Source organism: Physcomitrium patens, chromosome 4, assembly GCF_059467195.1.
Source record: "Physcomitrium patens ecotype Gransden chromosome 4, ASM5946719v1, whole genome shotgun sequence".
NCBI classification, from domain to species: Eukaryota; Viridiplantae; Streptophyta; class Bryopsida; order Funariales; family Funariaceae; genus Physcomitrium; species Physcomitrium patens.
In genome coordinates this window covers 13660536-13731477 of record NC_143413.1, presented here as the reverse complement: position 1 = coordinate 13731477, position 70942 = coordinate 13660536, and the positions used below count along the sequence as shown (strand labels likewise).

Below are 70942 nucleotides of genomic sequence, written 5' to 3'. Positions count from 1 at the left end.
TAATAATTGTAGTATAGCAAACATCTTACAAATACAAAGAATTCTAAATCCCTACAACAATTAATATTTACAATTTCAAAAGAAGACTTATTAGCATCTATAAAACTACACTTGAAGGAAGGCACACTCAGAATCAAGAGGATGGGATCTGCAAATCTAAGGAGAGGCACATCACAACAGGGCTTAAATGGATCCAAGTAATAATAATATAAAAAAGACACAAAAAATAAAATAAAAAATAAATAAATGATGTATACCTTTACTATGATAGGATTGATCAACTTGTGGAAGAGTTTGGATACTTCTATTATCTTGAGGAAGTTTCACTCATATAATATTCCATAAAATTGGATTGTTTTCTGCTAAAGAAACATCACGTAGTTTTCAATGTACTAATCTAGAAATAAAGAGGTATTCTTTTGAGTGATTTAAAATTAAAATAGGTTAATATATGGAATGCCAAGAGAGTACAAAAAAAAAAGCATGACTTATATAGATGACATGTAATAGAGCCATTTTGGTGAACGCATGGAGAAGTATAATATGTCAAGACATTGATCAATGTTGTTTGGTGTGTCTTTTGAATATACATAAAACTCTATTACACAAGTTTTGGAAAAGCAGCTCAATAAAAAATACATAGTGATGGAAACTACAACTTATTTTGTTTTTCATCTCAAATATAACAACCAATTTATAGTAGAGGTCAGTACATAATACTAATACAACAAAGATGATTTACAATGATAACAACCCCAAATAGCAAGGAGATACAAAAGTGGATATTGAAGAAGTATCAAGACTCACTCAATTCTCTCTATCATAGAAATATTGTATATTTGCATGTTATATTCCACAAAGATTCAAAAAAGTAAGCAGAGTATGGCTTTTATCACAAGAAATTACCATATAGATACTCTAGATTGAAAGAAATGATGTAACGTTTAATGGAATACATTAGCAACTTGAAAAAGTTTATCATAAGATTTGGTTGTAATTAATCAACTACGGTAGAAAAACCTGGATTAAAACACAAGCAAATTCAAGATGTAGGCCCTTATAAGCTACAGAACTCATTAAATAGTTCTATCACAAATGGTGCACAAATAGTATATTTGTGACAAGGCAAAATAATAAGCCAAAATGGAAGTTGTTGTACTTAAACAATAGATTAAGTCTTAGTAATTAGTATGTCACTCTACCCATGACTGGATGTGGTTGGGGTTATGTACCTTGTCTTACCTACAATAGAGAAGTAAACTCTATTGTGTCAAAAAATATATATATGTGTATATATATATATATATATATATGGCAATCCAAAAGTGAAGGAATACTTTTTCAGTGCAACTGACCTTGGAATATTAGTAGATAGAACGGCTCTACTTTTGAACTTTTAACTTATTCCCCGGAATGTTTTAGTGGTGATAGAAAAGGGGCACCCACAAGGTCAATAATCAATGTCAATTGGCATCTGAGAGGATTTGGTTGCAGGGTCCATGCGAAGTGGGGATGGATGCAAACAAAAGAAACTAATACAGTATAACTTTCCCGTCGGTGCGACTCAAGTGAATGATGCATGTATTCATTAATCCATTCATTCATCCAAGGGTGACAGACACAAAGCAGCCCCGGCCCCATTCCTCCTCAAGAGCGAAGCTTACTCAGCGAAATGAAACCGTCTGGCGTGGCATTCCTGGCCGGCTACTTGATTGGTCGGTCTTCCCGGAAAAAGAAAGAGGCAGACAATGTGCTGGAGAATGTCGTCCGACGTGGCCACGATGACCCGAGAGCACAAGAAGGAAAGTGTACGTATGCAGAAAGATAAGGAAACAATAAAGAAAAGAAGGGATGAGAGGAGGAAAGGAATTCGCCTGCACTAGATGGTACCGGCGCATGCACGGTCCGTGTTGCCACCACTAGCCAAGTAACAACTACCCCATCCCCCATCCCATACAAACCCTATCCCACCCTATCGCCCGTCCCATACTACCCCATCCCACCCCATCCCATGGATGAAAAATGCTTCGTTGGCCATTCTCAAAGCTTTTTTCATCCATGCCCTTGCATAGCCAACTCAAACGCCATATTCTTTTCATTATATATATATATATATATAGATATATTCTGTTTTCAATGGTTAGGAGCCCTTATATTCTTTAATAGATGAAGTCAAAATAAATAAATTTAACAAGGTAATAAGTTAAAGAAATAAAGTTAGCATATTTATTACTATTGAGTATGTAAATTATTTTTATAGTCCCATTCTAAGTATTGGTCCTCAGCCTTGTTTTGTAACCAAGTGGTTGAATATGTGTGTGTGTATGTATGTATATATATATATATATATATATATTTATGTATACACATTTGATTATATATTTATATTTAACCATTCTCCACAATTGTTTGAGATAAATTCCAACGGCCATTTACTAATTGAATTTTTGAATGAATTTCTTGAACATTTGAGTATAAATGCTGTATGATTGCTTCTTGCTAGTAAAGTAGTATTCTCTTTACTTCTTTGTCCTCATGATGTCATGAAAATGCCATAAGCAGTTTGTTTCTATGGTAACATCAATCAATCAATAAATAAATATACTTATATTAAAACCAGCTATTTAATGTTCTATCTTTTCTACAAAGAATCATCTCTTTTTCTAAGTCCAAATCGTGCAAGATATGCTTATAATTCTAAACAATCATTGCATGAATGGCATTCAACTAAAACTTTATGCATTTGAAAACCAAAGAAGATATAAAGTTATTTTTTAGCAATAAAAATAGTGAAAAAATATTAGACGCATTCATATGTAAGATTTTAAATTTGTTAAAAGTCTAGCAACTACTTTAGAATATTTAATATTAAAATATAAGCTAAATAGAAATAAAAGCCTTAAAAATCATGTTTATAGAATCTAACTAATTTATATGTTTTTTAAATATAATAATTAATGCTTGATTTAATAGTATTTTTTATTATTTAAGAAAAATAATGATTTATGTTATACATCTTAAAATAACATTTGAATTATTTCTTGATTTATTAAGATATTACGTATATATATATATATATATATATATATACATATATTTGAAAATTAAAAAAAATCTTTCATCATATTGCAAATAAAGCAAAAAACCAATGCCAATATCAATATAGCAAAGAATATAAATTATTATTTATATATTAAAGAATTATATATATATATATATATATATATATAAAGCTACATCCTCCTTGCCATCTCGTGATTGATTTTGTCCATCTTCCTTTTCTAGTCTCCTATCCTAGTTCTTCTTTTTTATTCTGTCCCCTATCTAAAACCCCTTCCTCCATTCGTAGTCTCTACTTCTCAATCCCCAATCTCCATTTTCTTCCATTGTTCCTTGTGTTCCGTCTCAAACTCCCTCCCATCTCTATTTCTATTCTTCATTCCCTATATCCTTGTGTTCTTTGTAGGCAATTACCATAAACTAGCACATTCTATCTTTGATTTTTTTAAGTCCCATGTATCATAATATATTGACAAGTTTTATTTTTTACATTTTCACCTAGGATGTTATGACTCCTTGGCCTATACTGGAAATATATTCCACACGCCTTTTAAATTTATGAAGAATTTTATATGAGCTTGCGATAAAGATTGAGCATAATAGCAATCACAGTGGTGGTCGACAAGATAGAGCTTGAATAGCCTTGACAAACACTTCTCTCTATGCCATATTCCAAAAATGAGAGAATAACTTGACAATACTAAAGCCATTGCTCCCTACCAAAAATGGTTACAAGCTCTAGAAACTTGTTGCAATGTTATATATATTGGCACAAGACCAACAATCTTTTCAAGTCGCTTGCTACCAAAAATTGGCAAAAGAACTCACTATCCTTGATAGCCAGCTCACTATATAATACTCGGAAATTCTTTGTGGAACCTCCTTAGAGGGTCTTGTCCCTAGGAAACTAACCCCCACTCTTCACTAATCTAAGTTATACACATCAAAAGTATTTAAGTAATTCTATTAATTCTAATAATATTTAGATATATCCTTACAAACGTTGATATTGGGCTTAAAGAAGAAAGCAAGCAATTGACACATGAAATGAAGATGGGAGAGGGTTTAGAATGAGGAAAGGAAAATGGACTCGGAATTGGGAACGAAGGATAGAGACATGAAATGGATGAAATTAATCATGAGATGGCAAAGGATGGAAGAGATGTGGCTTTAACAACTCTTTTTATATATAAATATTTTCAATACATCTATCATGATATGATAATTGTACATTGATAGAATTATTAACTTTATTTTAAACATATAAATAAATAAATAATATTAATTAAAAATTCACTTCTCTTATTAGTTTTTACAAAAGCTAGTCAACAATTAGAACAACAAAATACAGACAATATATATAATTTCTTTCTAAACTTATTTTTTTTATGAAATAAATTAACAGACGTTGAAATTACATAAAAAATTTTACTTAAAAGAAAGTGTTGACTTGATTGGATTTAAATGATAGAAAAACATTTACACTATTTTGTTACTTATGAAACATGTATAAAGAACTGATATTCCATTTTTGTTAAAACAGTTTGAATTTTGAGTAAACTAAAGTTCAGTTTGCAAATGTAATGATGTCATTCAAATCAAATATAACATAAACTTAAATCTTGAAGTTTTAGTATTTTTAGAATTTCGTTTCTACTTTATTTTGTTTTAATTTTTTGATGGAGAGGATCTTGTTTGACTAGCACACATTGGCGCAGGTGGAAAGGGATATTTTCATTGCATTCAAAGGCAGATCGTACTGCCCATGACATTCCCTGAGCTTTGATTAGATTCAGTAGAAGAGTGAAAATAATTATATGAAAAAAATGTAAATAGCAATATACATCATAATAATTAAAATACTAATAATTTTGTGGTTGTCATTATTCTCAATTTCACAAACTTTAGTATTAACTTTCAAACGGCTACAATAAAATAAAATAAAATAAATCTTTTCTTCTATGGATTGCTGGGTCATGTTGTATCTAAGATTGTATGTTGGTTCCTTGTAAAATGAACTGAGAATGTGTATATGTGTATAATATTGTGAAGCCTGAAATATGGGCAATGTGAGCAAATGACAAGGTTGTGGGTCAAGATGAAATTAAATGAATATATGTATATACATATATATACATAATAAAACATGGCATATGAACTCTTTTTAAATAAATGTTTGATTTAGGTGAACTTATTGCGGCTTAAAAAAACATTAATGGTAAAAGTAGAGCATACTAACAGGACAACGAAATGTTGAAAATATCTATTTCTTGAAATTTATTTTTTTTAATATGCATGTTTAAAATATCATTTAAGTTATTCACTTTAATTGAAAATTGAAAATTGAAAATTATTCACAAAAATTGTAAACTTTTCAATGATTTAGTGGCCCTTGTTTCTTTTACCAATACACAAGCTGCCATTCATCACTCTAATCTCTTCAAATGCAAAACAACACTCTTGAATCATGACATCAGACCACTCCATTAATATCAACCCTAAATTTTAGCAAATGGAAAAGGAAGTTGAAGATATTGCAAAGCATTGCAACCAATGATTATTTCCATCTAAAACCATCTTAACTAACTCTCATTTTCTTGTGTCCATTTTCTTCTTTTTCTTCTTTACATTTATTTCATTTCTTTTTAAAGAAATAGTTGAGGTCACCATTGAGTTCAAAAGGTCATGGCAATTATGGACACAGTGTATGAAGATACCAATCTTTTCATGATATTTTGCATGGGCCACTGCAAAAGCAATAGAGATCCCACGTCAAATATGTGGCCCCACTTTGTAATAAGGATCTGAAGCAAGCAGTGGTTCATTGCTCTCTCAATGCCAGCATTACTCTAACAACAGTCACTGTTGTGTATATATATATATATATATATACACACACACACACACATACACATTCCTACACACTATCAACAAAGAATGATCTCTTTCCAATTTTCCTATGTGCATAGCAGCAGTTTATTTCAAATGTTTTATTTCAAGACAATACAGAGTTTGGCTTAGTTTGGTTGCATGAACCAAGGGCAATGATCATGACTGCTCATAACTTTTGGAAGTCATAACCACTAAGTCTTTCAAAGTGCACTGAAAGTTGGCTGGCTTGCTCTCTCTTACACAGTGCATTGTTAGTCCATTATTGAGCAAAGCAAATTAATTCTAGCCTAGTGTCTGGAATGAACACAGGCCTGGAACATTTGTCAAGTTCACAGGGATCATCCAAGGTTGTTTCTGGGCCAACCAACCCCAGATTTGGATTTGCCAGCCCCAAATTACTGTAGAAGAATCTCTACCTGAACACCCTGTATGTACAGTCACAGAAATAAGTGTACAGTTTAGTTTACATGTGCTTTCCAGATACAAAGCCCAGGAATGTTCCCTTGAGCTCCTAAAACAAAGTTCCTTAAACTAATGCTCATTAGTTTCTCTTCAACCATGTGGACACTTCTTTGTGGTTTTAAAAATTGGGGGAGGATGTACCCCAATTGTGAAATAGGAGTGTGGGTCCACTTCCCACAATAGAGTTAACAGAGAAGGAGAGCCAGGTGCAGGATGGAGGAAGACTCCTTGCAATTCACAAATTTTTCAATGAGGAGCATTATTCCAAGGCTGGGAAAACAGTAGGGGATGAGCAACACACCTTGCAGCAGGTGTTGCACTGCATACCACAAGCTGGGTACACAGGTCACTTTTTTGCCACCTTGTGATTCACATGGTGAGAACATAAGGCATGAAGGACATGACTGAACCATGTACTTGCACACTAGTAAGAATATGCCTTGTCTTGTGCAGAGTCACCACCTTGAGTAACTATACATAAGAAACTGCAGTGGAAAAAAGCTGTTGTAGGAACTGGGCACATACATCTCCTCTGTAAATATGAAGCACATGTTCAAACCTATGGAGCTCTGTATGGTCTTACCTGAATAACTGCCAGCATTTGCACCTCCAGTGTATGTGTTCCCCACATACCATGTCCTTCAGGAGCATGATTCATCCAGAATGTGCATGAGAAGCATGGGGTTTTAAAAAAATACAGAAAGCTTGGTTCAAATAACCCACAAATTGTTGAAAAGGGGTTTGTAGAGTCTTCATGTGTATTCCAAAGAAATTGCCTTTTATTACAACAAAATCCCACTGTTGAACTAGGAGGGATTTGCTCACCCAAGGGGATTGAAGTTATTATTGAATTAGTATGCAAGTTGTTCAAGATACCCAACCCACATTCAACTTTGTGCAGCAATCTCACTTCTTCGTGCCACCTTTTGTCCTCATGTTATGAAACATTTCACTTCCCACTTGCAACATATTGTGCATTGAGAAGAGTTGGACATTGTGCTTTGTCCATTCCATCTCTTCTTGTCGACAACAACAATTACCTTGCCACATTCAAAGTTAAAATAAGATAAAAGTGACTTTTTCTAGTTACCACAGTAAGGATAAAACCATTGTATAAATTATCATCTCATTGAACAAATTTGTAAGTCACTTGCGTGAGTTTTTTAACATGGTATTAGAAGAAGATTAGGATAATATTAAATTGGGTGAGCCCTACTTTCTATATAAGCAAAAAGAGAGTCAAAGATAGTGATAGAGACTAGACATATTTTAAATGAGTAAGACTATTTGAGTCAAGAGATGGTAGAAGCCATAGAGAAGTTCTCAAACTATGACATAAGAGAATCAAATAAGTTGCTAGGAATCCAAAATTACTTTGTTTACAAATTGAGGACATCTTTAATTTTTTAGCAAACTTATCTTACAAATTCATCGGACATGCTCAGAAGAATGTTCAATGTAAGAAATTAATAGTAGATTATGGTTTTAACAAATAAATTATATGGATTAACAATGAAAGAAGTAAGCAATATTAACACTTATTTGATGGAAGTAATGGATATGAAGAATCAATTGAAAGTATTTTAAAAAGTCATTGCAGATTGGATGCTCACAAATATTATCTCCAATAGATTGCCATGAAGCTACAAAATTGTGATCCAAAGCATCACCTACATGACAAAATCAACATTTGAAGATGTGATGGATAAGCTTTTCACTGAGATCCATTACATGGCAATCAGAGAACAAAAATTAGGACAAAAACTAGCATTATCAATATATTTCTAATGCATACATCTTAGAGGATGTACTAAAAACTAATTCATGTAAAGAGGAGGTAGAAGTCGAAGAAAGTTAACTTAAAGAATGCTACAATATCTTGAAGGATGAAAATCTCACATGTTCAATCAACCTCACAACAAACCAAGAGGACCATCAATCTTTCTTAAAATAGAATTTCAACCATTTGCATCTAGATTTGGACAACACAATAACATATGTTCATGTCATTGCTACATATATGGAAGACCAAACTACATTGTCTAAAATTGTGCACACAAATAATATCACAACTCTAATGTCAACTACATAGATAAAAATACATATAGTAGAAACATTAATAATACAAGAGAGCCAAAGTAAAAACCTGTATGTCAACTTAGAAGCCAGTAATTGTTTTACTAGAGGAATACAGAACTTTGAGCTAATAGCTGTACAAACTACAAATAGAACAATAAAGACTGTAAACAATAAATCCTACAGGATTGAAGTCACTTGGTTTGTCAATGTATCTTCAAGATTTGATGCAATAAAACTTTTCAATATTTTATATGTTTGTGCCTTGAATTATAACTTAATTTTAATAAGCTTATTAAAAAATAATAATAAGTTAGTTGTATTTATAAAAAATCAATGTTTAATATTGAATAAGAAACACAATAGGAAGTTAATAGCCACAATAACAAGAAACAAACAAAAAAAACTTTGTCAATTCTATAACAAAAAAATAGATTCAAAACTTATTAAAGAAAATATAATAATTATTGAAGATAGAGCACAACTATGGCATAGAAGGTTTAGGCACTTACACTATATTAGGCTACAACATTTGTGAAGAGTCCATTATGTACAAGGATTGCCATCCTTCAATACTCCTTGGGAAACATATGAAGATTGTATAGTGGAATGACAACATCGAGAAGGCTTTTTAAAAGCTTCAACTCCTCATGCTAAAAATGTACTACAACTTATGTATTTTGATCTAGTTGGTACTATAAAAACTCCATCTTTGAGATACTATAGATACTTTTTAGTATTAACAAATGATCATTCTTGCAAGAGCTGGATCTATTTCTTGAGTAATAAAAATATAAACTTTAGAAAGTTTCAAGAATTTAAAATACAGATTAAAAAAAAATAAGAAAAAAGATTACAAGCTTAAGAATAGATAGAGGGAAAAAATACTTAATTCAAGAATTTAACAACTTCTTAATCCTCCATGGAATAAGTTGATACCTTACAATGCCACAAATCTTACAATAAAATAGAGTTAAAATAAAGTATAATTGAATTATAGTAAAAATGACATGCTTGATGTCAATTGCATACTAATTAGTTACTTACTTATAGTCTAAAGCCATACACTGTACTAAATCTTAATTAACCTTAGTTCTACTAGAACTACTCAAGAGATTACTCCAAAACAAGTACATAGTACAACAAAACCATCTATGGATTACTTGAAGATATTTGAATATATAGCCTACATATATATATCAAAAGAAAACAAATCAAAGTAAAAAAGTAAAAAAAATTATATATTTGTTCCTAAGATATGATGATCAAACAAAAGCGTATATGATATATGATCTTATCCATCACAAGATTTAAATTAATAAGAGTATAGTATTTGAAGAGGCCCTAATAGACTTTAATCATGTTAAAACTAATACAATTCTAAAAGAAAAAATAGACTTGTTTCTAAATAGTGACCTTCTATTTAAAGACATTAGTATTACAACAAATCAACAAGGAGAATAAAATTCCATGATTGAATATAACTTACCAACAAAAGAAGAGAGTGTAAACAACACTTCAATATTAATAAGTAGCTTAATTGAGCCAACATCAAAAGATGTACTTATATACGTTCTTTACTTAACAACCACAAAATACAAAGATTAGAAAAGATATCTAATTTGAAATAAAAAATTAAAATCTAAATTTAAAGATAGCTACATGCTTGTAATAAAAAATAATATCAAACCTAAAAACTACAAAAAAGCTATGCAATATATTGGATGGCAAGAAGTAATCAAATAGAAAGTTGATTCAAAATGGAAAAATAACACTTGGATTTGAATTGACTTATCTAACAAAAAGGCCTCAATATTTGCAAAGTGTATCTTTAAAATCAAATTGGATCTTAGTGGCAAAGCTAAAAATTGAATACTAGAATTGTAGCTCATAGACATAAATAAGAAGAAATGATAGATTTTTTTGAAAGCTTTGTACATGTAGTTATATGATCAAGAATTAGAGAAACGATTACATTGGCAGCCAAAAGAAATAAGAAACTACAACATTTAGATATAAAGAGAGCATTTTTCAACAATGTACTGGATAAAGAGTTTTAGAACTAATATGAAACTATAAAAGTATATTACAATTCTTTTGGTAAACCATGAAGTATATCAAAGCTTAGTTAAGAAGATATTCTATGTAACCATAAGTTGTTGGAATATTTAATTTATAATAAGTAGAATATTGAGATAAATGAATAATCTTTAATTTATTCACTTAAATACATTAAAGAAGATATTGTGCTATGTCAAAGATATAATAGATTATAGAATATTCTATTCTTCTAATAATAAAGTAAGACTAGTCACCTTTACTAATGCAAACTAAATAGGTGACATCAACTCTTATAACTCTATATCATCTATATTCTATAAACTTTGCTTAATTTTGATTGCATGGTCAAACAAACTTTAAACATCAATCCCACTTTCTTTGACAGAAGTCAAATATTGTATTCTATTAAATTCCACTTGCAACATTACTTATTTTTGTAGATTATCTAGAGAACTTTGCTTGGATGATAAAAATACCATGCTATTAATGTGACAATTTAAGCATCATCATATTAGTTTGTAATCTAGTCATGTATTAAAGAACTAAGCATATAGAGTTAGACCACTACTATATGAAAGACAAGTATCAAAATAGAACGATTGATATAAGATACACTTCTACACATTTGCAATAAGTTGACATCTTTACAAAAGACATTAGGTCTAATAGAATTTATTAAAAATAGAGAGCTTAATAGATTAAAAGTAATATTAGCATAGGATTACATTAAATAGAGAATGGTATTTAGAGTTAGTTAGTATAACTCAACTTCCAATCAATAGATATTGCTCTACCTCTTTGAGACTTATAAACTTCTTGAATTCCACTCTTTTATAACAATGGACATTTCTACTACACTTTAACCAAGACAAGTAAATCCATGTTCTATACCTTCAATGCACAATATAAAAATGAGTAGAATCAACATTAGTAAAGATTGTTGTTTCTATCAATTGCACGGCAAATGAGGTTATATCCTTAATTGAAGAATTACCAATACTATTCTCTACTTCAATTTGTGATACAAACAACCTCAACAAATACAAAACAAAGTTGAACATAGAACTACACACACAACAAAGGATTATGGTAACAAGCACAAAATAAGGAGCAAAATTAAAACTAAACACAATCAAGCATCAATATTTAATACAACAATGAAACGAGTTGAAAAATTAGAAAAAAGAAGACACAAACAACCTACCATAGACAAGTTGTCAATTATATATTGCAAATGCTCCACCTTCTTACCCAAATTAAAACATAAAAGTTCCATCACAAAACTAATGATGAGTGTGAGTTGAAGGGAGGTGTTGGAAATATCCAATCCGCATTTGTCTTTGCATAGCAACCTCACTTCTTTGTGCCACCTTTTGTCCTTGTGTCATGAAACATTTTGCTTCCTACTTGCACCATACTATGTGTTGAAAAGAGTTGGACATTGTATTCTATCCATCCCACCTCTCCTCGTCAATAGTGACCGTTACCTCACCACGTTCAAAGTTAGGATTAAGTAAAAGTGACTTTTACTAGTTACTGCAACTAGGGTAAAACCAGTGTCTAAAGTATCACCTCATTGAGCAAGTAACTTGGGTGAGTTTTGCAACACAAACTAGATGCACAAAGTTGAAGAGTAACACAGCCCAAAGAGGAAACACCTAACACACAATTCCCAATGACTGCAGGAATTTTACCAACGATGCTCATAAAAGACATGGCTCTTTACAGACGTTCTTCATATAATACTAATGAGATGTGAAAGTTCATCACCAAAGGTTACATTTCACTTTTCCAAACAGTGACTACCCAGTTTGCTCGCAACGTAAGTGACGGCTCGAAGCACGCCCACTTGTCCTTGGTGAAAACCCATCACGCGAGTAAATGCATGCCCGTCCAAGTAACCAACAGCAATTAACTCATTGACTGATAAATCACGTAGACTGTTTAATTCAAATTGAATAAGGTTAAAGCACTTGAATACATTCGTTTAAGGATCCCCTGTTGCAGCTGATAACAGCGGAGGCGCTTTGTAATGCTCGTAACGTTCTCATCCACTACTTCCCTCGTTCCACAAGAAAGTCTCCTAACTAGAATGTGTAGAGCATACCCTACGCGAAAAAGGTAGTAGAGGGAAGCAGCACTTACCTGTGAGTTAGCATCAGCTAATATGCTAACTTGGATAGATCACAATAATCTTGATGCTACTGATCTAAAGGAAGCAAAGCAACGGGAGGAACAGAGCTTTCTAGCCTAGTACTGATTGCCTTGCTAAACCTACTCCGGAATCATTTGCTCACTATTAACATCTTCTCCAGTTGATGTTAGGGGCTGCTTGGGTCCAGATACAGGAGCTTGTTTCTTTTTGATACCACTTACAATATCATCAATTCTCAAAAGCATGCAGGCAGCTTCTATTGCTGTTTTGAAAGTCTGCACCTTCACTCCAAACGACTCCCACACCTGCTCAATCATAATAAAAAATTAATTCAATTAGAGTCTCAGAAAATGCTCAAACTGAAGGACATGCGAACTTCACAACCAGTTTTAATTACAAAACAGTAACCTGAATCAGTAGTGGTGAACAACATCCCGTTTTAATTAAGACAGGTCAAGCCCAGGGTAACGTGACTTACTCCACGCTCTTTCATGTCGGTGATTTCTCCAGTGTTACCATCGATGCCGATCATAGGATTTTCGCCATTAGCATGCTGAAAAAAACATGAATATGTAAATTCAATACAGCCCGACCTTTTGACAACACTTGGTGACACGAAACACTCCCAGACTCCACGCAAATTAGTACAAACATCTTTACGAAGTAAAAAAATAAAATGTCTCGACTTTTTTAACCCACAAAAGTCATAGCACAACATGTGAGCATGGTCGAACGAGCAAAGATGGAGATTGTAAACTTAGGAATCGTCAGCATGATCTAATTTCAAACACAAGTTGAATGTGGAGATTGGAAACCTTAGCTTGAAGGGCGGTCATAGTCCGGATTACGTTAACACCACAATTCTGAGCCAAAGTTCGAGGAATAACTTCAAGAGCTTGTACAACTGCTCTGTACGGCCACTGCAATCAACCACAGAAATGTTGAGAACTAGAACAACTTTACACCCTAGATACACTAGACCATCATGTGCTGCAGAGCATAATTGCTGCAACCGCTCAGATACAAATTCCTGTAACGTACGCAACGAGATGGAACTTTTTCTTAGATGATCAAGTGTGCATCCAGAACTAAATTTACTAACCTGTTCAACACCTTCTATAGACATGCTCATTTTCTTCAATGTAGCTGCAACAGCCATTTCTGAGGCACCTCCACCTGGGACTAATCTCGCATCCTTGAGGACATTGCGAGCGACCCCCATTGCATCCTGCCGAATCGACCAGTAAACAAGTTAACATAAAAAATAAAAAATAAAAATAAAAACCCTTCGATGACACGGATGTACAGCCAACAACTTCTAAAAATCCATATAAGTCATGAATGAACGAGCGTAACGTTAAACAGCAACAGTAGATAAAAATCTCACCGCTAAGTTACGCTCCACCTCATTTAAGAGGTCCTTGCTAGGTCCTCTTAACAATACTGTAAAAGCCTTTGGTTCCTTGCATTCAACAAGGAAGCTAAAGTACTAATCTCCTATCTTTTTGACCTCAAACAGGCCACAACGAGTACCGACATCACTCTCTTGGAGCTCTTCCGGCCGATTTACAATGGTGGCACCACAAGCATGGGCAATACGGTTGTTGTCAGTCTTTCTTAACCTACGAATCGCACTAATACCAGCCTTGCTAAGATAATGCGAAGCCAGATCACTAAGTCCTTTCTCAGTAATCACCGAATCAGGCTTAAACTTTATTATTTGAACACACAGCTGCTCAATGTACCCTTCCTCCATTCGCAGTAAAGTAGCCCTGCAAAGCAAGAAAAGCACAATTGAGACATCTAAATAAAGGGAATGCATTACCGCAATCAGAGTGTACTAGCATAGCATTACGTCAATTTAGGAGGTTTGTGATACGAATTGTCAAACATGATTTGAGTTGGAAGCTACTCGCCAATGAATAGTCGAACGGGAATTATTATCTTCAACTTTTAAACGAAAAGAGGCGAAAAAACTAACACTGAAGGGTATAACATACAAACAGCACGAATTTGCACGAGAAAAAACCTACTGAAGAGTTTTAACTGTGGCCTTACCAGTCCTCTTCTTTCATGATCTCCGCATTTGTCTGGTTTTCTCCCTTCTTATATTCCAGTGGAGAATCCAGAAGTATGATACGAGGATTCAAAATCCTTCGTCGCATTTTTCCTGGGGAAACCACATCTTTGTTGAACATGACGCCCTTAAGCACTTGTGAGTCCTCCAACTGCCCGCCTGGGATCTTTTCAACCTTGATGTATTTCTTGATGTCAACCTCTCGAAGACCATTTCCCAAGTCAACGTATACAGTGCTCACTGAATCAATCGCTAAGTCCTGCATTAAAAGAACTATTCGCATAAACTTATATTTTCATGTTGACAAACACAAAAAGGGCGCTTCCCCGCCGTTGATCCAGTGCATTGGATCTATAAGAAAACCAAGGAAAACAACACACTTTCTAGGCACATATCACCAACAAACATTACACAAATTGCCCAACTTAACAGATTGAAGTAACAAAGGTTCTCCATCCTTCACACATATAAGGACTTACGGCAATGAGAGTTCCAAAACGAGTAGTAAACTTTGTTCCAATACAACTCTTCACGATATTCAGCATCATCGACCCTGCATGTATATTTTGAAAACGCATATCCAGAGTAGATCAAACAAAGACCTTCAGAAAGATGATTTCATAATTTTCTAACAAGACGGGTTGCAGTCCCTAACGATTCCTCTACACATCCCTCAGAATAAGAAACTTCTGATACTTGCTGAAATACAAGACATTGTGAATAAAAGCAATAAAACAATACATTCTAGTCGTGAAGTTATCTAAAATGAATCCTGATGGGGTTGTTCGAGATCCCTCAAAACATGAAAAAATAGCTCCTTTAGAAGAAAAGAAGAAACTTTAACATTTTGAATGCTAGACAACCACCAAGATCTCTCGGCAGTACACACACGGGTCCAAGCAAGGAAGGCACTTACGGTCTGTGACATCAATTTCAAAAGAGACCTCCTTCAGAGCAGCAACAGCATCCTCCAAAGCCTTTGAATAAGCTGAACTCAGGCACAAATAGTGGTAGATATCGATAATCCACGGTTAGGTCCACTTCCTGAAGCCGTATTCAGCTGACAAATATGTATCCTGTCGATTAGAAACGTTATCTAGAAATCCAGTTCTTAAGAAACTGATAAACAGGTAAAATTTCTGAACTTATCCCGTACGGCAGTTATTAACCAAGTTCAATGGGTTTAGAAAGAAAGATTGAAAGAGGATCTATGTGAATGAACCTCGACATATAACAGTAGGATGGAACTGCCTATCAAGAAACTGTTCGGCGACGTAAAGCATCTCGCCAGCTGCGACAAAAAAAGTCGCGTTAAACGGTCAAGACATGTAAGAGAACAAGAAAACCAATGCGAAGCACTTCAATGTCTGCCTTAAAACGAACCATAGTTCAGAATAAAAATGACTGACCAAAACTGTAGAGGTCAACTAATTGTTAGACTTTATAATAACCAAAGCATGGCCTACATGTAACAGGTAATCATCATTGACGAGTAACTGCTACGCAAGAATTCATTTTGTGGAGATTTTTAAACTGATTGCTAATTGATAACCCTTTTAAAATGAATACTATACTCAAGCGTGTTCAACATTTGTACAGTCCAGAGGAGTTGAGAAGGTCACCAAGAATGATCACTGACGTAGTTCCATCACCAACCTCTTCATCTTGTGTACGACTGAGCTCAAGCATAGACTGCACATCACAAATGGAAGTTCAAGTTCATAAAGCAATAAACTAAAAAAGTAACAAAGCATCACATAACTTACTACGATGCTGATGCAAAGGTTGTTCATCAAGGTCCTTGGAGCTAACCTTCGCAGCAGGATGAGAGACATCAAGCTCTCGTAAAATTGCGTTTCCATCATTGGTGAGTACGATGCCTACGAAGAGCACAAAGAAAGCATGAAATGTGTTGAAAAAACAGGTCCACACGTGTCCACGTGCAACTCTAGTGAGTACATACACAATAATTGTGGTTGGGGAAATGCTTTCCCAACTTGAACGAGAAGTGTACCTCCACTCGCATCGAGGAGCATCTTAAGCATGGACCTCGGTCCAAGAGTTGTTCGAATAACATCCGCAACAGCCTGCAAAATTAAATTGCCCACCAGTACAAATTCAATGAAGCCCTACAGATATTTAAATATTTGTAATGAAAATTCCAGGCGCTCGTGATCGCACCAAATCAATCGTAGTCGATGCCGCCAATGAAGAACAAATTCAATACCTTCTCCAAGCATTATGCGGCGCATGTTACAATACATGATGACTCACTACTAATAAAGATACATCATATGTGAGAATCATCTCAGCAACGACACAGTAACGTCAGAAATTCAGCAATCCAGCAAAACCATATCCAAAACCACATTTCCAACACAACGCGTAAAAAAAGTTTTGAAATAAATAAATAAATAAATAAATAAAACAACAACAACAAACCTTGGAAGCCTGGATATTGGCGCGATGTACTCGACATCCCGTCTCCCTCTTGATAGACTCATCTGGGAACACGCCATCGGGAAAATTTTAGACATCGCAGTCGCAAGAACTACGAAAATCCATGCAGGCGCAGATTTCTGGATCCACAATGCTCTCCATCTTCATGAGAAAGCACGTCTACATACTAAATGCTTGGTCCGATCACCTGACAACTATAAAATTCCAAAGACCGAAATCTCACAAGACAAACTGCGCATTGACAAGATAATGAGCATGAAAGAGACGCACTGAGAACTAGCACCGGGGCCTGCATGATCGCTGTAGTGGTTGAGTGGAGGAGCGAGATGGATCGATCAAGAGCACACGTTGAAAACAGGGGAGCGTGCGGGAAATATGGCTGCACAGCGATAGAGCCTGATCGATCAAGAGCACACGTTGAAAACAGGGGAGCGTGCGGGAAATATGGCTGCACAGCGATAGAGCCTGAGACTACTTAGATCATTAAATGTAGCGGGCGCTTTCCATAATATTTACTGTATACTACAGTAATTATTATAGCTACAGTATTTAGAGTCTAGTGGAGAAGTACTGTTTATCCTCTCCTCTTTTCTCTTCTTGTATATGAAATACAAATATATGAATAGATTTGTGTGTGTGTATGACTTACTACTACTCTTGTGTGTGTATGACTTATTATTACTCTTGTGTCTTTCTAAACATTCTCAATGCGTTATCAGCACGACTCTCTTCTATACACAATTTTTTGCTCTAGTCTTTGACTCTTCAAACCTGTTGCTACCGTTTCTCAGTGTCTGCCTCATGATCTTGTTCTTCTTATTGGCCCCTCACACATTAGCTTGCTTAGAGCACTTGTTCCACTCTTTGCCCTGCTTGCTTAGAATATTTGATCCAGCCTAACTCTACCCCAGCTTGCTCCTTGCTCCGTGCTCCGTCCCGCCCCTGCTGCCGTCGAACAGCCATCGAGCTGCTGCCAAACCCGCCATTGCCGCCGCTGCCACCCTATTGCCGTTGACGCTGCCGCCCGCTACCGTCGCCCGTCGTTGCTATCCATCGTTGTCGCCCACCATTGCCCATCACTACCCGCCGCTGCCACCCTATCGTCCTACTACTGCCACCTTACAACTACTTGTTGCACCATCTTATTGCTATTTATTTATAATGAGTACTTCAACATCTTCAACTGCTTCTACTATGGTTCCAACTATTACCAGTACATCCCAACATTTTTAAGCTCTTTTATTTCCACCATTGATTGTGGATGGAAACAATTATCTATTATGGAAAAAAATAGCAAAAACAAATTTATTTGTAGAACAACTCTCGGATGCCATTATGTTTGAAGAATCTCCTACAACAAGTATTTCTATATTTCATGCTATTCGTTGGAAAGCACTTCTTCTCCTTCGTCATCATCGTGTACCTGCATTACAACATCAATATTTGGAAATGGATCCTGCAGAACTTTGGAAGAATCTTAAATCTAGGTTTGATCATCAAAAAACCATTTTTCTTCCAAGTGCACGTCATAATTGGATACATTTATGTATCTTGGATTTTTCAAATTTAAATGCTTTCAATAGGAAAATGTATAGTATTGTCTCACACTTATGATTATGTGGACAAAGCATTTCTGAAGAAGAAATGATTGAGAAAACTCTCTATATATTTCCTCCTGTATCTGTTGTGCTTGCACAACAATACAAAAACATGAAATTTGAGAGTCATTCTGATCTCATGTCCTATCTACTTCTTACGGAGAAGCAAAATGAGCTACTCTTGCGCAATACAAAAGCTCGTCCTATTGGAACTATAGTTCCAGAATCTCATGCACTTAATATTTCAAAGTCTAAGAAGAAATTATATAAACATGGGAAACGTGCTCATAAGTATCAAGGTAGTCATAGTCAAGACCATTTCTATCCATATGGAAACGATAAATATTCTACTATTAATTATAGTAGAAAATAAAAATCAGAGATGCGTTCTTGCCATAAGTGCGGAATGATTGGACATTTAGTACATGCGTGCCGTACTTCAGAATATTTTATTAAAATATTCTAAGAAAATAAGAAATTGTGAGCTGAGGCTCGTGAAGTTTATACCATGGATGCGTTCATGGATTCAATTGGTGTTGATGACTTAGAAGCTTATATGAATGATAGAACCTCTAATGATGAATCAAATGATGCACTCATTGATTTTGCAACAACACATACTATCTTACAAGATAGATGATTTTTTATTAAAAAATCTTCAATTTGGCAAACTAAAAATATGATGACGATGGCTGGAACAAATGCGTTTTATTTCTAAGAGGGCACAGTGATGGTAAAATTACCTATGGATTCCATCATAAAATATAAACATGTGATGTTTGCACCCTGAGCACATCGGAGTCTGATCAGCTACCGAGATGTGCGTACTAATGGTTATCACCTCTCGACCGCCACTTTAAATAGAAAAGAGGTTTTGGTTCTTATAAAGAATCATAAAGTTGTTGAAAAAGCTTTTGCTACAGAAAATGGTTTATACTAAATTATGATTCGGCCTCCTATTATATTTAATTTTGCATCATCTATCTCAGAGAGTCGTGTTTCTCTCTGGCATGGACGATTGGGACATCCAGGATCCACATTATTTAGAAAGATCATTCCATGTATAACTGGGCATAATTTAAAGCTTGCAGATGTAGACTCTATGGAACAATGTTGTGCATGCGTGCAAGGTAAAATGATTACTCGACCTTCAATTTGAAAACTTCTACAAGAATTACCACCAATGCTTGAAAGATTGCATAGTGATATTTGTGGTCCTATTAATCCAATATCAAGACCATTTCGTTATTTTTTGGTCCTTGTTGATGCATCAAGTAAACAATCACATGTTTTATTATTATCAACTCAAAACATGGTGTTTGCCAATCTTATATCTATGCTTATTTGCTTTCGGGCACATTTTCCTGATTATCCTATAAAAACATTGCGTATGGATAATGTAAAAGAATTTGCATCAAAGTCTTTTGAAGACTATTGTACTGCAATAGGAATCGAGTTGACATATTAAGTTCTATATGAACATGCTCAAAATGGACTTGCAGAGTCATTTATAAAATGTATACAACTCATTATCCGACCACTCCTCCTTCATGCAAATCTATCTGCATCTATATGGAATCATGCAGTTTTACATACTAAAGCATTAATACGCCTCCGCCCTTCTTCTCTTAAATTTTTTTCACCACATGAGCTCATTTCGGGTCGTGTTCCAAATATATCTCACTTACAAGTATTTGGTTGCCATGCTTGGATTCCAGTACCAAAACCTCAATGGTGTACCATTGGAGCTCATCGACAAGAAGGCATATATGTTGGTTTTGATTCACCAAGCATTATTCGTATTATTGATCCATCAACTTTCACATTATTACGTGCATGTTTGCAAAATTGTCGTTTTGAAGAAACTGTATTCCCATCTCTTCAAGGAGGAGTATCCAATCAACAAAGAAATAAAGTATTTATATTTGAAGCACCAGAAACATTTACAATGAATCTCGATCCTAGGACATCTTTGGCAAAAACTGAAGTTGCTAAGTTTTTACATTTAAAACGGATCACGGATGAAACACCTAATGGCTTCAATGATGCACCTAGAATTACAAGAGTTCCTATTAATGAGGCTCAGAATGCACCTGCTTAGATTGCAATGCCATTGACTACAATTCCTCAAGTTATAACAACAACAGCTAAAAGAACTGATGGACTAGATAAGCAACCACGTAAGAAGAAAGCTATAAAATTAACTAATCTTGGTATCATTTCTCAAGAAATTGCCACTCATCTTGCAGGACTACCAATTCATGATGATATATCCATGCATAATGAATTTCAATTCTTATGAAAAATAATCTTGGAATTGGAAGGAATAAGAACAAGTTGAGTAAAGAATTATCTATTCTATATTGTGCTACAGATGATATTTGGGACAGACCATCTATTACGGTAGATGAATCATTTGCATATATGATTATAGAAGCCCTTTCTTATGAAGAAGACGATCCTGAACCTCAAACCATCGAAGAGGCGATTCGTTGCTCAGATTGGTTAAAATGGAAAACTGCTATTGAGGAGGAGTATGCCTCTTTGCATAAGAGAAAAGTCTTTGGTCCAATTGTAGACACTCTTATATCTTGCCCTGTGGGATATAAAATGATATTGATATGCAAGCAAGATGCTCAAGGCCAAATAACCCGCTATAAAGCTCGTCTTGTTGCTCAAGGATTTACTCAAAGATTTGACATTGATTATGAATCCACATATTCTCCAGTCATGAATTCAATTACATTTCGATATATTATTGGAATGATAGTTCATGCCACCCTTAAGATGCATCTGATGGATGTAGTAACTACATATTTATATGGTTCTCTTGATGCAAATTTTTATATGAAAGTTCCAGCTAGCTTAGAAACAGGAACTCCAAATCCACCCGCTCCATGAAAATATTGTGGTATTAAATTATGTAAGGCCTTGTATGGTTTAAAACAATCCGGACGAATGTGGTATCAACATCTTCGGGATTATTAAATTACAAATAATTTTATAAGTGATCCACTAATCCCTTGTTTGTTTATCAAACGAGATAAAACTCGTTTTGTGATCATCGCTATATATGTTGATGATCTTAACCTAGTGGGCACTACATCTGCATGTGTTACAGCTACTAACCTACTTATACGTGAATTTGAGATGAAAATGCTAGGAAAAACAACTTTCTATATTGGTCTTCAGATTATGCATCTAACAGATGGTAGCATTTTTCTCTACCAACTAACGTATATTAGACGAATCTTGCAAATATTTAATATGATTGATGCTTATCCATTGTCCACACCAATGGTTGGATGTGGTTGTGATGTTCATGATCCATACCGTCCATGCGAGGAAGAGGAGGAAATATTGGGAGACCAATATCCATACCTCGCAACGGTTGGAGCACTTTTATATTTAGCTACATCTACAAGACCAGATATTACATTTGCAGTTAGTGTTCTTGCAAGACATAGTGCACGTCCAACACTATGACATTGAAATGGCATCAAACATTTATTACATTATTTAAAAGGTAGTGAAGACTTCGGATTATACTACACAAAATCTGCAGATCCAAAATTGGTTGGATATTGTGATGCAAGATATAAATTTGATATTGCAACAGCTAAATCTCAAACAGGATATGTATTTTTAAGACATGGAGCTGCAATATCATGGAAATCAGTGAAACAAACAATAATTGCAACTTCATCCAACCATGCAGAAATTATTCCCTTACATGAAGCATCTCGAGAATATATTTGGTTGCGATCAATTGATAAATTCATTCAAACAACCTATGGATTTTCATATGATAATTCTCCAACTATCTTGCATGAAGATAATAGTGCTTGTATTGTACAGATGCAAGTTGGTTTCATTAAAGGCGATAGGACAAAGCATATTGATCCAAAGTATTTTATTTATACTCATGACTTGATTACTGATCAAGCACTTATAATTAAGAAAATTGAATCTACAAATAACCTTGCTGATCTCTTCACCAAAGCTCTCCCATTAAGCAACCATCGTCGACTTTCTTATGGCATTGGTATGCGGCGACTTGCTTTTCTTGAATAAGAAAGTTAATGAGCTCTTTAAATAATTAAAAAAAATGATATTGTACTCTTTTTCCTTCATCTATGGTTTTGTCCTTAAATAAAATAAGGTTTTCTTAGATAAGGTTTTAATGAGGCAATAATTGTTGATTTCGCAAGATCACAGAAAAGTATAGATCATAATTCTATAAAAATTTTATATTATGTAAATATTTTGATGAGCGAGGAGGAGTGTTGAGATCATTAAATGTAGCCGACGCTCTCCATAATATTTACTGTAGACTACAGTAATTACCATAGCTACAATATTTAGAATCTAGTAGAGAAGTACTATTTATCCTCTCCTCTTTTCTCTTCTTGTATATGAGACACAAATATATGAATAGATTTGTGTGTGTGTATGACTTACTATTACTCTTGTGCCATTCTAAACATTCTCAACAATAACCTAATAACAATCTGCTGTCTTCAACACCTAACTCCGACACGATTAAAAGGGGCTGGCGAAGATGGGCCCTTGCCTCCTCCGCTTCTAAGACTGCCCATTTTCATGACGCCATCTACTTTTCATCTGTTCCCATCTACGTTCATCCATATGGAGTTGTTTGAACCCAAGTTCCTTGCTTTGTAGCCATTCCAAAACCTCTCGCTTTTTATGTACTAAATAAATCCGGTTGTAATGTAGTTCAAAAAAAAGATAAATATACTTCTTGTATAAAACAGCTTAGGAAGTAAACTAGAGGCGACAAAAACCATCTTTAATTAGTTACATTTCTCATTGTTTTTATAAAAAGAGAAGCAAATGTGAAGGGATCAATTAGAGATCAAATTTTGCATATTGTTATTGTAGGGTACTAGGTTTAGAAGCTCCCAAACATAATTTTGAGTAAATCTTTTTCATGGCCAATAGCACGAGTTTCTCTCTCCATATATATATACATATATATATTGAATTTTTTAATGTGTCAGGCATTAAAATTACTTTTTTTTATGTATTTTTACTATTGAAAGTAAAAAAACAGATGATATTTTTTAAATGTGTGTTGATATGAAAAAAAGAAGTATATATTGACATACATTTGAAGTAGGATGGAATTCCATCAAAACCAAATTCATTTGATTCATTCCAAATAGAGTCAAACTAGATTAGAAAAGTCCAGAATATTTTTCCCGACTATATTTAACTTACAAGTAGCAACGAACAGTAAAAATTTACTTTAGAAATTACCTTATACAATCATTCCACATTATACTGCAGCAAACTATTATTATTTTATTATTTGTGGTGGTTGTACTCTTCAAGTCTACACACGATAACTTGGAAGATCACAACGAAAATAGAAAAAACAGAAAAAATAGTTGAGATGCAGCAACGATTGTTGATAACACCATGCTCTACCAAAATATACAGTAGCTGACATTCTAATCTTCAACTACAACCTCAAGCATCCCGAAATTGTGACTTCTAAAGGGTCTAATCTGTGTCATATAGAAGGTTATCTTTTGCTAAAAAAGGGTAGAAACAATGAAAAGCTCATACGATTCCAATTCCAAGCTCATAGGCGGGTAGTTTAAATGAGTGTGGTGCTCCAAGCTACAAATCATCCAACTGGTGCCCTTGATAGATAGTTTGCACAAGATGAGACAATCTGACTCTCAACAAGACGAAGGTTGCCACAAGTTGAAACGTATCACCAAAGACCCATAATCAACGAACTCAATTGGTCGTCAGATACCCACAAGTGAACAAGCTCTGCGATTTTGCAATCTGTCCATTTACAATGCTTCAACTTCCAGTTACTACTACGAATTGAATGTAATGTCGGGAAGACATTCCGAGTCCTGAGTGTACCTATCAAGACCGTTTAAGAATTAGTAAAACCCCTTTAGGGGTTCGTCTACCAGAAGGGACTGCTCTATATGAAGTAAAGAAAAAAAGAAAAAAAAAATCTCTTAAAACTGGATTGGTAAGAGTAGCTAAAGAACCAATCAAATGGGGTGCAACCTCCAGCATGAGAAGTGTGACATTCGAACGCCTTCACTATGCTGGAAACTCCAGTAATTCCGCGTTTCAGCTACAGCAGCACAGGAAAACATTGCCAATCCTTGACCGCTAAATTGCACGGCGCTTCATATCAGATGGTTGTCTGCTGCGAGAAAGCTTTTTGTAGCTCTTCAAGACAGGGAGAGAGAAAGAGAGCAAGAACTTCCCAAATGTGGGTACGCTAAAGAAACCTCAAGTAGCAATGTCCCAACCACTTATTGTGGGCTAAAACACATTTTGCACTCGCCTCCCTAGTAGCAGTTTGTGGTTGCGTGCCTCAACATAGAAACGAATTTGTTGTCAAGGGGTTTGATAAAAGCCCAAACAGCGAACCTTTAAACTCAGCAAGGGGTACTTCTATGACCTATCAATTAAATGAGAGCCTGCATGCCAGCTTGCTGCATCTCTCTTAGTTTCCACCGCGTATGAAATTCTCCACGATTCGTCTCCTCCGGACTCTCTTGTTGCATGGCCCAAGCATAAAACACAGTGTGAATGTCATCCTACAAAATGACAAGGCAGAATCAACCCAGGGTTCGTGTTGTATTACCTTGAGCACAAATATTCTACCCATACCAGACACACAATACAATAACCTCCAAATTTACGACCAAATAAAGCCTAAGCTGTAATGTTGACCACCGAAATTCGATACAAATCTTCTGCCTCATCACATTACGTGTTATATGAGAAAAGTTTAAAATAAAAGTTACAGAAGGAGCATGACATAGAGGAAGTTTTGGCGTACCCTAGCTCCCTCAATTATATTTCCATCCTTGTTCCGAGCGCAATGAATTTGCTGAGTTTGAAACTGCCACGAAGTAAAGTAATCAACGGCAATATAACATAGATGTGTTTCCTGAAGTCTCTTCGGGCAACAGTACGAAAAGACGTGGCATTCGAAGAATTGATGATTCCTCCGAATAAATTAAAAACACACAGCCAATAACCAAAAACCTTCCAAGTCATGTTTCACAAGTCAGATAAACTATGGGTAGCACCGTGGCAAACTGAACTAAAGAGAATACATACGTGATGTGAGTACTTACATTGATTATAATAATAGGTGCGTTTCCCAACAACTTGGTCTCCTTTATCTCAACATCAGAAATATGTAAAATCTGTGCACATGCGAAGAAACACAGACCTGTTGTTAAATTCATCTAGAAAGTTTGTTCTGTATCACGCAAGCAACATAATATGAAGGTTCTGTTGTACGCAATTATGATAGCAGCCATCAAAACGTGCCAGTGCACAAATCGGTGAAAGAAGCATACCTCATTATCCAAGAAGATTCCTTGACTCTCTAATGCCCTTCTCTCTGCTTGACATCGCTCTACCACCTCCCTACTACACTTCTTTCTCAAAGTGGCAAAATCACCCTGATACAAAAGAAACACTTGATTTGATAAATACACTGCGTAAGACAGTACGGTATAAAAGCATTGCTTTAAGCTATTTCCTACGAAAGAAGATCTTTACCTTAAGATAAGCTCGAAGTGTAGGTCGTATCTCTTCTTGAACTTCAGCAAGAAAATCTGAAAACGTAAATGATCTGCATCAAGCTCCAGTATTTCAGATTAGTAATCCAAGGAGCTAGCATGCATGTAGTGACAACCAAAGTGAGGCACAGAGAAGCAGGAGGCAATCTTCTTCCTCCCTCGAACAGTGTTGACTATGCAGGAGCTCATAAGAGTACAGAGTGGAGGCTCTAAGTGCATTTAGGGACTCCACAACAGAACAGAACAAAAGATTGCTAAGAACTCGGTACGTCATCAAGCTACAAGATACCTCTTCGCTACCTCGATAATACTTCCCATTACCGCTGAAAATGACAAAGGTACTGCCATTAATGCATGTTGCAAATCAAATCAATCGATGCAATTATAACAACAAGCAAGCCATGAGAATACTTACGGGTCATGACGACGGATCTCGCGCATAGCTACAGCAGTCGCTGTTTCACCAAAAATGGATTCATTTAAACTGCAGAAAACGTAAAACGCATCACCACATCATTCTCCCTTCTACACTAGGACACTATCTGACCTAATTCGATTGAGCATTGGTGTCAAATCAAAATTTATTGATTACTCAAGATCCAAGATACATCTTTAGAAGCGAGACAGGTTTTCGTAAGCTAGAAAGCGCAAAGGAACTCTAATTGTGTCTTTCAAAGCTTTAATAAATGCATTCATGCAGTAAGAACAGACCTTTCGCTGTTTAGTCTAGAGATATTGCAGTGACTAAGACACCACACCATAATAATAGATCCGTAATTACATCAAAAATTCTGGTAAGTGAATAAGAGCACTTACTCTTGAATTCTGTGAACTACAGGACTGTCGCTGGTCTCCCATCTTTCCCGAATGTCCTCGGCCAACTGAGAAAAATATGCGAAATAAGAATTCAGCTAAAATTATGAACATCGGTTGCTCTTCACGTACATAGCACACCAGTTCATAGATAGACTAAGAGTAAAAGTCTTGACAAGGATGAGCGTGCCACAGGTGAACCAGATCTTTAACCATTTACTATTTACACACCAAATTATACACACTATGACGCAATTACCCTGCTTGATTACAGTACGTCTAGATTTCGAATTCAAGTCAGATTATATTCGATAAAAGAATCTTAAACACCCTGAGCAAGGAGCTTACTTCTTGACCCTTGGTGACCACCGGATGGTCGGTGACAGTCTTGATTCGCTTGAAGGCTGGGTGTGATCTTGCCTATAAAAGGTCATCTGATTAGTCCATCTGCAACACTCAATTTCACAAACACCCTGAACAGTAGAAATGATCACATCACTGGAGAATCATCGAGGTCTCTCACCTTCTCTTTCAGAGTCTCCCATCTCTTCTCCCACCCAGTAGTCTTTTTAACAACCGGAACTATAGCGTTAACAGTGGTATTCTCAGGAGGAGCTTCACGCACACGAGCATCCTCTGAGGCAGAAGTATTAGGTTTCCTCCGTGGGGTGGTACTGGTCATCTCCTCTTTCAGAAAATTGTACCCTGTCCTCACAGAATCCACTAACTTGGCTTCTTTCATCTTGTGAACGACATTTCCTGCAGATGACGCAGCATTCCGAACTGAATCACTAACTTTCTTCAATAAAACCCTCGAAGTTGGAATACTGGAGGAAGAGGAAGACGAGGTTTCATTGGAACTCTGCGATGGCTGCTTCTCAGACTCTCCCGCTCTACTTGAAAAATGTAAAACGTCCAACATAGGCGACGATGACGCAGAGGGCACCAGCTCATAAAATTGAGGCAGCACTCTAATCCTGTCAATGACATGTTGCCCGGTCAGGCTTCTCCCAACACCAGGCGACACCAAGGAGGAGGAAGTCGAAGGGAGCCCATTCCCATGCAATAACAACAGTTTCCTCGTCAAGATGGTAGCCGCGGCTCCTCTACCATTCAAAGCCTTCCCCGTCCTTTGGGACAACTGCCGCAGCGCCATGGCAGCTGTTGCACCCAATCCCAACCCACAATTCCTCACAACGCACAAAGGTCGCTAACCATACAAAGCTGTAGAGGAATTGATTTTGGCAAGGATTGTGAAGACCTCAATGTGAGGAAAAAAGAATAAAGAAAAACACCAAACCCTAACCCTAATCACCAAAACCTTGTCCCTCCCATTATGTGATCGGGCTCCAGTGCAACTACAGTCCCTGCTGGACCCTGATTGCGCCTTAGGCCTCTGCGGTGAAGCGCGCGAACGGCTCCCTCCTCGAAACTTCCGAACTTAATCTCAATCCATCTTTCGCACCAGATTTGCCACGTGTCAATTTCGTCTCCTCTGATGAGGGTTTGTGATTGGATCATGGCCATGTATTTCATATTAGATAAGAATGAAATCGAATCACTCCATTATATGACTTTTGTTTTTTTGGACAACCCACTTTTAGATTAAAAATTACTTGGTTGGTATACATGGCTTCGAGAACCACTACACATTGTGTTCAATTGTTGAGCGGACAAAGGATTCTAGCAACATGATTGGTGAGAAAGGAAAAAAAAAAAAAAAAAAAAAAAAAAAACATTGACTCCTTGGCTTTCACACTAGAAGCAAATGGTCAATAGATGTTATAATTGAAAGTGCCTACATGGCAACGCTTTATGGCAGTTTTCAAGTTAAGGAGTTGTCTGCTTGACAAGAAATTGGGTTTGACAAGAAATTGACAATAAACTCAACTTACATTAATATTCAGTTGGTTAAAAACAAAACTGCATATTAGAAATTAAGATAGTGTGCATGTATACTCTAAATATAGCATCAACAATATTTTCTAAACCAACATTGTTTTGTGTTTATTCAAATCATGAAATTGTAGAAGTTATAAAATTCTAAAGTCTTTTGACATAATGGTTAAAAAGTATTCAAAACTTCAACTTGAGTTTGTTGCAGAAGTGTATTGTGCAATATATTAGTTCTATAACATGTAAAATCCAATTATTATTTTACAAATTAGAGCCTTAATTTGGAGCAAGATTGTTTACTTAGATGAATGAGGATCTTTATTTGTACATTAGATTGATACATTGACTTGAATGGAGTAATAATTGCATGCAAATGTTGTAGAATTTGATTTTCATTATCATATCAAAAGTCTTAATAATGATTATGATTTATTTAATATGTGGTTTTGTAGAAGTATTATTGGATGACATAAAAAATACTATTTGTGGATGATTTGTTGATATAGTGAATAGAAATACAATGAATATGCACAATATAAAGTTCTACAGTGCTACTTGATAACACTAATCTCTCTCTCTCTCTCTTGCTATATATATATATATATATAAAAACACATATACATGCACATGTTTTCTAATATTTGTTTTGAGAAAAAATATCATTATGTCACTTATAGGTTTAATTCTTACTTGCAACACCATTTAATCTTGTCAAATCATTTGTTACTAAATTAATTAGGATAATCTTTCTACTTTTAGTCTAAAATTAAACAATATCATAGTACCTAGTAAAATAAATGATTTATGTATATAAGTAAATACTTATGAATAGAAAATTATAAAAAATCAATATAACTATTCAAAAAAATTTATGTATTAATTTTGATGTTATAATTTTTATATTTATATTCTTAATTCATTAATTTATATACATTCTAAATTTAATTATAATTAAAATGCACCTATACATCTCTTTTGTAAATACATTTATATTCCACTTTAGATTCTTTGTTAAAATTCACTTGTAAAACTACTTTTTTCAAATAAAGTTTAGTACGTTGTTCCATACATCAACATGTTTCTTATAGCCATACTATTGATTGGTTCAAGATATTTAGTTGCATTTGAAGGTATTCAAAGATATTTTGAGTTGTATAATTTAATATGGTATCTGTATCATTAATAACTTATTGATGCTATAACAAGAGTATTTCTAATTTTAGTTTCCGACATTAATTTTTTTTACAATATATAAAACAAACTCAAGACATACAAGCAAGGATAGCAATTTTGTTATTAACTCATTTTCAGCTCCTAACATCTTTTACTTTATCAAATGAATAACTTGTCAATTTTCTTAGAGGTTGTGGAATAGATGGGTTATTTGTTACCATCTGTGCCTGCATACAGCTAACTAAAAACAAAATGGGAACTAAGAAATTTATGGTTTCATTTTTAGAATTTCCTTCTTTTTAAAAGACTTTGATTCACACTAGATTCTGCTATTCATGACCCATTTTTGTAAATGCTTGTCAACATTGTAAATTACTTCACAGTTTTCATAATTTATAGGATAATAAAATATCACTGTGAAATTTTCAAATGTTATTTAGGACATATTAACATGTGTAATGCTGTGTAAAACTTTTTCCCCAAATGACTGTAGGTTCTTAAAAAAACAAACACCTCTTTGTCAAGCATGCTTCATGTGATAGCCATAGTGGGTTGCTTGAAACACCTTGTTTGTTTTTTTTTGTTTTTCCTTCTTAGGACAAGGAGGTTCAAACTCTTGCACCAAAAGTATTCTTCAGTGTTGGTCAAAATCCACTCATTGAGATATGAGAAAGTTACGATTAATTATCCTATGTATTTTTGAAGGAGGTAATTCTCAAATTCAGCTCATGCATTCTCGTACTTACCATGTCAGATATTCAGCTCACACGATATGTGATATTCATGGGGTGTCCTTTATTGAACAGCAAAGCTTGCAAAACACAAAAAAAGATATCTCAGTTGCATGAGGCATTGAGTTGTATGCAATCAGTAAATGCTTTCAAAAGAGGACACCACATCTCAATCTTAACTTCTATTCCAATCCAATTCACAGATGAGTAATAGCCCAGAACTCACAAATCATGGAAAGAAAGGCAAAGTGCAGCAGATGTTTCCTTCTCTAACAATTGGGTAATTCTCATCCATGACAACACAGGATAATTAGACTTCCAACAGAGGGTTTTGGAGTAGAATGGTGCTTGATGAAACATTACTGTTGCACAGTTCTCTTATACAATGCATGCACAGATTGCTTTATGAAAACATATGTGACGATTCAATATCCAAGTGGTGAAATATGACAATATCAGAGGGCTCTATCAGAAGATCTACTAGTAAGTAAACACACTTCCTCTTTCTCAACACCCAAACCATTCACTTCGTAGCTTGCTGGTGCTCTCATAAGAAGGGTTCAGTAACTGATAAGAAACCTCGGCGTCAAGATTCTATGCTTCCCACATGCTGAAGACGTTGAGTGTAGCAGGGAAAACACAACCACAGTGAATTGTACACGAAAATGAAATACACTGGGACTCAAAATCAGTCGAGGAACGCAAGTTTTTTAAGAAGAGAGTGAGCTTGGCAACTGAACAACTAGCTCATCAAGTCACAGGTATGGGAGGGAGGCCGTGCACACTTTGTATCACCGTCCATGCCTCCTCGGAAGCTCAAGATGGCGCAGTATATCTGCTTGTATACTTCGTCCGGAGGTGGAACAGACGATACCTGCTCAGTTCAGAGCCAATGCTGAGCGTCGAGTGTGTGGGTGTGATGTGGATTGTGATGCAAACAGGAGATGGGGGAGATGGAGGGCACCTTTATTACGAGGTTTTGCTGGAGGTGGTTGTAGAACTGAACCACTGGCAGCGATTCTCGTTGGAATGTGTCGAAGCGCTTGAGAATGGTGGTCATGTTGTCGTCGCTGCGCCCGCTTGTCTCTCCTCTCTTTAACAACCTCTTCTCCATCTCCCCTTTAGGGCACTCTAAGAAGATCACCAATCTCGGTCTCCCGACCTGAGTGAGTTCATTGCACGACTTTGCTTAGATGCCTGCCTTTGCCTGGACAATGTGGATTTCTTCCTTGTTTTGTGGTTATTTGATTTGGTGGGTTACCTTGCGATTATTGTTACCTTCTCCTCGAATAGCTCTGCTTGGTCTATGGCACGAGGAAATCCGTCGACGAGGTAGCCGTTGGCCGTTGTCTTGCTCTCCTCCATGGCTTTCTTGATTAGGTTTAAGGTGATTTGGACAGGAACCAGCTTCCCGTCCTTCATTAGTTGCTCACACTCTCGCCCGAGTTCTGTTCCTTTCTTTACCTCTTCCCGTAGCAGATCACCTGATGATAAGTGTAGGAATCCGAAGTCCCGCACTATTCTGTCACATTGTGTTCCTTTCCCCGACCCCGGCCCACCTGCCGATTGTCATAACGTTCAGAGATCGTGAGAACATCCTTGAAGTTTTCAGAGTGGGTCAAGAATTAACTCCAATAAATGAAACTATGGGGGGATGCGATGAGATGTTACGCACCGAGGACGAAGACGATGGGCTTTGCTTCCTTGCACCGAAGTTTTTGACAATCTTCCTTGGAGTGACCCATTTGGAGTAACTTAGTGTGTCTTCAGGCTCTTCACCCAAATGGTTACCAATGCCGCAGGCGTAAGCAAGAAGAACTGGGTTTAGTTACTCTGACGTCGACGGCGCAACAACTCCACCAACCTTCGCCACATGAGAGTCACATTAATCTGACATTTTCATTCAACGTGAGCACAACTTGACAACTAATCCAGCATTGTAAAACTGAAGAACCATCTCACTCCACATCACTGATACAGAATTGATTAATTGCCTGAAAATCGACAATGCCCTCAAGTTGGGTTACATGATGCTCACCGCGCCCAATAATAGGTACAGACTCATCTCAAACTTTCTATGACAAAATGCCTTTTACTCAAACTTAGATAGAACACAAAGCGGACAGGAATAAAGTCAGTTATCAGCTGAATGTGATCTGTTATCAGCTGCAGCGCGATTTCGTATGATCATTTCAATGTGAAATAGTGGATGGCCACAGTGTGTTGCAGTGACGCGGTAAATGTCACGTGATTCGATACTCTCAGGACCTTGGTGAAAATTCGAAGCGATTTTGAAGGAAGCGGAACTCAGAACGTGCACAGTTCACAACGCGGTATGTCAAGACATGACTGTCTGGGACGAAAATTCATGTCAAGCTGTCTCTTGATCCTAATGGATGTGACCCTTCAAAGCACAGTGTCTGTGCATATGGTTTCAAAGCAACATCCATCCCTTGGGGAATTTGATAAAATTCTGTGTTGTGACCAGTCTGTAATGAGGATCTATGAAACTTGATAGTGATACGAACATTTACGATCCAAATGGCGTTCCCTTGTCGATAGCTGTTTCTACAGGCGGAAGACAGGAGATTCCAGTTTCATGTTTGTCTTGATACATATGGTTCAGTTAAGTGTTATTGAAGACTATCTAGGCTTCAAAAAAGTCTTACTAAAGTGAAGAAATGAGCAGCAAGGATGAAAGGGAGAAGGGTTGCAGGTCAGCTGTGTAGTGGTGATCAGCCTCACGTCAGAACAACACATCTCGATCACCGCCTGCATCGAAGTACGACCTCCGGTAACAATCCCATGTAGGATGGTGAACTTGACTCTGCTCTGAATCCCGTATGTCGCCAATTGTGAATTCCTTCGTCCTCTTTGTGACAGTTTACATGTCTGCCAAGACGATCAGTGGCCCGATCATCCAGAACTCCGCCAGGTGCCTCGTCGTGTGTGAGTTCTCTGCTCTGAATGTAGATCCAATTGCATACATTGCTTGGTGCAAATGCGAAATTATGTACTTGTAGCTGTCCCGACACTGTCAAATATATTATGGTCGAGGAAAAAATCTCGCAGTATAGTCGATCTCTCCACCTCCTTTCCTGGGTGGCCTGGACTTCAAGCTGACTCTAGCCTCCAATTCTGCAGCGTAGTCTTGGGCCTTCATCAAAGCCTGCACTTACCATGATTCACATATATCATGAGAAATACATGTGTCGAAAAAAAAGAAAAAGTCTGGAAACATCAGAAAGGGGTTGTAGTTCATGGGTCCAGGGGTTCAGAGCTGAGGGAGAAATCGTGCTTGTTGTTTGCTAGGTAAATTTCACCGTCTTCATTAAAGGCTCGAAATAGGTGTGACGACGGAAACGGGAGGTGACGATGACGTGAACTGTGGGAAGGATTACGTGAGGTTAATGCGTCATTAGTTGTTTGTTAGACCTCTGTTTAAAAAATATGAAGTTTATATCGATCATGTATGAAAAGGCTGCTGTGGATCGTTCGAAGCTATTGGCATCGACGCCATTCGTCCGTATCACGTATTCAGAAACTTTTGAGATTTGGAGAAGGTAAGGCTTTTACGCCTTGGTATTATAAACACCAAGTTGTTGTCTTTTTGCTTTTGAACATGTAACTACCAACTACAAGCGAGAAGATTCATGAACACCGCGTTATCACTGGAGAGACGTATCTGAATTGATGTGGCTTTTTTTGTTTACTTCATTCGATGGCATTCTTCTTTGTCAATATTTAGATGGTATGACTAGGCTAAGTGTTTCCTCTAACTCAAAATGATACTGAGAGGAGGCTTGATGGCAAGGTAGAGTGGGGAAATGATCTTGCATCCAAGCATGAAAGGTAATCTAAACATACAGTTTGTGGATTAGCTGAAGAGTTTTTATCATGTTAATTGAAGCTAAAACAACATTGAATGCCACGGTTTCTTGTGTGTCCCTTAGTCTCCTTTTCATCTAGAACGACAAATACTTTCCAGTTGTATAGAAGAAGCAAGTACTTGTGTACAACTACTGAAATAACTGGACCGAGTATGTTGGAGAGCTCTAAGGTGGAAGTCAGAGGGAATCATGTCTGGATGCTTGGGATTAGTTGGCACTATTAGATGATAAGTGGTACAAAAGACATGAGACAGATAGTCGTTTCTAAATGGCAAGGCAGAATCAGGTCGCTGATGTTAAATGTCCTTGAATTGGGTTCCAAGTTTCCCCTTAGTTCTATTTCATGGAGGAACAACAAGTAGGATTTGGTGTATTAATGCTCAAGTTGAAGGGGATCTTCATGCTTCTCTAGCCTGATGAGTGGTGTATTAACTTGAGGCAACACTGAACAGTGAAGCATGTTGAGTTTGGCCTTGGTTTTGATCTCATGGTTCCCTTTGCTGCAGGGTTAGCCAATATCAAAGATGCAATTTCATTTCCCAGATACCCATGTAAGGCAGAGCTTTACCATTAGCAAACTTCTGTTTGTTGATTGTTTTGCTGATACAATTGGATTCAACTGTGGATTAGGCAAAACTGCATTCACTGCCTCATGGCAATTGTTTGATCTGTAGTGAACATGCATGTGCTCATGTGGAGTTATTTGTGACAGTGTATCTCAACATTGTTATACATGTCAAACCATTAGATTCAATTATTACTAAGCTGCAAAGATTGGGAATGGGTTGGAGAATCAATCTAACAGAAGTTGAAAACATATGAGGTAGTACACCAGGTAAAAATCCTTGAAAAGATGAAACATGCAAGTTATATTATGAAGTATATGGTCACATCTTGCTGGGGGTGGAGCCCATACCATGCCCACCCTTGCATAGATTGAAGCTCCACTATATCTTTGTTCATTTAAAGATTATCTCCTTATCCCATTATCCACTACCCTGTTGTCCTTTTTTATGTTTTCCATACTAATGTTTGTCTTGAGGTGAGGGCAATAATGAAAACAATTATTGAAAAGTAACAGTACTAATTCAAATACTAAGATATTAGAGTTTTATAAGATACTACTTAAAGCATTGATGACAATGTCCAATGTGCATTTTTGATGCCGATGTTGCAAATTATTTACATCTAATAAAATAATCAATTTTTAAATAGTAGCTTAAGCTATGACTTACTCAATTAACTTTTATGAATATACCTTTATGCTGAATTTTTGCAAAGCATTTGCAAATGATACTATGTGAAGTGCAACCTAAAATTGAAGAATTGCTTACATGTAATGATTGGATAAAGATGAAGAATATTTGAACATGACTCAAATTCATCTTTATCATCAGAGTAACAAAATTATTTTTTTCACTAATTTTATGATTCAATTAAATAAAAATAAACATCAATGACTACCATGACACCATTCACAAATATGCAACTTTTTAAACTTCCCTAACAATTTCTTTTCATTTCACAAAACTCACTTCTTTCAATTGTATCAAATTTATATCGAAGCACATGTTTCACGATCTATTTCAAATTGTAATAAGCTTATTCATTTTGACCATCCAATTTCAACTAATAGCAACAATAATGATATACTTTCAACATTAAGCATTCCGCAACAAACTTCACAAGCATTAAAACCCACAACTCAAAATTCAAATTTTGCATCACAGATGTGTGTGTTTTTATGAGCTCAAACCCCAAGAAAAACTCGAAAAAACACACACCATCCACAACCAAAGAACACGAAACAATACGAATTAATCACAATAATTTATGAAGGCTTCACCTCTTGGCTTCCCTCATTCTACCCAGATATGCTTGTGATCGGCGCCGTTGCGCGTGAGCATTGAAGCTCCGATCGAGAGCCGAAACCAAATTTTGCTTGCGTTTCGAGGCTTCAATTCGAGATATTGAAGCACGAATTGGTGCGGCGGAGTTTGGTTGTGCATCGGTGCAATGGGGTGGTAGCATTTCCTTGTATCGTAGCAGTAGTTGTTGTTGTTGATGTTGCTGTTGTCGATGGGTTTGTGAGAAGATGGGTTGTTGGAGGAGGAAGAAGATGTTTGTGGGTTTGTAGAATTTGGGGTTTTGAGGGTCTACGAGTTTGAGATTGTTAAGAAGCTGTGCAGTTTTGCATTGGTTTTTTTGTTTTTTTGTTTTTGTTTTTGTTTTTTTTTTTTTCGCTGAGAGTTGGGATGATGAAGGGTGTTGCGGGTTTATAGTATTTTGGAGAGCGTTGAGGGGATGAGGTGGGAGGAGAGAAAGCTATGGCGAGGAGGTTGGTGAGAGGCAGAAGCAGAGTGCTGCTCTCCGACTCCTCGGACGAGGATTCCTCAGACAACATCGACGTGGTCGTGAAGCACGTTGTCGCGGAGGGCAATGCTGCGGCCCCGGCCTTAGTTGCTCCCCCGGGGATTGATTCCATGGTGTTAGAGGACGAGATCGAGGACGATGACATTTCCGTGGAAGAGGATGAGCCTCCCGTGACCATCTTCCCGCTCGCGGAGCCGTTCACTCCTGCTGTGAGTAGGGTTCCTCGACAGGAGAACATGAACAGAAACAGCGACGACGGGTTGGGTAATCCTCTCCACCAGCTGCTTCAGAAACGGGGAATTCGTGTGCATTCTGAATGGCTCGCTTCGTTTGTTCGGGAGATGGAGACTGCCCAACCAGGGTTTAGCACTTTCGGAGTAGAAAAGCAGGGCGAGTTTGCTTTCTCGCATTTGCTTGTCGCCGATTTCAATGAAGTTGGCGCAGGTTGTTTGCCTAATTCCTTCGGGAGTCTTCATGCAACTGAGCTCTCTGGACCATTTATTCTTCAGGTGACTCCTTCCCTCTCCTTCCTTCGTCAGGATTACAATGTTGGCAACGTGGATAATTTATTCGTCACCTTCCCTCTCATTTGTTAAGAGGTAACTGTTCATTTTTTGGTGAGCAGCTCTACATTATGCATTTTAAACTCTAAAACCCTTAGATCGTACTGATACTTTGTTTACCAAATGATGTGTGCTTTCAGGACACATTATCAATTTTTAGCTTGGTCATGCCATTCTTTGAAAGTCTTGGGTATCAATCTGGTTTGAGACCAACTTGAATTTAATCGCAACTATAAATTGAAAGATCTGAGATTGTGTGGGACTCTCTATCCCCTTCCCAGGTGGATGAGATAAGTGATATCGGTGCTCCTTTGAGAGAGAGATATCAGCAGCGGGGTCCAATGCCGACCAGGTGCCTGAAGCTTTCCATGACAGACGGCGTGCAGCGTGTCATTGGAATCGAGTATCAACCAATCGCCGCTCTTCATAACCTATTTCCTGCTGGGTTGAAGGTCCGTGGCCATCTGTTATGAAAGCTGCAATGTCTGAATGGCCCTTCGCTTTTCCTCTCGTGGACCACATGTGCAATTAATCTGATTTTTAAGTAACAATTGCCAAATAATGTATTGATCCTTCAATCAAATTGCTTAAAGAGTGGCTGGTTTTAATTTATTTGCCTCTGCACATGTTGACATAGATCTGTGTGAGACATGTGTTTGTACGACGCGGTGTTTTCCTCCTAAGCTGCGATAGCGTGGAAGTCGTAGGAGGTCTTGTACCGCGTTTAGAGGAAGCACGTCAACGTGCAGTGCATGAAATTAATAAACCGGCTCGGGGCAGTCGGTATGCTCTATCCTACAGCCCCTCATATCTGTTGCACTTTCTATTGGTTGTACATGACACTTCCATCTGTTCAATTTTAAAACATCCATTTATTGTTATGTCCTTACTAATGTCTTACATACACTAGGTCATAGAACGAAGCTGTTATCCTCGTAGAACTTTGAATACTACGTTTTCTCTTAAATATGAATGGCCTTTCTGTGCTGACCTTAATCATATAACATGTGTTGTCTAGTAGCTAGCTATTTTGTAATGCACAGAGAGCTACTTTCTGAGAGTATCGGAAATGGAATTGTCGCTGACCTAATCCCTTGTAGCAGACACCGTAGAGGGCAGCCTGGGGACCGTTCCCTGGCCGAAAGGGCGACTGCTGCGGCTTGGGTCAGAAACACGGATGAGACTAATCCTGCTAATCCTACAGCTGCACTGAATGCGCGGGGAAATTCTCGTGGGCACTCTATGGAATCCATGCAGCCAACTGCAGCTAGTGAGCTTTTACTTCCAGCTGTATTGCTTTTACAAAATGGCAGGGCTATCACCATTCTTTGTTGCATTTAGAGTTCACACGGAAGCACAAGTCCCTCACTCGCTATTTTTTAGCAACTTAATAATTATAATAATACATATTTTTTGTTTATTGTATAATTCAGGTATTTTTCAGTCGTTTGTTGCTCAGGACCAGCCAGCCCATGAGCCTCGAGCAACACCTGTTCTTGATCTCGATACAAACATAGGGCAAAGTATACATGCCGCTCGCACCGAAACCAGGTCAAATTTTTCGGTGCAGCAAACAACTTCTGCCGTAGGCCCACTTCTCACTGAGACCAGGATAAGTGCCGCAGTGCAACAAGAACCTGCTGCTGTTGATCTTACGCATACTGAGACCAGGTTAAATGTGTCAGTGCAACAAGCAACTTCTTCTGTACATAACCTTGAGGTAAAGAGAAGGCAGACTACATTACCTTGGCTTCAGACACCTGCGAACGACACAGTGGTTTGTGAAGGCAGTCCTCCTAAAATCTCAACAAGCACATTTGGATCTTCGTGCACACAGCAGCGGGTTGTAGAGCAGACCACCACACATGATTCTCTTGCTCAAGCTCCTGGTGCTGGTATGTCTTTTTTTCTTATTCTCCTGTGTGGAGGAGTAAGAATCTTCAGGGGGCTTTCAGTGCTGGAAGCCTGCTTAGCAGCCCATGTACAGAGTTATTTTTTAATCACTCGGAATTCTTTTCGCGTAGGAACTTTGTGGTGATGGATCGCTTCATAATTTTCAGATGAGCACTGACCATCTCATCTCTGCTAGTGCACATCACAATGTTAGTTCTGCCAAGATGACACGCGGGCAACTGTGTTCAGAAGGACTTGAATCAAGCTGTAGATATTTCTGGAGAGTAAGACTGCCCTGATAAATGTTTCCGCTAGTCACGCAGGTATACAGACTCCCATGAACTTGGATAGTGATGATGATGATTTTGATTTTGAGAGTGTCCCGGCCACTTCACAGAGGCATCAAACTCCTTCATTTAGTGAAGAACCTTTCACCTATCTGGCCTTCCTAAAAGAAAGGCTATCTGCAGGACCTGGATATAATGCTGCCGTTGGCAAAATCAAGGTATTCCCTTTTGACGCACATTCCTTATCTTAGACCTTAGCAGCTGTATTTCAACCGTCTTGTTTTAGCATTTGCTTTCTACTCACATAAGCGCGAGTGTTAATGATTATAAAATCTTGTCTTTCTGAATAAGTTGCTGGGAGTTCCCATGATGCGACTCGCAACTACAGTGCAGCTTTGTACACTGATTTTTGTTAATCGGTATAATCTGGAAAGAAGAGACCAACTCTTCATTCTAAATGTAACGTGTTCCTGCAAAATCAACATATCTACACCACAAATCGTACACAAACACCGTTGCAAACTATAGTATTGTTCGAAACGGGGCGGAGAACTGATACGCACACTGGTTGCTTGCAGTGTGTTCTGACAGGTGTAAAAGATTTCAAATTCAAAGACTCTGAAGAATTTGCACTGATCGTACATGTGGATGATGGTAGCCTTGTAACCGAGGCTCTCATCCACCATGAGGTCAGGACCAGCATCGTGTCTTTGTGTTGTTCACTTCAAATCAAGATAGTTGATTGTGCTATTGCTCAAATTTACAGTCTTATAAACTATAACATGTTAAGTATGCACAAGCAATATTGGTATTTTCTCATGTATCATTGATAGTTTGATCCAGTGTTTCTTTCGAAGTGCCCTCCAATGGTCACTACTGATTTCTGTGAGTACAAAGCAAATGCTAAAACAAGGCGGTTGAAATACAGCTGCTAAGGTCTAAGATAAGGAATGTGCGTCAAAAGGGAATACCTTCGCAGAGCTGCCTGCGTGGACCTATTCAAATTTTGAACTTAATGCAGTGTCTCACAAGCGGGCACTCATCTTGTCACATGTTACAGGTAGTGCAGAAGATGGTTGGATTTTCCCCTAAAGAAGTGAACAGAGCTCTAGCTAGTTCAAACCCTCAGGATGTTCGAGAGATGAAGAGCAATATGAAGCGGTTTCAGGCTTTCTTGAAAAAATTTGAGGTTAGACATCGTTTCTAAGCTTGCTCTGGTCAAATCTACTAATTTTTGGTCGAAAATCGGGGTTGCTGATACAGATGAACTGCACTGGCTATTGTGAGCTTAGAAGCTGACGCTGTAAAGGCGTGATGATGCTAACAGATTAATTTTAAGTTCTTGCGTACATTTATGTTTATTTTCATGGTTGATTGGGCGCAGGGCTTGGCGTACGTTCAATACAAACAAATATTGGACCTACCTGTGATTTCGCACATGGAAGAGGGCGTGAAAGAAGGGGATTTAACTGCATTGCTGGCTCGGGTTGGCAAAGACACGTCTTTTAGGCAGCATGATAGTAGAATAAAGTCAGAGTTCATTGATGTATCACCTTAAACCTTCCATTAACTAGTTATTGTTATTGCAATTGCAACAACTAACCTTTGTTATGGACTGCTCAAACCCAGCGTAGTTTATAACAAACTAGTATATCTTGATTGAAGTCAATGACATCTGGTGAATCGATTATTTTTGTCCTCATAAATACCCAAGTGGTTAATTTCTACTTTTTGTTTTGCTCTCAAATAACTGTAGAAATTGTATCGAGTTATTCGTCCACTCTACATTTGAAGCTTACCCTTATGATCAGATTTATCGTACTTCTAATTACCCCGATGGGTTTCACAGCAGTACCGGAAAACTTATCTTTGTTCTGCTCTGTAGTCAGAGCATAGAAAGTAAAGGAAAATTAGACAGAAATTTCTGTGGATGGTTGGTGCTCCTAAATACCAGTCGAGGTGCCAATCCACCGGTCAGTAGAATTTCACTGCAGCTTCTATTTTCTCAGATTGCTCACAGCTTATATATACCAGTTTGATGTATATTCCATAACTCTTGATCTATGTAGAAGGTGAAGTAAGGTACCTTTCATGTCTTGAGTTAAGCCTGAACAGAAGTATAATACGTTTTGCATTGCCAAAACAATGACCGTGCTTAACACCAAAAATTATTACGTTTAGAAAGAACTGCAATGAATCTCAGGGCAATGAAGTTGCTTACCCCAGACCTCATCTTATGTCATCTAAATTTTCTCAGGTGTGTCCCGTAATCGTAGCACACATAATGGACTCAGCATTACCGATTGTTTGCAGTTTCTATGGACAAAAGGACCAGCGGAAGTTTAAAGATTAACTGTTTGGTAAGGAGATGTAGACGATGGTTTGATGTCTTTTAAAAGAATGAATACCCCAGATGAATATATGAGATGGTGTTTAAAGACTAAAGTATTTAATTACTCTTTAACCCATTTCATATCAGATAACCAGATGTTTGGTGAGAATGTACAGGTTATAATGGCGCTAGAAAAGAAAAGAAAAGATAAAGAAAGCAATTGTGTGCTTCACTCGTACTAAAATATATTCAAAATATTTTTATTAAGAAAAACTAGTTATACATATTTTCAAATGAATAATGTTTGACCGTTGGATTTTTTTCGGGTAAAACTTACTAATTAGATGGTATTGATAATCATTTATGATAGTTGTGAAAACCCCATGTAGCTCTCGATGACAACTCCCGTCATTTTCAATTAGTCGGCATTGATGCTTTTAGTTGTCATTTTGGAAAGTCTTTGCTGATAATATGTTCATAAGGGACGATTTAATACTTAATGATATAACATTTACTTTTTCTTTCTCCATAGTACAGTTTAAATATTGACCAAAGATCCGGGGAAATGGGTTGAGTTTCCTCTTGGTACAATCACGACCAAATTTACCTTCACAGTGTGTAAACATTGAATCAGTATACGAATACCATTTGGAGATGTATGTATTGGCCACTTCTGAAAGGATGAAGAATGGATAAATGGCGAAAATCCAACACAATAAAACGCTGAAAACTGTAAACGCTGCTAAAATTGTGGTATCATTGCCAAGCTCATGAAGCAATCTTATCCAGAAATGAATTGCTATATTTATAGAAACATCTCTTTGATTTTTATGCACGTGTTATGAGGTTGACTAGGCAGAAGGCAATACAGATTGGGTTAATTGCTGTGGGAGGGATAAATGTCAGTATCACACAATATCAGAGACAGAGTCCATCAAATTCTCCCGCCAGAAGAAATATATGACACTTCTAGATACAAAAGAAATACCACACTCATGCGTCCCGATTCACAGAACTGAAATTGCACATCACCCTCAGACACTAGAACTTGAATTGCTGCAGACATCGTTTGTGAGCAATACTAACTACAGTGCACTCAAGATCGGTATTGGATGTCCTTGCAATTTCAAAAGAACTTCAATAGATACAGAACATTAGCATGGATGTCGCTCCTCCATTTCAAAAGATGATATGCTGGCTAGTCCAGCGTGGAAACCTAAATCTATACTTCTGAGATAGCCTCATCACCACCAATAAGTGCAGCGGGGCAGACAGATCAAGCCTGCAAAACATTCATGAGTGTCACCACCTCATGAATGATTATCCTCATGAAGTTTACCAGAGAGCAGGGAAGGAATCTACGACAAAACATTTAAAAAATTTGATCTTCTATTGAGCAGCTTCTTTTTTAAGATTCCTCATTACCAACTCTCTGACTAACCTTCATTGTTTCTCAGCAATAGTTGACAATATGTTCTTCTTTACTATAAACTCGTCCACCTTGCTTGGGTTGACGGACTGCACAAACCAAAAACAAGGTTTCAGATGCTATACCATCATCGAAAAATCGCGAGAAATGACAATATTAACCAAACAGGAGATATTAACGTAACAGCAACAAGCGAAGAAAATCGAAAACTAACGATAAATGGTCGTACGCCGACAGATACTTACCCCGGACAAAATGCGAGTGAGTCTATCTGCTTCCTTCTTTGCATATCCTTCACCTTTATCAATGATGCTCTTCAAAGCCTTCAAATACACTTTTGCGTACCTGTAGAACAGAACAGAAAGAGTATGATGCACGAACCAAAACAATTAAGATAAATTTAATCTATTGAGATGCAATAAGGGATTTCCCAAGTTCAGACACCAAAAACATTTGCAATCGTACCCGGCTGCTTTCCCTTCCAGGCTGACAGCTGTTTCCTCTCCCTTAGAAAGAATACCGCTACGCTCCTCGGGTTTGGCGGAGAAAAATTCGGTAAGGATATCATCAAAGGCTGACAAGATCCCAGCCTGCAAGCAATATACAAGAGGCAGAATCTAGTGTAAGAACATCCACATACACACACATCTATAAACCGGAATAGTTTTTTCTAGTAATCAGAACCGGTCAAAATCATACATGATATGTGAAGGATTAAAAGTAGACATACGTCATTACTCAAGCCTCCTGAAGAGGTGCGGGCAGTCCCGGCTTTCTTGTTCAAGAAAGTCACAAATGCGTCCACATCACGACCGCCATCATAATCTTCACCGTCTTTGTTGTTCTTGGGAAAAAATTTCAAGGTAGGATAGCCAGACACTCCGAACCTGTGAAATTCAAACGTATTGTACATGAGCCACAGTCGAATGGCACGCTTCAGGGTGCTCATAGTTGAAGCCCGACCTCTACTCAAAAACGTCCAATAAGCAACAGAAAATTAAATTCAAGCTAGTCCCTAGTATCACATAACGAACACTACACTTCATTAAAATTCTATGTAATGCAACTTCACTACAGAATCTGATGTATCAATAGTACCTTGAACCAAGAGCCCTGTGAGCATCGGCATTAACGTTGGCAACCACAACATCATTCTCCAACTTAAAAGCCGCAGCAACTTTCTCATAAACCTAAACGTAATATAGAATAAAGATCAGTGTTGTCCTTGCGAAAAAATCTTCCACAAAAATACAAAACAGAAGGACGTGTGTTTAACAGTAAGGTATACGAAAAAAGAAAAAAGAAAAAAGTTCTTGAAAGGCTTCAAATGAAATTCAACTCGCTTGACAAGATGGTTACTCGATGCAATACATCATTAGAAATTCTAGCCTACGTTATGCAAGGATTGAAGTTTCTAATCAGTCCTGGGAATCCTGAACCAGCCATTGGAAAGAAAACTAGGAGGGCACAGAAACAAAGCTTACAGGGGCGAGACTCTTGCAGTGACCACACCTGTCCAATGCAAACAAAAACACAACAATAGTCAGTAATGAGGTATTGAAATACTCGCATGAGAATTTCGCAAATATCTGGCAAAATAAATACAGATTATTTGCATTCACAATCACAAGCAAAATAGTAAAAAAGTTGACTCGTTTTGGAAGTGACCTTTATGGCAATTTTTGCATCGAACTAATTCACAAGTCTAGGCAATTCTATACTGTAAGATGGAGATTGAGGCCCCACAAAGCAACATCATGATATTTAGAAAAATGTCGTACCAAGGGGCATAGAATTCCACAAGGACATCTTTCGTAGTATCCATAACGATCTTATCAAAATTCGTCGGGTCGAGTACCACAACTTCTGAAGGAGGTGTAGAAACCTTTCCTTTAGTACCTGCAGGGAAGGAGAATACTCACTGCATTTAATGACGTGTATATTTCCAAGTAGTTGTCTCCCTCGATAAAAAAAAAAAAAAAAAAAGAAAAGAAAAGAAAAGAAAAACATAACTGCGACAGTATACACAGTCCTTAATATGGAGCGCGTAGATGTGTAACTCACCCGCTTCATTGTTTACGAATTCCAAAAGTGCATCCGTAGTGCGACCACCATTGTAGCTGGAGAGACAGAATTTACATAGTAAAACCTCACTTTAAATACTAATGTCCTACAAAGCCCTTTAAAACATTAAAAAAAAAATCTAAATTCTTTCAAGCCCTACCCGAACGAAAACATGATTCAAAGAAGAGATCTACAATTACAAAAGTCAAGGTGACGCAATTTAACAGCACATTAACTTTTGGAACTCACTCTTTAGGCTCCAAGGATCCTTTAGGAAACCACTTGATTGTAGGAAATCCCTGGATCCCGTACTTGCTGCACACCGACTTGTGATCATCACAATCCACCTGAGACAACACAATAAACACCACATGAATCAAAACAACATTCACCACAACATCAAGAGAACATATTCTACCCCTAAACAAAAATCCACATCTTCGAATTTTGCATTTAGTGAAATACGAAGACTCAGTACTGTGCACAAACATTTCAGTAGATCATGGTCAGTGTAACACTTCATTCTATTCAACCGACTGAAACAACCCTAATCCTGATTCTTAAGGCAGGCAACAGCCAAACGCGGTTTACCTTCGCAATCAAAACGCTTTTTTGGCCCGTAAGTGCTTCACCAAGCTTCTCGTACTCGGGAGCCAACTTCTTACAGTGTCCACACCTGCACAACATCCAAACCCAAATCACCAACAATCTGAATACTCAAAAACACCGATCTGCGTCTCTAACCAAGATCGAGGTATCCAAACGAAGATCTTAAAAATCCACGCACTGAACAGATCCACGGCCCAGTCCAAACTGCATGCCACTCACTCAACAAAGGAAACCTTCCATCGAACACTGATCACACTTATCAAATTCCACCCCATTTACCGACAAAAAAAAATTAAAAAATAAATAAAACTCGATATTTGCACCCGACCTTAAATCAGCAACACGGTCGACTGTGGACACAGCTACCAAAAGGAATCAAAACACTCTCGCCACTCCCTACGCATCAAGATTCTAACGACACTCACCAAGGCGCGTAAAACTCCACAAGGGCGCCCTTGTCACCGCCAACATGTTGTTCGAAATTGGACTCCGTGAGCACGGTGACGTGCTCATCCGCAGCTTGCGAGAACGAGGACACGCACAGCAACAATACCGTCAGGGCGGCCAAAGCGCTGAGCATCCGGGAGGTCGTCATGGTTCGGGAGCGATCTGGTCACAAACCCTGAGAGCGAGCTTTGGTTCGACCTACAACTCCCTCTTCGAGCAAACATCAAGCGGAACAGGCGGTGGACTTGAAATTTAAACCTAGAACCAGATCGCGGGCGCGGCCATGGGGTCCCGTGATGGGCACCGGGTTGGGCCACTCTCGCCCTGCCATGTCAGACTGATGACGTGGTGGCCTAAAGACAGCCCCCTTGCTCCACGAAATCGATGGATGAATGTGATTTGGCGCGTGTCTGTCAGCATTCTGTTCATTGCTTCGTACATTCTTAGCCCATTCACGGTGTTTAACTTGTTTTGTATAAGAATGTTTTTGGAATATTTTCTGGTAATAATTCATTGTTGAAACATCTTATTATGTAATTTTTATATGTATAGGAGAATGTCAAATAGACCCAGGCTTTTATGAAATTGACCCACCCATCATGAAAATAAAAATGATTTTAAGATGTTTTCCAATATTGGATCCAAAATCAATGAAAGTCAATCACATTCATTATGATTACCATGTACTTCATCATGGGTAGGCAAATTTAGTAAAAACCTAAGTCTATTTAACATATCCCTATATATATAGAAATGTTAAATAGATCCAAATTTTTACTAAATCAACCCACCCATCTTAATTATTATGAAAAAAGTATATAATTTCTAGATTCATTTTTCCATTATTGGATTTGCAACCAATAAAAACCAACCACATTTATTATGATTATCATATTTTTCTTTTTTTTTTTTTTTTATCAAAGGTGGTATATTTAGTAAAAGCATGGGTCTATTTAACATTCATCTTTATACATATAGATATATTAGCGGAAACTTATGTTGTTGGGCATGAAAAATATGTTTATAGATAGTAACTTGGAGGTCTTTCTGCTCATTAATAATTTCTTCGATTTCAATCAATGAGAAGGCTTTTTTTGTCTCTTTGTCTTATAGCTAAGCTTCCTTATCATATAGATATGATAATAGATAAATAATACACATATTGCTTGACTTTATTTATTTATTTATTTATGTGTTGATGTGATTGAACAAAAACAAACCCTTGTGTGTTATGAGTTTTCTAAAGTACAATAGTTGTATGATTTTTCATTTTATCCATTACAAAAAAAAAAAGAGGATTGAAACTTTTTTGGGGATTGTGTGTTGAACATTACCAAATTATAGAAACTATATGTTGTATTGTATAATGTAATATATTGTTATACTATTTCATCATGAACTAAAACAAACAGATAAACAAAACACGTGCCATTTAGTATCAAGATATTGTGTGTTTAAAAATGTCTATATATATATATATATATATATAATTCCTTCTTCTTTTAAATTATACTAGTGGTGTATAAATGGACCTAATCACATGATATGAAACACAATCAGTTGTTTCCTAGAAAGTTGAAAGATACAAATGATTCAGTTTTTTAAATCTGAATTCAAATAATACATAAAAATACAAGTGCTGTTTTTAATTTGTTATTATATACAATTATCAATAATTTATAACCTTTTGTATAATTTTTTGTTCTGTTTTGTTTTACTCGCTGTAAATGCAAGATTTATACTAATCCAATGAAATCAACCATAAGGCCATGAATGCCCATTAATGATTGTGTGTGAAATATATTATTTTAATGTAGTTTTCACAACATTTAAGATTCCATAATTATAAATATTTTATATTACTAAAGTTTCTACTATAAGAAGCATCATTCTTTATTAGTGATGTATCATAAATATATTTCTACAAAGCTCATTATTCATAGCTAAATTTACCAATTAATAATATTAAATATATTTTATTTTAGAATAATGTTAATAAATATTTTGAATTACATTTCTATATAGTTTAATGTTTGAATAAGTAACCACTACTTGAAAATGTAGAACCAAACGATCAATTTTTCTTATATTATTAGTAGATTTTTTTTATATTTGTTCAAAATGTTTTAAAATAAACATATACATGTATGTATAGAATTTTGAAAATCATAATATATTGTTGTAATATTAAAAATATTTATTTTGATTTTAAGCAATCAAATATTTAAGTCAACTTTTAGATTCTTACATGGTATAATTTTTAATAAGTATCAATAAATAAGAGTTATTTATACTACTAAAAATCTCCATAAAAATATTAATTCAATTAACACTTTTGCAAAATAAGATTGTCTTTAATAGAAAGTCCATTTAAATAACATTTATTCTAAAAAAACCTAGTTGACATTTTTATGTTAATGAATAAACTAACTTTCAAAATATTAATGATTTTACTAGCATTATTATTTGTTACTTTCATATTTTTTTAACAAAATTGATACAATATTACTATCAAGGGTTATACAGCTAAGATTTTTCTTAATATGGATTAATTTATATCTTTTGATGTTCTTTAGTATTATGCTTGAATAAAGGCAAATAAAAATCAACCATTGTAATTGTGAAGAAATTTACAATAAGAAAGAATAGAGATAAATACAAATAAAGTATAATAAATATTAAAATTAGTAGTTCAAATATTTTTTTTGTATATGTGTACAAAGTAATGTACTTTAAATGAATAAATATATTTATGTATATAAAATAAAATAAAACATAAAAATTATTTAAAAAATACATAAATATATTAAATAAATAAATAAATTTTTATACAAATGTAATTATTGTAGCAATAATGCCAAGGAGAAAGTTAAAAAAAACCTTAGATACAATTAACAATACTTGTAGAATATTATGTGCTAAGTGTATGGAAAAAAACTACAAATACTACATCTATTGAACATAATTGATGCATGTCCATGATAAGAACATTCTAGTATCCAATAAAATAATTGTATAATGAAAAGAGGAAAATTTGCATTACTAACAAAGAATAAAAATGCTATCATAATGAACAAGATTGACTTTAGCAGCTTTTGAATTTTCATACGAAAAACTATAAAAAATATAAATTGATTCTAGTTAGATACAATGATCATCTATTCAACAAAATAAACTTACAAATTACAATAACCTATATTATAATTTTTAGATTGATATTTCTACATCTAATTGTAAAATTATTGAAGACACTTGAGTTGATAATAAAGATGTTTATGCACATTTCTATGTAGTAAAGATGTTCCACAAATGTAGTCATAACATATAATTGAGTTTTACATATATTTTACATATTTTTTTTTTTTTTTTTTTTTTTTTTTTTTAATTTGTTAAAACAACTTTACTCAACCTCATTTGCTTAGATAGAGACAACAAAAACATGCATAATCCATGAATCAGGAATTTAATCAGAAGAGTTAAATTTGAATTAGTATGCATTCTTTCAGATAGAAAGCTGCGGAGGCATACCATCAAATCCTGCATCAGTCTCTGGAACAAAATTGACAAAATTCTTTGTACTTCCATAGGGGTTTTCATTAGTAGTTGCTGTAGTGACATAGCCTAAATTCTACCTTGGTACAAGCACTTCCTCAGGAAGTTGCAGTAGATTAAGGCACATGATCAAGCCCTTGAAACAAACTTAGGAGAACGGTCATCTGGCGCTTCTGATTTGGTAACAGAAAAAACATGCATATATAAAATATAGAGCACGGGAAGATGAGTTCTGGTATTCATTGGATTATTGGGTTTTCGGACTTTTGAGGAATACCCTACAACCATGAAAAACTATGCTATCTGGGTGTGTTTTCAAAGCCGAACTGGTTACCACGATATGCACAAGGACAACCATAACCTCGCTCTTTACAGACCAGGAGTCGACCACATTTAGGGCTTCCAGACCCAACACCTTTCTACAGATATGATTTGGAGAAGAGCCCATACATTGTGCAGTGACGAAAATCTGATGTGTCGTACCGGGTTCAATAAATTCTGTAGAGCACCCTCCTATTCAGAATACACTACACCTTGTTGCTTGTCTGAGGTAGTTTGTTTCTGGTGGGGAAGTACATGTCTGGCGGCTCAAGGTGTTCTCTTCAAACTCTCCCACACTGTCGTGGACATAGGTTTCAAGAACATAGGTAAAGGTGGGGAAATGGCAGTCGTGGATTTGTCACAAGCGATATTTACAGTTCGGATTCATGTGTAGCACGATGATACCAAGTACAAAACAATGTAGTTCACAAGTTGACATGCCAAGGCGAAGCACTTCACTCCATCCAACTAAGGAAATCATGCTATTGTCTACACGAATGAACAAGACATCTTATTGCATGGAGAAGTCCTGACACTCTCTGTGCCATTACTGCTCGTGGTCACTATGTGTACTACAATCTCCTTCTAAACAATCAGCATCACAATTCTGAATGATGTTACAGCAACTGGAACATATACCTCATGATTTCCGCTAAGTTAGTGTTCTGTCAAGTAAACCCTCATTAGGTCATCCCACCGTCGTGTCACAGCGTAGACTGAGCGTTTACAGGTCGGATTGGTCTCTCGCATGTTTTTAACTGCAGCTCGTCAATCTGCCCGCCAGAAATGCAGATTTGATGACGATGAGAGTTACTTCAGATCATGTTGGTTAGACGGAATGTTCACTTCCTCCTGAGAATAAAGGGCACCTGAGGAGCAGATTGGACGTCTGATTTGTGCATTATTGAGATTATTATGTAACAGAACCTATTCTCAGAAGCCCCTTGCTCATTTCCTAAATCGACGTCGGTTCGTATCTGGATGCATCAGCCGATTCGCTTGAGCGCGTTCATTGGACTTATTGTCAAACCTATCCACCCTAACTCTTAAATCTCGTTGATGTGCCACACTAAAGTCTTTTCGAATGTCCCAGAGAACCTCAGTCACTTCCTTCATGTTGGGCCGCTGTGCTTTCGTCTGAGCCGAGCAAGTCAACGCGAGATTAACTAAACGATCCACAACGCTCATTACAGCTGGCGTTCTCTCAATTTGAGGATCAAGGATCTCGATCACTTTCCCTTCTTCAAATTTCTGATAAACCCACCTGGTAGTGATACGCTCTTCCTTGGCTCTCTTCACTTCAATAGGTCGCCTTCCAGTGAAAATCTCCACTAGCAGAATGCCGAAAGAATAAACATCACTCTTTGTATGAAGTTGATATGAGTTGAGGTATTCCGGATCCAAATAACCTGCCAGTTTACCACATCTAACTTCAGTCTACAATATATGACAGATTGCCACACAAGTATGACCGAAAATGCCCTAATTTCACTGAGAAAACGCACTTTCTCATTAGGAGTTCTGGTGAGAATAACGAAGGTAGTAAAGCTCATTCCAACATTGACATAAAGGATGGAGCGGTATTAGGGCTACATAAAACACTTGAAATTGAAAGAGAACACAGTACTAGCTTGCATGGCTACCGACTCACTCACCTGCAGTGCCTTTCACTTGAGTTGACACATGGGTGGCCCCAGCATCGGTGGCAGGTCCTACGCGGGAGAATCCAAAATCAGCAACCTTCGCCCGATAATTCTCTGTGAGGAGAATGTTAGACGACTTGATATCCCTGTGTATGATTGGCCGATCGGCATAAAGATGAAGATAGGTCAATGCGTGTGCAATATCGATCGCAATGTCTAATCGAGTACTCATGGGGAGCGGTTTCCCGTAGGTGCCTTGTATATGTTCACCGAGGTTTCCGTTCGGTACGAACTCTACGACTAGGATACGTTCAGATCCTTCCTCCAAATAGCCCAGCAATTTCACAAGGTTCAGATGATCCACCTGGAACAATGTCATTTTAACGAGCGCGTTAGAAAGCTCCTTTCAAGCCAGACTATGCAGAAGTGAAAACGCTACCGATTTTAGGGCAAGCATACGCCGGAGCTACGGCTATGGCGATAACACGGTTTCGGAGTAAACGAACCTGAGACAACATCTCAATTTCAGTCCGGAACTCGGTTAACAGCCGATGCTCGAATGCATCCTTCCTGCCGCGCTTGATAGCCACCATCCTGCCATCTCGTAATCGGCCTTTAAACACCAATCCAAAGCCCCCTTGACCAATTTTGTTCGACGGAGACCAGTTTGAGGTTGCGTGAAGAATGTCAGCCATTGTGAACCTCTCAGATCCGGCAGTCATCGATTCCTCGTCATTCACGGCTCTAAACAGTTGGATTCCGTTGCCACTGGAAGGCAGAGACGTGGCATTAGACGGTGTAGAACCATCGTCAGAGACATTCTTGAATTGATTAGGTCCCTCCCGATTGTCAAATTCATCGTCCCTGGATTTAGCTCGAAAGCATTCAAAGCATACCAATACGAATGCAGCCACTACAGGGTTGTACATTGCGCAGATGGTATTTCACCAATTAAATCCCTCCGTGTCTCCCTGTAACGAACAGGGACAATCCTAACTAACATGAATTTATTAAGGTCTTGACATCCCGCACGGCGCAGATCGCCACAATAAATACCGTAACCTACAAGCCAATGTACGCACACCGAATGTTTTCCCAGTGATCGCGTAAGGTCAAGCTCCAACGCGCCAACATGTTCTAGTGGCGTTCTTGATTCTTGTACTAAAACCCGCATTGAAGATTCTTCTCGGTGTCCACGGAGCACATATCTGAAGGTTGGAACAGGCCCATCCGAACATTCACGTTAATCAAAACCCAGTACTCAACAATGAACATATGATAATGCTATTTCGGGAGCTCCAGTGCCACGAAACACGCTTCCAAGAGAGATTCTGACTGAAACTAGGCCAGCCGAATCGAAACTGAACACCAGCTAGCGGCATCACAGGTTCATTTGCGGCTCCACCTCCAACACAGCTATCGCCGAGTACCTTGCCGACCACACCGAAGTTCTACAGCACAAAGCCTTTTCCCATGTGTCACCAACAACAACGCTGCAGGCATCACCCACCTCTGGACGCGTATTCTTCCTCAATAACTTCGTAAATGCAAAACCTGAATGAGCAACGGTGGATGAAGACAGCTTAGGTATACTAAATTTACGTTGAATCAAGTGTTCCGCTTGTAATTGACAACCACTGTCTCTGACAAGTTTGACGTATAGGGTCTTCGCATCTTGCAGGCCTGTAAAGCAGATGATGGGGTTGGTTTACAAAATGTTCGACGTATGCCCTAAAGATCTTCAGACGTCATGCGAAGAAACGCGTGTCCCAATTTTGTGTAACAGAACGCAAATCAGTAGTCTACCGTCAAGCCAACAATCTTGTAACCCGCATCGCAACTGGGGATAAATATGATGCACTTGACCCACTTTCGGGCTTACACCAATTCCTGTTTCAATTCCTGTTTCAATTCTTGTCCCTAACCATTTCAATCAAATTTGGCCAAAACGTAGAATTCCAACCGTTGGAATCAGCTTCGCAAATGTCGAATTGGATGCATCCAGGTCTATCCTCACATGCAAATATTCAGTCAGACCCCAAGACAAGGATGCCGTCTTGTCATGACAACCTGAATTTCTTCAAGATTGGTCACATGAATCTAAACGAAACCTTCCGACTCGCTGTGCGCTTGCTGTGACAAATGATTTCGGATTGCTTAATGCGGATCACACACAGCCAGTGTGGGAAGTGGAATTGTATTCTAGCACGATTGCCACGAAATTTGCAAGTGGCGAGTCAATTTAAATCTTCCATGACTCTAGTCGTTAGAATCGTTCGGCAATTGACCCAAGATTCTCTTTCTTACTTTTCCAAGACTACCCAGAATGATTTGTTCAATCAGTTGAATTGGATCATTTTAGACTCATTGTGTTGGTTCCAGGAGCAAGATTCCTGGTGTGCCCATTCGAGCCAGTCAAAATAATTACATAAACGCGCAGTCATCCCACGCCGATTTGAAAAAGTCCCAGACTGCGAGGATGGCCCAGGTTCTTCAAGATCTTTGAAGATATCCTAGAGTTCAGCTTCTCACGGGCTCTCCATCCCACAAACTGGATAAGACAAGCCCTAAGTTATTGATGGAGGTTTGATTGACAGCACCTTCTGGAACTTTCAACATAGTGAAACCACGCTTCACCGCGTTAATGGACGAATTTTCAAGCATTGTAATAACTCAAATTCACCCCCCACGTTCATAACTAACTTTCATGCTTCTGTTCAAAACTGCTCTCAAGAATTAGTTACCAAAGATTGACGCTGAAATCACGCGTTGTGTATTGACTTTGTTGTGGAAAATGGGTCAAACCCTGCTGCCACGTCTGCAATTGAACTTGCACTGACTGTGAAGAAATTATGCGCATCTAGATAGAATATTGGAACAAAGTCTCGACCCCCACACTCTCACCTCCAAATAAAATGCCTGCGGCCCAGAGACATTACAAGGTTTACAGAAATCTCTTCCTTCGACTTTCTACCTTGACCCCCAAATTGTGCCTTCTACCCAGTTCTCGCCCAACGGCTGTTGAAACGCCGTATAATAGTACTTGTGCGCTGAAGAAATGAATTGACATTGGAGGAAGAACAAATCCGTGAATCAGAATGAGGGATAAATCAAATCGTTTCTACATTCGAAAAAAGAAGAAATCCTCACAATCACCCAGACACAATTAGGCTTTCTTGGAGTACAGGAAAGTAGGATTGATTTCTGCAGCTTCCGGACCACGCATCTAAAAGCTGCTTAGTCTACACCATACTAAAAGCAGCTTAGTCTACACCACACTAAAAGCAACGCTGAAGTCCTAATATCCATGTCGACGAAGAAGCAGAACACGACAGAACCAAAGAACGAACGAAAAATATATAAAACGAACGAAACAAATAAAGAGCGAATGAAAGACGAAATCAACACATCAACGAACGAACAACCAAACGAATGAAAAATGGATTGACAAACGAATGAAAACAATGGGACGACAAATTATTTAAAAAAAGATGTAATTTTGTCTTTACAATGAAATATTTAATATCTTAGGAAATGCAAAACACATGATAACCATAATTGGTAAAGAAAGGTGTTTGTTTTGTAGAAGAATGTATTGTATTATTATAAGCAAACGGTGCTAATGGCAAAAGAGTTGTCTAATCATCTTGTTGATAGTTGATGGTACATCCTAAATACTGCTCCAAAACTTGATTAATACACTCCGTTGTCTATCTGTTTGAGGATGGAATGTCGAAGATAGTTTTATATCTACTTTTAGAATCTTGAAAAGAGTCCACCAAAATCTTGATACAAACTGACTTCTCCTATCTTATATAATATCCTTGGGTAATTCATGATAGCGATAGATATTGTTAAGAAAGAGTTTAGTTTTTTCTTCACTTGTGATGGATTTTGTATATGATACAAAATGTGCCATCTTGGTAAAATGATCTACTATCATGAATATAAAGTCATAAGTACCTAAGATTGGAAGATCTGTGATGAAATCCATAGAAACAAAAGACCATGGTTATTCTAGAAAGGATAATGGCTAAAGAAGTCAGTAAGGTTAATGACGAGGAGTTTTTGATCTTGAGCAAAGATCACAAGATTATACAAAATCTTTGACTGCTTTCCACATTTGGAGCCACCAATAATCCTTTGATATTAGTTCCAAAGTTTTTTTGTATCCAAAATGTCTTGCTACTGGAAAGTCATGACGAGCTTGAAGAACGCGTAATCGAGCTTCACCTTCTAGAACATATAGGCATCCCTCAAAATATAATAGATTCTTCTTGAATTCAAACTTGAAAGTATTATGAGACTTTGAAGGATTTCCCTTAATATCACAAATAAGAGGATCAGAAGACATACTTGACTGAACTTACTTAATGAAAGTTGAATCAACAGTTAGTATTGATTTCATTGCTCAAAGATGAAATTACTCTAGCTTCAAGAGAATTGTCTGTTGTTGATCGAAAGCAACATCTCTTTCTTTCGGTTTAAGGTAAGTTCATTTAGAGAGTGCATCTGACAAACCTTGTAGTTTTCTTGGTTGTTAAGTGATCTTGAATTTGAATCTTGAAAAAAACATACTCCAATGGATTTGGTGACGATTCAAAATACATAAAATATGAAAGGTTCTTGTGATCCATATACATGTTGATTGGACTAAGAATACCTTCTAAATAATGGCACCATTCTTGAAACGAATCTATAATTGCAAGAAGTTCTTTGTTGTGGATCTCATAGTTGATCTCGACTATTGAAAATTTTCTAGAATAAAAAGCTACTAGGTGAAGTTTATCATCTGTTCCTATTTTTGACAATATGGCACCCAAAGCAAAGTCTAATGCATCTGCTTCTATGAAAAAATGTTTTAGAAAAATTGACCCAATACAAGATTAGTGTAGAAACAAAGGTTGTCTTCAATGCTACTTTCTCTTCTTGATTCCATTGAATTTTGTCTTTACAAGTCAAATGTGTAAGTAAAGCTGCAACATGAAAGAAGTCTTTGATGAAGACCTGATAGTAATTCGCAAATCCCAAAAAACATTGAACATCTCTTACCGTTTTTGGGATCTTCCAATCCATAATAGTTTGAACTTTCATAGGATCCATCGTAAGTCTATCATTTGAAATGATATATTCCAAGAAGTCGACTTGAGTAGTGTAAAATATAATATTTTCTATCTTGGCATAAAATCCCACATCTCTTAGTTTTTATAACATACGACGAACATGAAGTTTATATTCTTATATGTTCTTAAAATAGAATAAGATGTCGTCTAGATAACGGACCACAAAATCATCTAAAAGTTTCCAATGACATCATTCATTAGATGTTGGAATGTTGCTAGTGCATTTGCAAGTCCAAAAGGTATGACATTATATTCAAAATATCTATACCTTGTTCGAAACACAGTCTTCCATTTTTCTTCTTCCTTGATGCGTACCACATTATATGTTCCTCATAGATCTATTTTTATATAGATCTTAGCTTGATTCAAGTGATCAAAGAGTCCAGATATTAAAGATAGAAAGTACTTGTTCTTGATGGTGATTTTGTTGAGTCCTTAATAATAGACACACATTCGCAATGATCAATCTTTTTTCTTCACAAATAAAATTGGAGCTCCTGTTGGAGATTTAGAATAGCATATGAAGTTCTTGGCCAAATTTTCTTCAATATACTCCTTCAGTTTAGCCAACTCATTTTGTGATAAACTGTAAATTGGTCCAAATAGTGGTTATATTCCTTCTTGAAGGTCAATTGAACAATCATAGGAACGATGTTCTAGAAGAGTATCTACATTTTTCTTCTCAAATACATCTTAAAAATCTTAACATTGGCTTAGAATGCCACTTGAAGTCTTTCCACCTGTAGAAATAGGTACGACATAAATGACACAAGGTGATCCTTTTTTTGCGGCATACGTGAAAGCTCTTGCACTTACTAATACAAGTTTGATTGTACTAGACTTATGACTTTCTATTAGATTAACTAGATTTTAGGGTTGAATCTAACAAGGCAGAGGCTTTGTGATGTTTAGGTCCTAGAATAACATAAATCATAAAACAAGAAGAGGGTTCTGAGGAGAGAATAGGACCTTCACTAAGTGTTGTACAAGATTCCAATGACATGATGTCGTAATGTAACACGATTAATAGGTGAAAGAATGTGGAGATTATTATAATTTAAGAGATCTTTGTTCAAAGTATTAGAACAAATTATCTTAGAAATATAGTTAATAGCCAAAGGGATAGAAAAATTAAAAGGTATCAATGCTGTCTTTTAGAAAGGTGACTTCTACTTACTTTGTAGTACCATAAGTAAGGCAAATCAAAGTATATTGGGAAAATAAATGATATAGGAATCTTTAGAAGAAAGTTAAGAGTAAATTCTAGAAAAAAATTACTTAGAAACTAGATATTGATACTCAAAGAGAGCTGGTTATGAACCAGGGTCGAAATCAGACCCTAAGGCACAAAACCGAGTCTCGACAACGACTCCGGGACTCTTTGGCAGATCGGAGAGAAGGTTGGATAGGGTTTCTATGGGCGTTGATTTTGGGTGATTTGGAGTTGATATGAATTTGTAAGAGCTTTGCAAAGTTGAGTTTTTTTTCGGATGACTTGGATTTTATGAAATAAAATAGGGTTTATGTTTTGAGTGATTTCGAGAGTTTTGTTGCAGATCTACGGGTAATTTTTTTGGATTCATGGTTATAGTTGTGTTGAATATATGTTGTGAATTTGAGCTTGATCTAACGGTTGAACTGAGAGATATTGAGGTTTAAGTGAGTCAAGGTCTTAGAAAGTAGAATTTTAGGTCTAGTGAGGGTTTTTAAGATTTCATGAAATCTACTAGTTGGATTGGAGTAAAACTTATGTGAGAGGATATTAGACTTGTTTTACTATGTCCATGAGAAATTTGAAACCAATCGAACGGCACACAAAAGAGAAATTGGCTCTGGAAGGTTGGCAACAAGATTGGAGAAGGAGGCCGGCTAACACCCGAACACATTTTTGAGGTTTTCGTCAATTTGGTAACTCCGATCCTTTTCAAAAAAAATTTGCTTATTTTGAACTTGATTTTTAAGAAGTATGCAAATTTTGAATTGAGATCAACGGTTTATTCATTAGATATTGAGGTTTAAATCTGTCATAGGAATTACTAGGATTTGGATTAGGGTTTGGCTAGGGTTTGGTTTAGGATTTGGATTAGGGTTTGGATTAGGGTTTGGATTAGGATTTAGGGTTTGGATTAGGATTTGGATTAGGATTTAGGATTTGATTAGGGTTTGATTTAGGATTTGGATTAGGATTTGATTTAGGGTTTGGATTAGAGTTTGGACTAGGGTTTGGTTAGTATTTGATTTAAGATTTGGTTTAGGATTTAGGATTTGGATTAGAGTTTAGGGTTGGATTAGGGTTTGGATTAGGGTTTGGATTAGGGTTTGGATTAGGGTTTAGGATTTGGTTAGGATTTGATTTAGGGTTTGGTTTAGGATTTAGGGTTTGAAATAGGATTTAATTTAAGATTTGTTTAGGATTTGATTTAGGATTTAGGAATTATTAGGGTTTAAGATTTAATTAGGTTTGGTCTAAAGTTGAGTAAAATTCAATAGGGTTTTAATTAGAATTAAATTAAGGTTGAATTGACATATATTTGAGTAAAATTTGTGATCATTCTAATATTTCTTTAAGAATTTTATTGTTTGTTTGAAATTTCTTTGAGTTGTTTTGAATTTGATTACGTTTGTTTACCATTATTATAGTCTAATTAGAGCATTGTTAGTATTCTATTAGAATTAGGATTTTGTTATCGCAATTTCTATTCTTCCTTCTACATCCAGGTGCTCGGAGCATTCTCAAGCAGGACTTAACACATTATGACATATTTGGTGAACCCGACATAAAACGCTTGAGGTGGAAGGAATTTATTATTATTATTTTTATTTATTTTTTTATTTGAATGTTGGAGAAGGAATTAAAGGAGAATGGAAGGAGGCAATTTGGATAGTGCTTCAAGTGGAGTTGGAAGAAGAGCTTCATTTGGAGGACAAGGTATGCATTTTGATCCTAATTCCACAAGCATGTTCGAAGCTTTGACCTTATTCATGCAATAATAAGAGCAACAGGTTAAAAATCGCAAAGAGAGTATAGCTAACAAAGCATTACAAGCGGTCGTGGACAAGATCGATTAATTTAAAGGAAAGGATATTATAAAATATTTAAGATGTTATGTAAAGGAAATGGAATTGAAGCATATTTCAGAAAGTGAGATGGTTCAATTATTTGAATTAGGCTCTGCACGAGAGATAAGAAATTAAGTTAAGTTTATTATTCAACACTTTCGAGGTTCATGGGAGAAATTTTCTCAAGCTTTGAAGGATGAGTTTTTCTTAGAAAATAGTGATAGGGTTACAAAAAGGTCTTTTTTTGAATGGATTGAAAAGCCAAAGAAGGATCTTCTAGCAATAGAATTATTAAGGGAGTTTGAAAAGCAATATTTTTCTTTATCAAAGAAAGAAAGAGAGTTATTGGATTCAAGTAAGGTAGAGCTCTTTCTTCAAGCAGCTGATGGAAAGTTGCAAGATAAGTTGGAATTCATGCTTGAAGATAAAGAAGAAGATGAAGGATTGACAACAAATTGGGAAAGGGTAGAGGATGTTGTAAGGATGATGACAAAAAGAGAAAAGAGAAAAGATATGGGGGGTGATCAAAGACCATTACAACCATTTAAGATAAAGGTGTCTAGTATCCATCCGACATCTTTAATTCAACCTTCAATAGTTACATCAAAGAAAGAAGAAACAGGAATTGATGAAATCATACGTGGGATGAGAGATTTGCAAATAAAATTTGCAAAACTTGAAGAAAAAGGTCAATCACCAAGAATATCAACAAAACAAAAACCAAGGCTAATGGAGGGTGTAGTACATAGATGCATGTGGTGTGACAACATAGATCACTCGAGGAGGGAATGTGAAGAATTTACAGAGGCATTATGTAAAGGAGTTGTTTTTTTTAAAGATGGTATGATGCACTCAAAAGAAAATGGAGAAAAATTAGAAACAAATTTTGGTAAAGGAGGAATGAAGTTATTTATTGGAGATACTTTTAAAGTGCAGACAATCTCAAGCAATGAAGCATCAACATATTGGGTAGAAGCAGATACTAGAAGATGTTTAAGTATAAACCTTGAATTTCCAATAGAATCTAGTTCTTTGTGGACAAGTGCAATGAGGTATATTGAAAGGAGAAATTTTACTAGAGATGATTTGAAACATGTTGGTAATAACATTCGAAAAATTATTGGGTGGGATGATCCAGTAGATAGACTATCTGTACATGCTCATATTGCAAGGAATCAACATGAAGCATTAGTAGAAGAAAAACGAAGGAGAAATGAAAATAATGAAGGGCCCTCAAAAAGAATTACAAGGGGAGAAAAAGTACGACAACAAAAGAATTCTATACATGAAGAAACAATGGAGAGCATTTCTACAAAAGAGAGGGAAATTAAAAAAGAAAAAGCAAAGGCTCTTGCTTATAAATTATAATCAGATATTGAAGCAGCTACAGATTTGAAGAAGGTATTGGAGGAGTGGATTTTAAGTGGAAAGATTGAATTCACAATTGGTGAAATTCTAGGAATTGCAAAGCGTGAGTTTCATGAAGTTATAATTGATACAATAAAAAAAAAACGACAATCTATAGGAGACTCTATGACATCAAATGCACAAGAAACAAGAGCAATAGAAAGAAATGAAGATGAAGAAGATGAAATATAAAATTTTGGAGATGTCTTGCAAGTAAGGTTTGCAGAAAAAGAAGATGTCATTCAAGCTTCTAGCCATTATTCTAGAAGTCATTGGGCAAGGGCTACAACGGAGACTTTAATAAAATTGGGAAATTTAGAAGAACCAGTTGTAGCATTAATTGATCATGGTTCTGAAATCAATTTGATATCAAAGGAATTACATAACAAGAGAAAATGGCCTATTGATACTGAACATGGATGGATGATAAGAGTTGCGAATAATTCAAAAGGAGATTTGTATGGAGCATGTCCAAATATCAAAGTGACAATTGGAAATGTTATTCATGAACAAAATTTCTTTTTGCAAGACATGCCTACATATCCTATTATATTGGGACAACCATATATTATTTCCACACGAATGGAAACAAAAGTAATGGATGATGGTTCAGCTTATGCAAGAATAAGAAGCTAAGATGGCATGAAAGCAGTTTAATTTTTAACTATTTGTGCTAATCATGAGAGAAATCGTGATAAGTTGAGAGAGAAACCAATATCAAATGAGAAATTTGAAGACCTTGAGGATTTTTACCACATACCATTGTAAAGCGGGGTTGCAATGGATTAGAGAAAGAAATGCTTTTGCTTAATTTAGAAAAAGAATTGTTATCTATCGGACTTATTGGGATGACACAAGATTATGTATTGACTTTTAAAACTATTGACAAAATGAAAAAGAGGGACAGATGTTATATTAAAAATATAAAAAAAATTTTGAAAGAAAATGGAGAATTGGTTGAAAATGAATTTATTTCAGGAACATATGAAGAAGTAGGTTTTGCAGATACTATGGGGGAATTAAATTATCTATTACAATGTGGGTTACAAGTAGAGAATAGAGTTATTAATGTGTGTTCTAAAGAATTTTATGATGAAATTCAAGGATTTAAAAAAAAATTAAGTCGCCAAGAGGTATATATTGAAACTAAGTATGAATCAGTAGCAAAGAAGGTCAAACTAGTGGCTTTGCCACTACCATGTGATTGTGAAGAAATGATAAGTAGAGCATCGACACAACCAAATCTAAGAGATGCAAGGAAGATAGGGCATAAATTTACGGATGTTACATTAGATGGGTTAAATGTTGGAGGTGATGGATTTTTGACAAAATGTGAAGAAAAATGTTTTAGGGATATGCTTTCACATCATGGAAAAGCTTTTGCATTTGAAGCACATGAAATTGGGTGTGTTGATTCATATATTGTAGCACCCATGGTTATTTTTACTATTCCTCATGAACCATGGAATTTGCGACCAATTCCAGTATCAAGAGCGCATTTATCTAAGTTAGTAGATTTAATCAATGAAAAGATTAAAATAGGAATTTTGGAACCATCTATAGCACCTTATTCTAATCGATGGTTTATAGTGCCAAAGAAAAATGGAACAATGAGATTTATATAAGATATGCAACCCGTAAATAAAGTGACTATTAAAAATATGGATTCAAGTCCAATTGTGGATGAATTTGCAGAAGAATTTGTTGGAAGAGCTATCTACTCAATGGGTGATCTTTATTCAGGTTATGATCAATTCCAATTGGCAATACAAAGTAGGGATTTGACAACTATGAAGACACCGTTAGGATTGGTTAGAATGTACACATTACCACAAGGGGCTACAAATTCTATAGCACATATGATGAATGGAATGTATAAGGTATTAAGAGATTTTATTCCAAAAATAATAATACCTTTCTTAGATGATGTACCTATTAAGGGATGTGAAGAAGAAAGAAAGGATGAAACTTTAGATTCAAAGGGATGTAGGAAGTTTGTGGCAGATCATATTGAAGATTGTGAGAAGATTTTGAAAAGATTGGAAGAAGTTCATTTAACCTTATCGAGGACAAAATCAATGTTTGGAGTAAAAGAAATTTTGGTGGTAGGACACATATGTGGTTCATATGGACGTAAGCCAAGTATAGAAAAGATTGATATTATTAAAAAGATGAAAGAATGTACAAATACAACGGAAGTGAGAAGATTTTTAGGAGCATGTATTTTCTATCATATATGGATACCTCACTTTGCACATATAGCAGATCCATTATATAAGTTGTTAAGAAAGAATCAAAAATTTCAATGGAAAGAAAAATAATGGAAAGCTATGGAAAAATTGAAAGAACTTCTTTCTTCATCTCCAACTTTGAAGAAAGTAAATTATGAAGGTGGAAGGCCAATGGTATTAACAGTTGATGCAAGTCCAATTAGAATAGGTTGGGCAATTGGGCAAGATGATCAACAAGGAAATAGATATGTAGTAAGATTTGGAGTAAAGGTATTGAATTCTAGGCAAAAGGCATATGTGTAAATCAAAAGAGAAGAGAATTATGGGATATAGTAATAGCTATGAAAAATGAAAAAGAGTACTTGATTGGAGCATCAATAGTTATAGAAATAAATTGTCTACCTTTGTTAGGCATGATTACAAGTTGTTCAACTCTTGATATTGCTATGTTGAGGTGGATAGCATATATCAAATCTATGAATCCTGAATTTAAATATATTGCAAGGAAAGAAAATTCAGTTGCAGATATGTTATCGAGAGCAAGGTATAATGATGAAGAAAAGATGATTGATTTAGAAGATGATGTGGGTACAAAATTTTATACCAATGCGTTATCAAAAGAAAAGGGTGTATGTTTTAATATACCATTAGAAGCATTTTTAAGAGATTTATATGAAAATGAATGGAAAGATGTTGAAGAGTATTTGAGCACATTAAAACGACAAAAAGATTGGGCAGATCAAGAATTTAAGAAAATTCATAAGAAAACCTATGGATATTTTTAACATGATGGATATTTATGGAATCATCCAAAAAAGAGAGGAGAAGTACCACAAAGGGTGATATGTAGTTTAGAAGTTCAACAAAAGATTATTAAAGAATTTCATGAAAATTTATGAGCAGGGCATCGAGGTATTTGGACAACATTCACTAAGTTAAAGAAAAAATATTGGTGGAAGGGAATGTACAAAGACATAGCAAAATTTGTAGAATCTTGTGGGACTTGCCAAGTATATTCAAATATTCGACATCGAGATGGATTACATCCAACATACCTTTTGGCTTTACATTACAAATGGGTGGTGGATTTAGTGGCAATGCCTATGGGACTTGGACAAATGAAGTATTTGGTACTTGCACGAGAAGATTTATCAAATATGGTTGAAGGACGAGCATTAAGAACAAAGGATACTAAAGGTGTATGTCAATTTCTATTAGAAGAAGTTATTTGTCGTTATGGTTGTATTGGAAAAATTACGGCAGACAGAGGTGAATTGGATGCAAAGGAAGCACAAGAATTCTTTAATAGGATAGGAATTAAACTTCCTTTAACAACTGCATATAATCCAGAAGGTAATGGTAAAAGTAAGCGTAGGCATTCACCTATTGTTAAGGCATTAGTAAAGGCATGCAATGGAAAAGCACATGAATGGCCTAGACTACTAACATTTGTACTATGGACAGATCGTACAACTCATAGTTCGATAACAGGTTATATGCCTTCTGAATTAGTATATGGTCAAAAACCAGTAATGCCAAAAGAAGATGTAGTACTTACATGGGGTGTATTGCCTTGGAAGAATGATCTCAACAGAGAAGAATTTTTAGCACTACGGATTCAACAACTAGAAAGAAGATCCAACGATATTGAAATAGCAATAAAAAAATTGAAAGAAGCAAGAGAAAAGAATAAAGAAAGATTTGATAAAAAACATCGATTACGACCCAAGGCTATTGAAGATGGTGATTGGGTATTAGTTTATGATAGTAGCTTAGATAATCAACATAGCACTATGAAGAAGTTTCCAAAGAGATGGTTTGGACCTTATATTGTCAAAAGGGTACACAACAATGGAACATATTCATTACAAGAACTTTATGGCATAGAATTGAAGCTACCCATAGCAGGCAAACGAATCAAGTTATTTAAACAAAGAGATCAAGGTATTTCTTTTGATGAAGAACAAACTCAAATACAAGATATTGAGATTGGAATAGAAGAGCAAATTGAAGATCAAGAATTGTACCAAGATGAAGAACATTCTACATCAACATATTGAAGAATCATTGGTGCATGCCAGAGGATACACAGATTCAAAGACGGTGGATGTCGTGATGTAAAACGATTAATAGGTGAAAGAATGTGGAGATTATTATAATTTAAGAGATCTTTGTTCAAAGTATTAGAACAAATTATCTTAGAAATATAGTTAATAGCCAAAGGGATAGAAAAATTAAAAGGTATCAATGCTGTCTTTTAGAAAGGTGACTTCTACTTACTTTGTAGTACCATAAGTAAGGCAAATCAAAGTATATTGGGAAAATAAATGATATAGGAATCTTTAGAAGAAAGTTAAGAGTAAATTCTAGAAAAAAATTACTTAGAAACTAGATATTGATACCCAAAGAGAGCTGGTTATGAACCAGGGTCGAAATCAGACCCTAAGGCACAAAACCGAGTCTCGACAACGACTCCGGGACTCTTTGGCAGATCGGAGAGAAGGTTGGATAGGGTTTCTATGGGCGTTGATTTTGGATGATTTGGAGTTGATATGAATTTGTAAGAGCTTTGCAAAGTTGAGTTTTTTTTCGGATGACTTGGATTTTATGAAATAAAATAGGGTTTATGTTTTGAGTGATTTCGAGAGTTTTGTTGCAGATCTACGGGTAATTTTTTTGGATTCATGGTTATAGTTGTGTTGAATATATGTTGTGAATTTGAGCTTGATCTAACGGTTGAACTGAGAGATATTGACGTTTAAGTGAGTCAAGGTCTTAGAAAGTAGAATTTTAGGTCTAGTGAGGGTTTTTAAGATTTCATGAAATCTACTAGTTGGATTGGAGTAAAACTTATGTGAGAGGATATTAGACTTGTTTTACTATGTCCATGAGAAATTTGAAACCAATCGAACGGCACACAAAAGAGAAATTGGCTCTGGAAGGTTGGCAACAAGATTGGAGAAGGAGGCCGGCTAACACCCGAACACATTTTTGAGGTTTTCGTCAATTTGGTAACTCCGATCCTTTTCAAAAAAAATTTGCTTATTTTGAACTTGATTTTTAAGAAGTATGCAAATTTTGAATTGAGATCAACGGTTTATTCATTAGATATTGAGGTTTAAATCTGTCATAGGAATTACTAGGATTTGGATTAGGGTTTGGCTAGGGTTTGGTTTAGGGTTTGGATTAGGATTTGGATTAGGATTTGGATTAGGATTTAGAGTTTGGATTAGGATTTGGATTGGGATTTAGGATTTGATTAGGGTTTGATTTAGGATTTGGATTAGGATTTGATTTAGGGTTTGGATTAGAGTTTGGACTAGGGTTTGGTTAGTATTTGATTTAAGATTTGGTTTAGGATTTAGGATTTGGATTAGAGTTTAGGGTTGGATTAGGGTTTGGATTAGGGTTTGGATTAGGGTTTGGATTAGGGTTTAGGATTTGGTTAGGATTTGATTTAGGGTTTGGTTTAGGATTTAGGGTTTGAAATAGGATTTAATTTAAGATTTGTTTAGGATTTGATTTAGGATTTAGGAATTATTAGGGTTTAAGATTTAATTAGGTTTGGTCTAAAGTTGAGTAAAATTCAATAGGGTTTTAATTAGAATTAAATTAAGGTTGAATTGACATATATTTGAGTAAAATTTGTGATCATTCTAATATTTCTTTAAGAATTTTATTGTTTGTTTGAAATTTCTTTGAGTTGTTTTGAATTTGATTACGTTTGTTTACCATTATTATAGTCTAATTAGAGCATTGTTAGTATTCTATTAGAATTAGGATTTTGTTATCGCAATTTCTATTCTTCCTTCTACATCCAGGTGCTCGGAGCATTCTCAAACAAGACTTCACATATTACGACAACGGTCCCTATTGTAGTTGGACAAATTCATTTTTTGACATACTATCTTCTTTCATAGCCGTACTTCTTATTTTAAAGTTGCTTTGCTTCTGTAAATAATGTTGAGCAGTGTAATTATGTTCTCCATATTATAAGTACAATCCTTCTTGTTGACGGAAAGTTTTTTCTTGCTTAGTAAGAGGTTTGAAACGTATTGCATCAATTTGCATATCCTCCATTTTCAAATGTATGTGCTGAAGAGATGTTGGTGTTGCCATTGAATTATAATAACGTTGAGGTCTACTGGTATGGTTCTCTGATTGAAATTCAAAGAGTCGATTATCGCACTTTACAACAAAGTTAATTGCTTGACTCAATGTTTGAGGATTAGGTAAGTTGAGTATTAATTTTTTACCTCATATTATAATCCATAGAAAAATTGGCTAATAAGTGCAGCATCATCCCACTTGATATCAGTTGCAAGTTGTCAAAATTATGAAGCGTACAACATTATTGATCGATTGCCTTGTTGCAAAATATGGATCTTGTTGGTTGCAACATGAATTGCATCATATTCTCCATACATGGATCAAAATTTTGCCAAAAAAGCCTCGAGATTATTCAATATTGGATCTCATCATTTAAAAAATGATGAAAACCATGATAATGCTAAGCTTGAAAGAAGCGTACTAATGAATCTAACTTGCAATCCTGGAATTGGATAACTTTGGAGTTGAAGTTCAATCACAAGTTGTACTTGATTGATATATCCTCTTAACTTTAATTTAATGCCATCAAACTTCTCGAGTAGGGCAATTCTTGATTTTCTAACACTGAAAGGATGTTCCACTATAGGAAAAGGGACATGATTTGGTGCAAATGTTGAAGCAACTTCAATCATTTTTATATCTTCACTTCCTGCCAATCTTGTCGCTCCTTGTAGTGGTAAATTGAGTTGATGCATCCTAAGCATTAACTCCCTCAATTGTTCTTGCATAAGTGCCATTGTACTCTTTATTTTAGCAAGTTCTGTCATGATAACATTTATAAAAGGAAAGATGTCTAATATCACTCAAGACAAATAGAAGAGAGGATTTAAGAATAAAAAAAATACTAAAAACAATATTAGTTAAGAAGAGAGTAATCTACAACTTCTAATATGCTTATGTCTTATCAAGAAAAAGAGGTAATCTACTTTGAATTAAGATTAGACAAAGCTCTGATATTATAAGTGCACTCTTGTCAATCTGTCAAGGACAAGAACTTGATAAAAATAAATAAACAAGTGAAACTTTTCTTAAAGAAAGATGAAAAAATAGAAATAACTTAATATATATATTAAGAAAGAAATTAGAATGGCTATTACGAAAAGATAAGAGAATTAGAGACCCTTGAAACTAGACTAGAAGCAAGAAAAGAATTGACAAAAGTGAAGAGGACTTCACTCTTGTCTCTATATATACTATCTAACTAAAGGCTACGTGGCGATGTTCTATAGGACCTCCAATATATGTTGACTTTGTAGGACACATTCCTTGACTTACAAGGTAAATTTTTTTACGTATAGGCCACATAGTTAGCTTGGTCTTCAAGCTAACAACATGTGTGGCACATGGCCAACTTGTTAACCATGTTTCTAATCCAAAAAATCAATTAAAGACACCTATAAAGCCAAAGCAATGTCTATAAAGCTTCTATAAAGCTTCCATAGCAAATATTATAGAATTAACTTATTTTTACCTACTTTTACATAAAAATTACTAGCTTACATGTGTATGTCCTTGACATGACTATGCCTTGTGGATCTTTTTCATAAAAGGAGAGATAATATTACAAATATATTGTCACTAACATATATACTTGCTCTAATAAATATTTATGTAATTAAATAGAAATAGGTAAAAATAGATTAATTTTACGACAAGCTTTTTAAAAGTTGTTATAGACACAATTTTGACTTTATACATATTTATAGTTGACTTTAATTTAAAAAATTAATTAATAAATTAGTCCCATGTCAATTGTATGGATAACTTATGGTACAAATTAATTATGTGGCACACACATAGAAAACTTGTCTTATAAGTTAATCATGTAGCTTACAAAGTCAACACATGTTAGAGGTTCCATAGAACATCACTACGTATCTTTTATGTAAGTAGTGTATATAAAGGTAAGAGTGAAGTCTTCTTCACTCGTATCAACTCTTCTCTTACTTTAATTTAGATTCAAGAATCTTTAGTTTTTTTAACTTTTGATAATAGATATTTTAATTTTTTTAAAATATATATATATATATATATATATTCTATTTTTTGATAATTCTTTGAAAAAAGTCTCACTTGGTTATTTATTTTTATCGAGTCGTTATCCTTGATAATAATACGTAATAAAAGTTATATTTTTTCTTTAAAATCTTTTCTTTATTTTATATTAGGTATTAATTTAGGACCTAAATATCACAAATCCTTTGTCTTGCAAGATTCAAGAGCTTCAATTTATTTCTTAGACAAAGAGTTTATTAAAAGACATAACATATCTTCGGTAAATAAATTAATCTTATTCATATTAAAGTCATAGATGGTTATCCATTATCTTTTGGAAATATTAATTATAAAATCTTTCTTATAAAAATAGTAATTAATAGTCATTATAATTTTTTAATATTTAATATAATTAAATTTCTATGAAATTTCTATAAAATTTTATCATTTTAGGTTTATTGTGGATAAAAAAGTATAACCTTCAAATAAATTAGATTAATTGTAGTCTAATTTTTTTTTTAAAGATAAACAAAGATTTTTGTCAATCAAATAGAATATTAA

The 70942-nt window shown here is 36.0% G+C and overlaps 6 protein-coding genes, 1 long non-coding RNA gene and 1 pseudogene across 15 annotated transcripts; 2 read left to right on the top strand and 6 right to left on the bottom strand.

The window, feature by feature from the left end:
* Positions 1-12473: 12473 nt before the first annotated feature.
* LOC112281579 (T-complex protein 1 subunit gamma-like) lies at positions 12474-15808 on the bottom strand (annotated as a pseudogene). The gene is made up of 8 exons (XR_016502766.1): positions 15700-15808; positions 15263-15336; positions 14765-15042; positions 14094-14478; positions 13809-13934; positions 13522-13626; positions 13185-13259; positions 12474-13011 (listed from the first exon to the last, which is right to left on the bottom strand). The product of XR_016502766.1 is annotated as a T-complex protein 1 subunit gamma-like (transcript).
* LOC149989408 (T-complex protein 1 subunit gamma-like) lies at positions 15707-16923 on the bottom strand. The gene is made up of 3 exons (XM_090249849.1): positions 16406-16923; positions 16006-16074; positions 15707-15843 (listed from the first exon to the last, which is right to left on the bottom strand). Exons 1-3 carry the CDS (start codon positions 16470-16472, stop codon positions 15815-15817), a joined length of 165 nt encoding a protein of 54 aa, XP_090105975.1. The 5' UTR covers positions 16473-16923; the 3' UTR covers positions 15707-15814.
* A 7703-nt stretch (positions 16924-24626) lies between these two features.
* Positions 24627-28606, bottom strand: LOC112280771 (mitochondrial import inner membrane translocase subunit TIM44-2). The gene is made up of 9 exons (XM_024516580.2): positions 27776-28606; positions 27601-27672; positions 27256-27320; positions 26855-26923; positions 26420-26492; positions 26215-26319; positions 25987-26058; positions 25686-25748; positions 24627-25440 (listed from the first exon to the last, which is right to left on the bottom strand). The coding sequence occupies exons 1-9, from the start codon at positions 28406-28408 to the stop codon at positions 25309-25311; spliced, it is 1284 nt and encodes a 427-aa protein (XP_024372348.1). The 5' UTR covers positions 28409-28606; the 3' UTR covers positions 24627-25308.
* Positions 28607-30664: 2058 nt separating this feature from the next.
* On the bottom strand, positions 30665-33412 carry LOC112281119 (uncharacterized). Of its 7 annotated transcripts, XM_090249847.1 has the most exons (6): positions 32728-33365; positions 32331-32611; positions 32017-32214; positions 31838-31926; positions 31068-31132; positions 30665-30953 (listed from the first exon to the last, which is right to left on the bottom strand). In XM_090249847.1, exons 1-5 carry the CDS (start codon positions 32795-32797, stop codon positions 31117-31119), a joined length of 654 nt encoding a protein of 217 aa, XP_090105973.1. In that variant the 5' UTR covers positions 32798-33365; the 3' UTR covers positions 30665-30953; positions 31068-31116. The 7 variants fall into 7 exon arrangements, with proteins under 7 accessions (XP_090105973.1, XP_073389915.1, XP_090105974.1 ...); XM_073533814.2 differs by having other exon boundaries at positions 30665-31132; XM_090249848.1 differs by lacking the exon at positions 31838-31926.
* LOC149989407 (uncharacterized) lies at positions 33385-35928 on the top strand. The gene is made up of 3 exons (XR_016502654.1): positions 33385-33846; positions 35449-35493; positions 35655-35928. It is a non-coding gene; the product is annotated as an uncharacterized LOC149989407 (long non-coding RNA).
* A 742-nt stretch (positions 35929-36670) lies between these two features.
* LOC112281843 (recQ-mediated genome instability protein 1) lies at positions 36671-41669 on the top strand. The gene is made up of 9 exons (XM_024518785.3): positions 36671-37824; positions 38160-38330; positions 38516-38661; positions 38982-39148; positions 39312-39773; positions 40095-40276; positions 40637-40747; positions 41119-41247; positions 41443-41669. The coding sequence occupies exons 1-9, from the start codon at positions 37270-37272 to the stop codon at positions 41614-41616; spliced, it is 2097 nt and encodes a 698-aa protein (XP_024374553.1). The 5' UTR covers positions 36671-37269; the 3' UTR covers positions 41617-41669.
* A 1825-nt stretch (positions 41670-43494) lies between these two features.
* Positions 43495-47151, bottom strand: LOC112281717 (protein disulfide-isomerase like 2-1). 2 transcript variants are annotated; one of them, XM_024518552.3, is made up of 12 exons: positions 46918-47151; positions 46475-46559; positions 46133-46230; positions 45884-45939; positions 45601-45718; positions 45304-45331; positions 44918-45009; positions 44550-44706; positions 44285-44409; positions 44065-44164; positions 43832-43908; positions 43495-43672 (listed from the first exon to the last, which is right to left on the bottom strand). In XM_024518552.3, exons 1-11 carry the CDS (start codon positions 47085-47087, stop codon positions 43834-43836), a joined length of 1104 nt encoding a protein of 367 aa, XP_024374320.1. In that variant the 5' UTR covers positions 47088-47151; the 3' UTR covers positions 43495-43672; positions 43832-43833. The 2 variants fall into 2 exon arrangements, with proteins under 2 accessions (XP_024374320.1, XP_024374319.1); XM_024518551.3 differs by having other exon boundaries at positions 43495-43908.
* A 4052-nt stretch (positions 47152-51203) lies between these two features.
* On the bottom strand, positions 51204-54659 carry LOC112281809 (calmodulin-binding receptor-like cytoplasmic kinase 2). The gene is made up of 3 exons (XM_024518715.3): positions 52962-54659; positions 52468-52819; positions 51204-52221 (listed from the first exon to the last, which is right to left on the bottom strand). Exons 1-3 carry the CDS (start codon positions 53382-53384, stop codon positions 51761-51763), a joined length of 1236 nt encoding a protein of 411 aa, XP_024374483.1. The 5' UTR covers positions 53385-54659; the 3' UTR covers positions 51204-51760.
* Positions 54660-70942: the final 16283 nt, after the last annotated feature.

Coding starts and splice junctions, on each gene's coding strand:
- LOC112280771 (XM_024516580.2), bottom strand. CDS start 28,408: ATGGCGCTGCGGCAGTTGTCCCAAAGGACGGGGAAGGCTTTGAATGGT. Junction 26,320..26,419: donor CACTTCGAGCTTATCTTAAG/GTAAAGATCTTC, acceptor CTTTTGTATCAG/GGTGATTTTGCCACTTTGAG. Junction 25,749..25,986: donor CACCTATTATTATAATCAAT/GTAAGTACTCAC, acceptor ACTTCGTGGCAG/TTTCAAACTCAGCAAATTCA.
- LOC112281717 (XM_024518551.3), bottom strand. CDS start 47,087: ATGACGACCTCCCGGATGCTCAGCGCTTTGGCCGCCCTGACGGTATTG. Junction 46,231..46,474: donor AAAGCGTTTTGATTGCGAAG/GTAAACCGCGTT, acceptor GTGTTGTCTCAG/GTGGATTGTGATGATCACAA. Junction 44,707..44,917: donor CACAGGGCTCTTGGTTCAAG/GTACTATTGATA, acceptor TGAATTTCACAG/GTTCGGAGTGTCTGGCTATC.
- LOC112281843 (XM_024518785.3), top strand. CDS start 37,270: ATGGCGAGGAGGTTGGTGAGAGGCAGAAGCAGAGTGCTGCTCTCCGAC. Junction 39,149..39,311: donor CATGCAGCCAACTGCAGCTA/GTGAGCTTTTAC, acceptor TGTATAATTCAG/GTATTTTTCAGTCGTTTGTT. Junction 39,774..40,094: donor TGCTCAAGCTCCTGGTGCTG/GTATGTCTTTTT, acceptor CTAGTCACGCAG/GTATACAGACTCCCATGAAC.
- LOC149989408 (XM_090249849.1), bottom strand. CDS start 16,472: ATGCTTGAGCTCAGTCGTACACAAGATGAAGAGGTTGGTGATGGAACT. Junction 16,075..16,405: donor TACGTCAGTGATCATTCTTG/GTGACCTTCTCA, acceptor TTTTTGTCGCAG/CTGGCGAGATGCTTTACGTC. Junction 15,844..16,005: donor TCCTACTGTTATATGTCGAG/GTTCATTCACAT, acceptor CATATTTGTCAG/CTGAATACGGCTTCAGGAAG.
- LOC112281809 (XM_024518715.3), bottom strand. CDS start 53,384: ATGTACAACCCTGTAGTGGCTGCATTCGTATTGGTATGCTTTGAATGC. Junction 52,820..52,961: donor AAATTGAGATGTTGTCTCAG/GTTCGTTTACTC, acceptor ACATTGTTCCAG/GTGGATCATCTGAACCTTGT. Junction 52,222..52,467: donor TCAAGTGAAAGGCACTGCAG/GTGAGTGAGTCG, acceptor GTAAACTGGCAG/GTTATTTGGATCCGGAATAC.
- LOC112281119 (XM_073533813.2), bottom strand. CDS start 32,797: ATGGGTCACTCCAAGGAAGATTGTCAAAAACTTCGGTGCAAGGAAGCA. Junction 32,612..32,727: donor GCCCATCGTCTTCGTCCTCG/GTGCGTAACATC, acceptor GACAATCGGCAG/GTGGGCCGGGGTCGGGGAAA. Junction 31,927..32,016: donor AGCAAAACCTCGTAATAAAG/GTGCCCTCCATC, acceptor TGAACTGAGCAG/GTATCGTCTGTTCCACCTCC.